We start from the raw sequence: 72,089 nt of genomic DNA on the forward strand, positions 1-72,089 counted from the left end.
AAAAAAATAAAACAGCTCAGTCTTACCAACATGTTGATATCAGCCTTGTGAAATCCTGAGCTAGTAACCCAGCCATATCATGCTGGACTCCAAACAGACACACACTGTCAGCTAATCAATTTGTGTGATTAAGGAGCTTAGTTTGTGGCCATGTGTTCCAAAGTACCAATAAAACTAATGTCACTATATACATTTCAAATATACAGGTAGTTTTCTTCTAGTTGAAAAAATAGTTTTCAGTAATAATTTCTGACATCATTCAATATTAATATTTAATAAATAAAATTATTATTATTTTCTAAGTTAAAATGTTCATTTTCTAGCAAACTAGGAAACTCTCCTGAGTTCCCTGTTTGCCATACCAAACACAAAAACATACTTATTTTACATTTTTGAGGAAGAAAATATTTCCTCAGCTACAAAATAGCATGGAATTTATACACAGTATAATAAACAATGTAAATAGATACAAACTAAGAGGTAATTTCTAAGGAAAAGGGAATAAATAGGCCAAGAAAATTTTCTTGTTAGAGTTGAGAAGAGAATCACCAAGGTGATCTCTAAGTTCTAACATTTATCTTTCTTCAAAGGAATAGAAACACAAAAAATCACCATAGTCTTGCTGAATGATGAAGACAACTCACTGTAGATTTGAATAATGATATTATCATAAATTGATTAGAAGTTAAAAGAGAGAAGAAATTCTATAACATATTTCAGGTGTCTGTACAATAAAAGCTATCCATTAGGAGAGTTTTTACACCCATGAAACAATTTTCCATGACAAAGCTGTGAGAAAGATGTTTCAAAGAGGGAGAAAGTAGTCTGAACAACTGTTATCCAACATGTTAAACAAATTCTCATTATCCTTGTTTTTAAAAACTTACACTGTCTTTACAACTACAGGAAGAATAATACTCTGTATGGAAAGTGAAACAGTCATCAAATTTAGAGTATATTAGAGTAAAAATAGTACAAATGTATCTGAATATAAAAATTCAATAACATGCACATAAAACTTTTAAATTGAGGTTCTAGGGTAAACATTAAGTAGGAAACAGATGTTTTATACTTAATATCATGAAGCAAACTTTATGATGTGAATTTCCAATATTAAAACTCAAAAATGATTAAACTCTGATCTCTGCATAACCTATGTATTTTAACAGAATAATTCTTCAAATAAGATTCAAGCTTATAAAAGAGAGAGATAATATACTCATATACAAAACATATTGACACATATAGATTAAACCTGTAGCTATTTTTTACTAGAAAATTTGTAATCTATAAAATACTATTAGGTTAAATGCAAATGTTAGTAGGTAAACTCTGAGAGATGGTGTGCTGAGATGGGAGAGAGAGGCCAGGTGTGCTGCAGTCCATGGATCACAAAGAGTCAGACATGTCTAGGTGACTAAACAACAACAACAATAGGTAAATAGCTTTCCATAGTACATAATTCACATGTATTTTAAGTTAAAAATTTTAGATAGCACTAAAATTGCAGTACTTTTTGTTTATTTTTTTGCAGTACTTTTTAGACGTACAGTTATTTATGCATAATAACTCAGAACTGTAATTTTCAGAAAATTAACATTCATTAACTCAGGAACAGATTTGTAGTAGATATTTTCTAGATTATTTAAGGCAATCATATAAGTTATTTAGCCTGGGTATTTGACCTATATGTATCATAACATTTAACAACTTACTTGAGAACAATGAAAAAGGAAAAGAAAAAAGTAAACCTCTGTGGATGTGTGTGCATGCACATTTGTGATTACTGCTGTAACATCTTAACATGCCATTGGTAGTTGTTCCTTATTATTGCCCATGTAGTCAGTTCACTTCAGTCACTCAGTCATGTCCAGCTCTTTGCGACCCCATGGACTGCAGCGTGCCTGGCTTGCTGCAACTCCCAGAGCTTGTTCAAACTCATGTCCATATAGTCAGTGATGCCATCCAACCATCTCATCCTCTGTCATCCCCTTCTCCTCCTGCCTTCCATCTTCCCCAGCAAAGGGTCTTTTCCAAAGAGTTGGCTCTTTGAATCAGGTGACCAAAGTATTGGAGTTTCAGCATCAGACCTTCCAATGAATTTTCAGGACTAATTTTCATTACCATTATAGTACCTTCTGCTGATTATCATTATCACTGTGTTATAAGACTCTTCCATGAATCTCCCTCACTTCTTCATATCTTAAGAACAGAGTCATTAATTGTCCTTTCATTTTAAACTTTATTTTCAAGGATATGTGTATAGCAAAAAGCCTTGGAAGATGGACATAACCTCTTCTGCTGCTGCCAAGGGCTGGTTTGTTTACTGTCCAGTATAATAATGATCATTTATCTTTATGGGGAAAGCTTGGACATGTTTTCCTGTGGCCCAGTATCAACGATTCAGGATTCTTAAGTTCAGGATTTCTTTTTTGGTTAACAAAAGCCAATGTAGGTGAAAGCACCTACTAGCCCTTGTGGCATTGTCCTGTGGGAACTGGGTTTGGAAAAGTGGCACAAGAATAAAATGATGCCCTGCCTACTGCTGTTGTTGTGAGTAAGAAATCATCATTTGTGTTAAACCCAGGGGCATTGGGTCTTCTGCTAGCATCCATGAAATGGGAGTCTGTTGGTTTCTAAATCCAGTTCTGCTGTATAGGGTGATGGTTCGCTATAACAACAAGCTATTCTCTTCACATCAACTGAATGCCCTACAATTTAACTCAATTCTGAAACTATACACAGTATCAGATCCTACAGTTTAAGGGTTCAGTCCCCTAAGATTGCCCATCACTTCAGATACCAGAGGCAAGTACAGGTTGTTACCTGTGCTCACCAATGGGATACAGAGTAGAAGTTCCAACAATTCTCTCCAACTCAGAAGACCAATCACAAGCCTAGGTTGTTACTTGAACCAGTCAAATTGGCTGTCAATGGTAGGTTACCATGACCTCCTCCTTGTTGTTGTTTAGTCCCTAAGCCATGGACTGTAGCCCTCTAGGCTCCTCTGTCTATGGGATTTTTCAAGCAAGAATATTGGAGAGGGTTGCCATTTCCCTCTTCAAAGGGTCTTCCCAACCCAGGGATCAAATCCGTGTCTCCTGCATTGGCAAGCAGACTCCACTACTAAGCCACGTGGGAAGTCCTGACCTCCTCCTTGGGTTTGACTACATTTGCTAGCCTGGCTCAGAGAACTCCAGAGTAACACTTTATCCACTAGGCTACCAATTTATTATAGAGCAATATTGTGCATATTTATTGTGCATATCATGCTAACCTTGTTTCACTTTTCTAGGTTTATGGGCGGGAGATGGATGGACTGAAGTTACTTCATCTCACATGCTGCTCCTGCGGATAGTTTTATTCCCTCATCCTAGAATATTTGACCTGAGAAAGGTTACAGAAAATTGAACTGCAGTCTCTTCAGTGAAGCTGATCTTGCCGGCTAGACTCTTAAAACAAGTTTTAGCAGTGTACTTTATGCCACAATAAATTTGCCTTCCTCCTCTGGAGAATAACATCAAGAATATAATCTGGGGTGCTCTATTCTAGACTATAGAAAAAATACTATCAAATGGAATTCAAACTGTTTTGTTTTTTAACTTCAAGGTGGTTCAGAATGTCATGTGGTTGCTTGCAGCAAGTGGATTATAGACTTCAATTTTATTTTTTTTATTTGGAGAAGACTCTTTTTTATTATCTTTAACTTATTTTTTAAATATAAAATTATTTATTTTAATTGGAGGTTAATTACTTTACAATACTGTATTGGTTTTGCCATACATCAACATGAATCCACCACAGGTATACACGTGTTCCCCATCCTGGACCCCCCTCCCACCTCCCTCCCCAGACCATCCCTCTGGGTCATCCCAGTGCACCAGCTCCAAGCATCCAGTATCATGCATCGAACCTGGATTGGCGATTCATTTCATATATGATATTATATATGTTTCAATGCCATTCTCCCAAATCATCCCACCCTTTCCCTCCCTCACAGAATCCAAAAGACTTCTATACATCTGTGTCTCTTTTACTGTCTCACATACAGGGTTACTGTTACCATCTTTCTAAATTCCATATATATGCATTAGTATACTGTATTGGTAGACTTTAATTTTAATATTCTAAAGTGAGTAGAAATGTTCTCATACCATGCATACTCCTGGGGCCTAGTGTTTTATTATAATCTTATTTACTTTTTGAAGAGCATTGGAGTTTATTATTCTGGGTGGATGGAGAGTCAAAAAGGATAGTGGAAATGACAACATGGTTCTATCTTTCTTATTTTTCTCTGGTGAGTGACTGCAAAGAATAAAATAAAGTTTCTTGAAGAAATTAAAATGGTCATTTTAATGCTGTGTAAATATGACTTCGGCAAATAGTTTATATAATAATAATAATTATACAATTCAAAGTGATTTGCAAGTTTCACTCTAAATCTATATTTTGCACAAAGGAATTCTATTTTTTTTTATTCTGCTTATTTAGGACTTTTTGACTATATTGATTTCAAACTTTTTTTTCTGGATTCATTAGAAAGAAAAGTGCCGGTGAGGAAGCCTGTATAGAACCTTAAATAGGTCTTTGGTCAATTTTTTAAAATATTTTACAGGACTGGATTATTCATACACTTACAATGAAGTGCATGAAGAAATATGAAGTTGAGTTGGACTTGATATATGTCAGGAAGAAGGTATAATTTACATCAAGTAAGAGGCTGCACTAAATAAGGAGCTTTTCCAATGGGGGTGGGAAATGTATATGTACAAGTATATAGAAAAACCTTGCTACTGCTCCGTAGAGTGTCACTATATTAGTATATATTTTTGCTAAATAAGCAAAACAGAACTGAAATAACACTTAGAAAATATAAACATCTGTAATGTGTGTGTGTGCATGAAATATAATTAAATGTAGAGATCTTTCATAGACATTATAAAATATGAATTTAGCATATTAACAAATAAGTCAAACTTACTACTGACCATTTTGTATTGGACTGATTATTTTATTCTTTTCAAATGTGACTTTTATTTTTATTCCTGAAAATCAGTCTTAAACAGGAAATTTGCAAGAACATTCTATTTAAAGGAACAAAGCTCAAGTAATGGGAAGTTGTGCATCATGAATACTTTAATAATAGTATCAAAGAATTAAAAATAAGCATTTGGTGAGAAATAAAATGCTTTGCCATTTTACACAAAGGTGGTCACCTACTCTAGTAATGCATGTTGTTTCTAACACAGAAGGGATTATGGTTTGGGATACCTTAAAACAAGACGATATAAGGCTAGAAAGTATGTAATTCCATCACACCATCACTCAAACTCAACAGAAAATCAGTTTCCAGCAGGAGCAGGATACAAGTCCATGATGACAAGAAGCCTCACAATGAATGGTGTGTATGGAATCACGGTCAAAAGACATAGCGTTTCCTCTCCATGTAGAAAACAACTTTTGAAAAGATATCCATGATTTATGAAGAGCATATCTTGGAGACAATTAGTGGACATTTTAGTATTAGATTATTTTCTTCTCGATTTATATTTTTAAATAAAAATTAGTCTGCAAATGTGATACAGTAATTTGAGTTTTTCCATGTGTATGCACGCACATGTGATCAGTAGACCCCATGGATTGTAGTTCACCAGGCTCCGCTGTCCATTGGATTTCCCAAGAAAGAATACTGGAGTAGGTTGCCATTTCTTTCTCCACGGGATCTTGTAGATCCAGGGATCAAACCCGTATTGTCTCTTGAGTCTCCTGCATTGACTTGCATGTTCTTCACCAGCTGAGAAACGGGGAAAACTCTTGAGTTCTTCCATAAAATTTCTTTTTGCTTTTTGGCAGCTGATTTTACATATGTGACCGTTAGTTTGCTGCTGCTGCTGCTCGTTTCAGTCGTGTCCGACTGTGCGACCCCACAGACGGCAGCCCACCAGGCTCCCGGGTCCCTGGGATTCTCCAGGCAAGAACACTGGAGTGGGTTGCCATTTCCTTCTCCAATGCATGAAAGTGAAAAGTGAAAGTGAAAGTGAAGTCGTGTCCGACTCTTAACGACCCCATTGACTGCGGCCCACCAGGCTCCTCTGTCCATGGGATTTTCCAGGCAAGAGTGCTGGAGTGGGGTGCCATTGCCTTCTCCAGACTATTAGTTTAGAGATGGCCAAAGTTTTATTATGTATTGGAAATACCTATACTCTTCAGGAATTTAAATAGATGTGTACAGGAAGATAGTTTATCAAAACTATACCTCACACATCTTTTATCTTTTTATGCTTGTATAATAATTTTAAAATTTATTCTGTCTTTTAATTTCTCTAATAACGTTGTGACAGCAAATCATTTAGAATAGCTGTAGGTGTTTTGCTATTACTTCATTAAATTGTAAATCACAGCAGGAGGCTTTTACACAATAAGATAAAGGAGTATTGAATGTAGAAAAGTTTGCCTTTTATGTTTTTTATGTTCTGAAAGTAAAAATGGTAATCAGAAAATTTTAAATAATGAGTATAATCTTTGCAAAGCAAGCAGTCTTCTGTTTCAGTAATTATTTTTCTTCTTTTGCAAAACATATTAAGTATTATAAAAATTAAACAATTGGTAAAATTAGCATATCAAAAAGTGTAGTTAGCTATTAGCAAAATACAATCTAAAGATTATCTGAGAATTTTAAAATATTGAGAGATAACTGTCTTTATATTTGTTTGGTAATTCCAATTACATTGGTTTGAGCCATAGTACAATTACTATTTGTCATTTACTTGTTTTAAAAAAATTATTAAAGAACACAATTTAGGTGATACCCAAACTTTAGATGAAGTGAACAATCTCTCCTTTCAGACAACTGCAAAATAGGGCAGAAGTTTTTACAGGATAAAGAATAAAGAATAAGAGACAAATTGAAAATAAAAGACTGGCTAGGTCTTCCTAATCAAACTTGTTTGGGTTAGAAGCCCACAGTTGACTTACAGTTTGTGGTTTGGCTGACTGAATACACAGTATTTCTGGCCAAGGAGAACATTTACAAGGACACAAAGATTATCTAAGCTCTGGTTTGCTGATGTGGCACCCTGGGCTGTGGGGGTGCCATCTTGAACCTAGAAAGTTATTTCAACACAACACATCTAGAAAACTAAAGCTTCCTTCAAACCTGACATCTAACATTTTTGTATCCTTTGCATATTATGAAACATATGTTTCAGAAAGTCTCCTAAATGTTCCATTTGTAACTGTCGCAATGTCATATTTATATATGAATGTTTTTGGAGAACAGATTGCTTTTTTAATATTTTAATGGATATAAGAAATCAATATTGTATCTAGGTTTTATTGCAAATAACACAAAGTTTGCTTTGAAAAACATGTTTAATAATAATAGTAGTAACAAAATAATGAGAGTATAAATAATATTTACTATTCTCTAGACACTGTCATAATGTACTTCTTAGTTTTTATTTTGTTTTTAGTAAGCAAAAATTGTAGATTTTCTCCACAGATATATTAGAGAAGGTTTAGCCATGGGATTACTACTTTGTAACTGCTGCTTCATTTTTGAGACATTAAGGTTTTTTCAGTAAAGCATCATTACATTCAATGTGTCTCTTCCCAGTTATCATATTTAAGCAGAAAAAGTCAGTACCCTTTACTCTTTTTTTTTTTTTTAAATTTACATCACAAATCTCAGAAGGTCACAGACAACTAGTTATATTGTTTTTTAATGAGCACAGCAATACAATTATTCTTAAATTTTATCTGTGTTCCTCTTCAAGAAACAAAGGAAATTACATATTTTGAGAACTGTGTATTTTAACTTCTTGTGAATTTGCTAGGATTAATGTGGTTACAAAGTGGGTCAAATATTTTGAAGCACATTTAAACTGTTTATAAGTGTTCATTGTCACATCCGTATATCAAGCATTTTAATGAAAAACTGACTACGTTGAGCTGAAAGAGAGAGAAGTAGGAATGTCAACACCCCTGTAGAATCATTGAAAAATTGTATTCTGTATAGAGTTTGTATTGGAGAGATCATATCATTTAGAATAAACACCATGTAAAATAGCTTAGCAAGTGAAGGACAGGGAAGCCTGGCATGCTGCAGTCCATGGGGGTCACAAAGAGTTGGATATGACTTAAGCAACTGAACAACAGCAACAACAAAATAGCTTAAGCCACTTAACACTCCTTGTTTTGTTAAAAGCACAAACAAAAACATAGAAACACAAGTCTGTCTATAATATATGGAAAATAGGTAGACAGAACAAAATGCCCACACCTGCTTATCAATTTTCAGTGAAAGAAGAAAAAGGTGAAAAAAAAAAATGGATAAGTGAATATAAATAAAAATGTTTAAGAAGACCGTTTATACACTTGCCATGTCACAGGCATTTTGTTATTTAAGCAATAAAAAATTTCAGATGAATATCTATTTTACATCTGTTTAAATATAGGCAACTCTAGACTGTCAAGCAAAATTCAAAATGATAGATTTCAAAACTCAGAAAGATAGAACTATGATGGACACCTATATTTATAGCAACAAAAATCCCATTTGAAAGTTATGTGCTATAATAGATAAGATTGAAGACTACATCTAAATGTCTACAAATGTAGCTTTACATGAGCAATGGCTCAAAATAAAATTAGGGGAAAACATGCAAAGCTTCTCTATTGTGGATAAACATAATAAAAATTAGAATACTATTAGTAGGCTAGTTAGAAAACTCATGCTGCTGCATGCTATGTGATGTCGCTTCAGTCATGTCCGACTCTTTGCGACCCCATGGACTATATCCCACCAGGCTCCTCTGCCCATAGGATTCTCCAGGCAAGAATACAGGAGTGGTTTGCCATGCCCTTCTCCAGGGGATATTCCTGATCCAGGGAAGGAACCTATGTTTCTTATGTCTCCTTCATTGACAACTAGGTTCTTTACCACTAGCACCACTAGGAAGCTCTTAATTAACTTTATGTATAATAAAAATGCAAGTTTTAGGCCTTTCCTATTGTAAATTATTGATGCCTTCTTAGAATTTTTAACCTGTAATTCAATTTCAAAAGATTGTAATTTGGATTTGTTTGTTTTGTTTTTAATATAATCTACACAAGAGCAAATATATACAACTGGTTCTACTCGTTTAATTTTATTTTTCCATGTGAAACAGATGATCTTTAACTTAAATGCAATTGAAGAAAAAAAAATGAGGCTATATTTGAAATTGTTATATGAAATATGTATTTTTTTTAGCAAACATTGGTTGTCAATAGTTAAAATAAATAAGCATATTTGTTATAAAAAGGCTTATGCTTTTCTGCCCTGGATGGAGACATTAATTTTCCAAGCATGGTGTCTCTTGATTTATCTTAGCAGAGAAGATGTATTCAGGCCTGCTTTCACTGTAATTTCTAACATTTGGGTGAACTTTTCATAACCGTCAGGTTGGGTAGTTTTTCTTCCCAAGAGAAGCCAAAGGACAATAGCAATTCAATTGACTAAGATGGTCCAAGCTCCTGGGATCTATCTACACCATTTTATCTGTAAAAAGGAGGAACGTGTGTAAACAAATCAAAAGCTGGCAAAATGGTATGAATATTTTTACATATGAATAGATGTGATAACCTGGAGAGGGGCATGGCACTCCACTCCTGTATTCTTGCCTGCAGAATCCCATGAACAGAGGAGCCTGGTGGGCTATGGCCCACAGGGTCACAAAGAGTCAGACACAATTGAAGTGACTTAGCAGGCATGCAAGATGTGATGAAATGATTTCATTTCTTCTTTGCTAAAATAGCTATAATAAATTAAATGCAGATTATTCTTAGAATTGCCCATCAGTTGTCCATTCCAAAAAATAAAAATATAGTGACAAAATATGAAACTGATTTCTGCACATGGAAGGCAGGGAAAGACCAAAGAAAGAGGTAGATACTCCATATTGGTAGGTAGAAGGTTTAATAAGCAAGGGAACTGAGAAGGCTTGTACTGTAAGGGCACAAGATGAGTCAATTTCTGCACTCTTCATCAGAATTTTTAGTTTATGTAGAGTCCTTAACTGGGTTTAGGCATCCAAATAGTCTCAACAACACCTTACTCTCTCAAGGCTGTATACTTGAAATGACTCTAACCACGGGCAAGGTGGGCAAAGCATACATTCCAAGGACACGTGTGTAACTGAGGACCCTCAGATTCCCCAAGTCCAGCCTGAGGGTCAGTCAGTGGCCGCATCCCCTTGAAGACTTCCTCCAAAAGAACTAAATGCAGGCAAGGTGCAGCCAATGAGTCTCTGGTATCGGTATCTAATGTGTCAAACAATATTTGTCTGAACACAGGTGATTGGATCATGGTCGCAGAGATGTAGTAAAACAGCTGATTGACATGAGTAGTAATGCAGCTGATTTATGGGAATGAAATGCAAATAAGGGAATGGTCTCGGGGGTGGTGGTGGGGGTAATACATACATATATATATATATATCTCCAAATCTTACAGCTTGTATGCATTCCAGCACTTTGCTTCTTCTAAATCTCATCTTAGTAAATTTACATAGAGCTTTAAAAGAGATGCAATGTTTCCCAATTCTGGGTTATTACTGACATTACTACATGTGGATTAGAGATTTTACTTATTAGTGGAGGGGTCTGAAATTTAGCATTTCCTTAAAAGTATCATTTAATACAGTTGTTTACTGATAAAGGCAATAAAAATTTTTAGAGTATTACCAGGCTTTCTTCTTGTACATCACTTATGATTGTTTTACAGTGTTATGCCATAAATCATCTTCTAGAGGAATATTAGACTTCCCCAGTGGTCCAGTTAAGACTTGTGGCTTCCAATGCAGGGGAAATGGGTTTGATCCCTTGTTGGTGAAGTAAAATGCTACATGCTGCATGGTGTTGCCAACAAGTAAAAATTTGAGGCTTCCCTGGTGGCTCAGATGGTAAAGAATCCACCTGCAATGCAAGAGGCCTGGGTTAAATCCCTGGGTTGGGAAGATTCCCTGAAGGAAGGCATGGCAATCCACTCCAGTATTCTTGCCTGGAGAATCCTCATGGACAGAGGTGACTGGCAGACCACAGACCATGGGGTTGCAAAGATTTGGATATGACTAGGCAGCTAAGCACAGTGGAATATTAATAAGCATAAATTGAAAAGAAAAATTAGAATGTGTTTATCAACCATGATGAAGCAGGAAAAGAACGTGGCATATTTTGTTGATATAGAGACTACCTGACAATTAAAATGGATAGATCATTGATATGAAATCACAAAGCCCTTAGAATATGTTTTCTGGAGAAATGAGGCATAAGTGAATTCATGATCTAGAAATAAGAACTTGACTTCCCAAATTTTAATACCTCTAGAAAGATTCACAGACAGAAGAGCCTGGCAGGCTACAGTTTATGGAATCACAAAGAGTCAGACACGACTGGGTGACTAACATTTACTTACAGAGAGATGGATGCTTTTGGAGAACAGAGAATTAAACCTTGACTATATCATTAAAACTTTATTTAAAGACAGAGAATAATATTTTCTAGGAGACTAAAACTATTCAATGACACCCGCTTTATACAGAGAAAATTAAAACATAAAATAAACTGTATTCTTTTAACAACCATCATCAAGTGAAAACATTGTTTGCTATTTCAATTATATTCCTCAAGTATATATTGACTGCTACATCATACTATGTATAAAATTTAAAGTAATCTCAAGAATTAAATAATATAGAAAAAGACTGCAGTTATATAAAATTCAGATCAGTTCAGTTCAGTTGCTCAGTTGTGTCTGACTCTTTGAACCCCACGAATTACAGTATGCCAGGCCTCCCTGTCCATCACCAACTCCCGGAGTTCACTCAAATTCATGTCCATCAAGTCGGGGATGCCATTCAGCCATCGCATCGTCTGTCATCCCCTTCTCCTCCTGCCCTCAATCCCTCCCAGCATCAGAGTCTTTTCTAATGAGTCAACTCTTCGCATCAGGTGGCCAAAGTACTGGAGTTTCAGCTTTAGCATCAGTCCTTCCAAAGAACACCCTGGGCTGATCTCCTTCAGAATGGACTGGTTGGATCTCCTTGCAGTCCAAGGGAATCTCAAGAGTCTTCCCCAACACCACAGTTCAAAAGCATCAATTCTTCGAAGCTCAGCTTTCTTCACAGTCCAACTCTCACATCCATACAAGGCTACTGGAAAAACCATAGCCTTGACTAGATGGACCTTTGTTGGCAAAGTAATGTCTCTGCTTTTGAATATGCTATCTAGGTTGGTCATAACTTTCCTTCGAAGGAGTAAGCCTCTTTGAATTTCATGGCTGTAATCACCATCTTCAGTGATTTTGGAGCCCAGAAAATTGAAGTCTGACACTGTTTCCACTGTTTCCCATGTATTTCCCATGAAGTGATGGGATCAGATGCCATGATCTTCATTTTCTGAATGTTGAGCTTTAAGCCAACTTTTTCACTCTCCTCTTTCACTTTCATCAAGAGGCTCTTTAGTTCCTCTTCACTTTCTACCATAAGGGTGGTGTCATCTGCATATCTGAGGCTATTGATATTTCTCCCAGCAATCTTGATTCCAGTGTGTGCTTCTTCTAGCCCAGCATTTCTCATGATGAACTCTGCATATAAGTTAAATAAGCAAGGCGACAATATACAGCCCTGACATACTCCTTTTCCTATTTGGAACCAGTCTCTTGTTCCATGTCCAGTTCTAACTGTTGCTTCCTGACCTGAATTAGCAAGTTTTAAAATATTAGCAGAAAGGTAGCAAGGTAAAGACATCAATTCTAGTTCTTCCTTCTATTGTGATTTATACACTCCTCTTGATTAAAAAGATAAAAGTTAACTGTGTGAATGCCACGTGTGTGTGTGTGTGTGTGTGTTTGCGTGCATACACGTCATTCACCACATGGGAGAAAACAATAAGGCAACTAGTTTAAATGAGAAGTAATCAAATAGTGAAAGTGAAAGTGAAGTTGCTCAGCCATGTCCAAGTCTTTGCTACCCCATGGATTGTAGCCCACCAGGCTCCTCCATCCACGGGATTTTCCAGGCAAGAACACTGGAGTGGGTTGCCATTTTCTTCTCCAGGAGCTCTTCCTAACCCAGGTATTGAACCCAGGTCTCCTGCATTGTAAGCAGATGCTTTACCATTTGAGCCACCAGGGAAGTCACCAGGGAAATTGAGGATAACCAAATTTAAAAAATAAAGAAGTTGTAAAATTCTGACTGATTATTCTTGGAGAAATCACACGATGCTCAATGCACCAAAGTTTAAAGGATAAAATTTAAATTTAACAACCAAGTTGTTACCTAACCAAAATTGGGTCCACTTTCCAGAGCACAGCATAATCAATCTAATGACACAAAACTGTGGTAAAGAAAAGTACAGAGTTTATGGAAGACACTAAGCAAGGAGAACAGGCAGCTTAGGCTCAAAAGCTCTCCCCCATGGCTTTTAGGGAAGGATTTGGTTTCTGTAAAGCAACTTAAATATGTGTGTCATATTGTCATCTACATTCCTTGAGGAAGAACCAGGGTCCAGTGACTGCTCAACTAGTGTTCAGTGTTTTCCTGCTGAACTACTGCTTAAGCTATCATTACTTTTTCTTGGCTGCTTTTCCTTGCTTCCATATTCCCTCACTTCTCAACTTAGTAACTGCCTGAGTCTGTTCTTTGGAACTTGGGGAAGGTCTAGGAGGCTAAAACCTGTATATATATATATATATATATATATATATATATATATATATATATATATAAACAAGAAATAGGATAAACAGGTGTCTGCCAGCAGGAAGGGTCCCACAGTGTCCTCACCAGTTTCAAGCCTTCAAATATTTCCAATAAGTATCCAAAACCTAAATTACAAAACATATCTCCCCTTTCTTCCCCAGATTATTTTTCCTGAAAGAAAAATATATATCATCTTTTCATTTTCTCTCCTTTATCAAATTTGACTTCTTATATCAGTGTTCTTTCTCCTTGAATCTCTATTCCCCGCCAAGGTGTTTTCCAATCCTTTCAGCCCATCTTCCTGCCCTATTCTTATTACTTCTAAATCATTTTTTTTTTCTCTCCCAGTATCACACATCTTGGCATTATTATTTGATTTTTATGAATACACTATTTCTCTTTGGGTAAGATCCTAGTGTGGTCTCCCAGCTTGTTTAGGGGTAAAGAATCTGCCTGCAGTGTAGGGGATGGAAGAGGCATCTGTTCAATCCCCAAGTCATGAAGATTCCATGGAGAAGAAAACAGCAGCCTACTCCAGTATTCTTGCCTGGGAAATCCCATGGACAGAAGAATCTGGTGGGCTACAGTCCATGGTGTTGCAGAGAAATGGACGTGACTGAGCATGCACACATGCTAAGATCCTAGGGACCTAATTAAAATGTATTATAATCGTGACAGGATGATATCCTATTAAGATGTGTAAAAGAATTTGCTTATCATAGACACCCCAAAAGAGTTGTTGTCTAAAGGAAGAAATTATTTCAGCCTTGGGCCAATTAATTCCACTTCTTTGTTTAATGCAGGGATAATACCAGATGCTTCTCTGCAAGTAATCTCTAGTTTAAGATTTGACAGGCTGAAAGAGATTTATTCCATTGTGCTATTTGGCCAGCCAAAAGCTACTCACCTTATTGTGTATGTCTTTACCTAAAATTTAATGTCCATTTGAGTTGAACATTTGTGTAGAAAATATATTTTCTAAATCACTTCCAGGCATACAGGATTCTTGAATGCATTACCTAGATGCATTAAACAATCAAGAAAGGCAGTCATTATTTCACATCTTTATAAATTAGAAAGTTGAATCTCAGGCATATGAATGGTGGAATCAGGTTTTAAACTCAGATTATAAATACATGCTATCTTTATAAAAACGTGCTGACTCTTTTGGACATTGGCCCTTGGCTTCTCTCTAAAGTTTCAACCATAAATTTGAACTGTTTACATGTTTTTCGCAGACCCTAAATCTCAATATAATGAATTAGGAATTCATAGTAATTAACATCCCACTAAGATATTTCAACAGACAGCAATGCAATAAATTCAAATCTTAAATCTGTTATTTACTTTTTATGCAATTTTGTTCAATGTAAAGTTGTCAATCTCAGTTTTCTTATTCTTAAAACAAGTGAAATAACAGTATATAATCCACTGATTTATTGTGAGGAATGGCCACCTCGTGGACTGCAGTATGCCAGGCCTCCCTGTCCATCACCAACTCCCAGAGTTTACTCAAACTCATGCCCACTGAGTCGGTGATGCTGTCCAACCATATCATCCTCTGTCATCCCCTTCTCCTCCCAATCTCCTCCCTTCCCCTCCTCCTCTTTGTTCAATCATTCCCAGCATCAGGGTCTTTTCAAATGAGTCAGTTGTTCACATCAGGGGTCCAAAGTATTGGAGTTTCAGCTTCAGGTCCATATCAGTCATTCCAATGAATAGTCAGGACTGATTTCCTTTAGGTTGGAGTGGATGAATCTCCTTGCTGTTCAAGGGACTCTCAAGAGTCTTCTCCAACACCACAATTCAAAAGCATCGATTCTTTGGCACTTAGCTTTCTTTATAGTCCAACTCTCACATCCATACATGACTACTGGAAAAACTAAAGCTTTGACTAGACGGACCTTTGTTGGCAAAGTAATGTCTCTGCTTTTGAATATACTGTCTAGGTTGATCATAACTTTCCTTCCAAGGAGCAAGTGTCTTTTAATTTCATGGCTGCAGTCAAAATCTGCAGTGATTTTGGAGCCCCAAAAAATAGTCTCTCCCTGCTTCCATGTTTTCCCATCTATTTGCCATGAAGTGATGGGACTGGATGCCATGATCTTAGTTTTCTGAATGTTGAGTTTTAACCCAACTTTTACAACCTCCTGTTTCAGTTTCATCAAGAGGCTCTTTAGTTCTTCACTTTCTACTATAAGGGTGGTGTCATCTGCATATCTGAGATGATTGATATTTCTCCCAGCAATCTTGATTCAAGCCTGTGCTTCATCCAGTCCAGCATTCCTCATGATGTACTGTGCAAATAAGTTAAATCAGCAGGATGACAATGTACAACCTGACACACTCCTTTCCCTATTTGGAACCAGTCTGTTGTTCCATGTCCAGTTCTAAGTGTTGCTTCTTGACCTGCATACAGATTTCCCAGGAGGCAGATCAGGGTGTCTGGTATTCCCATCTCATGAAGAATTTTCCACAATTTTTTCTGTGATTCACACAGTCAAAGGCCTTGGCATAGTCAATAAAGCATAAGTAGATGTTTTCCTGGAACTGTCTTGGTTTTTTGATGATCCAACAGATGTTCGCAATTTGATTTCTGGTTCCTCTGCCTTTTCTAAGTCCAGCTTGAACATCTGGAAGTTCACAGTTCACATACTGTTGTAGCCTGTCTTGGAGAATTTTGAGTATTACTTTACTAGCATGTAAGATGAGTGCAATTGTGTGGTAGTTTGAGCATTCTTGTTGATGATCTATTAAATTGATTTAGAATCTTTATGTACTTCTTTGTATATGATGTTTGGTCTCTTAATATGAGTAAATACAGCTTTTAGGATTATGATATCATTCAAGGCTATTAATTGATTGTTTTTGCTAACAGAATGCTTATACTGATTTGAGAGTTTTGCAAAACAAAAGATTAAGCTTAAAATATTTGAAAAGTAATCCAGGTGTGAAATGTTTCAGTTTTTATTTTAATACTAACTATGTAAAAATTGGAAACCCTCTCTAATTCATAGAGTGATAAAGCCCTTGAATAATAATTTAGGCAATAGTGACTTAAGTATGTATTATTTTCATGATGAAAATATCACAATTACATCTTTAGAGATGAAAACTTTTATATGTGTTGTAGGTGGAAAAGGATAAAATATTATATGTAGCCAATAGAAGGTGGACTTCCTGATTTCTTTTCTTTATACACCTGCTTTATCAAAGTCAGTATATTATCTAATAAATTTATTGACTAGTCATGATTTATCTTGGTTGGGGTGATAAAAACAGAGGTTGGTATTTTGGGCTCCAAAATCACTGCAGATGGTGATTGCAGCTACGAAATTAAAAGACATTTGCTCCTTGGAAGGAAAGTTAAGACCAACCTAGATAGAATATTCAAAAGCAGAGATGTTACTTTGCCAACCAAGGTCCGTCTAGTCTGGGCTATGGTTTTTCCAGTGGTCATGTATGCATGTGAGAGTTGGACTGTGAAGAAAGCTGAGCACCGAATAATTGATGCTTTTGAGCTGTGGTTTTGGAGAAGACTCTTGAGAGTCCCTTGGACTGCAAGGAGATCCAAATAGTCCATTCTAGGGGAGACCGGTCCTGGGTGTTCATTGGAAGGACTGATGTTGAAGCTGAAACTTCAATACTTTGGCCACCTGATGCAGAGTTGACTCATTGGTAAAGACTCTGATGCTGGGAGGGATTGGGGGCAGGAGGAGAAGGGAACGACAGAGGATGAGATGGCTGGATGGCATCACCAACTCAATGGACATGAGTTTGAGTGAACTCTGGGAGTTGGTGATGGACAGGGAGGCCTGGCATGCTGCGGTTCATGGGGTCACAAAAAGTCAGACACGACTGAGTGACTGCACTGAAGTGAAGAGGGTGCAAACTTTCAGTTATACAATGAATAAGAAATTTATAACATGGTGAATCTAATGTATAGTATGGTGACTATAGTTAATGACAGTCTACTATATACTTGATATTTTCCAATACAGTGAGTGTGCGCCCAGTCAGTCATGTCCAATTCTTTGTGAATCCTGGACTGTAGCTTGCCTGGCCCCTCTGCCTATTGGATTTTCCAGGCAAGGTTACTGGAGTGAGTTTCATTTCCTTCTCCAGCTGATCTTCCATACTCAGGATATAAATCCGAGTCTCTTGCATCTCTTGCATTGCAGGCAGGTTCTTTACCACTGTGCCACCCTGGAAGCTAAGATATTATTCATTCTGCAAAAGGTATGAAAAGTTTTAAATTAAGAAGTTATTTGTTAAACTCTCTTTAGGGTCACAGTGTTTCCTGTGTCCATTATTTTATTTCTTGAGAGGTACTTAACAATTTGAGGGCTAATTGCATCTATCTAAACGTTCAAAATTCTGCCTGCCAATGGAAGAGATGCAAGAGGCATGGCTTTGATCACTGGGTCAGTAAAATCCCCTGGAGGAGGAAATAGCAACCCACCCCAGTTTTCTTGCCTGTGAAATCCCATGGACAGAGGAGGCTGGTGGGCTATAGCCAGTGGAATGGCAAAGAGTCCGACAGGACTGAGAGACTGAACACACAGACACACACACACACACACACACACAGACACACGCACAGTGTTACTTCTCTTATGTGTTCTTGCAAATTTCATACAGAAGGCTCTTGACTCTGGATCTCTTTAACATTACTTTGCATATGTAGTTCACTAACTTACAATTACTTCCATTTTTCCCCTATGCATTTATATTCTTATTCTGTGTAGTCTAAAACCAAATTACAACCCAGACAGATTCCTTAGTTTTTCAGTTAGGTCCATTTAAAATAATCCAGAGGTCCTTTTATGATTCTCCAACTAAGGCAAGATATTTAAGATGTAATTGCTGGTCCTAAAAAATACAATAAATGGTAGATATATATCCCAATTAAGCTGATGACTTCAAAATAATGTGTTGTAGTAATAAAATTGAGATACTGCTCTAAAAACAAGGTGAAGTTTTCTTACTGCTTATTTATTTAGAAGGTAGAGAAGAGACAACTGTTGTTTAAAGGATTTTTACCCTGTACTGGGAGATATTTAATCCTCCATTATCTGACTCACATTTTGCCTACTTCCCATCATAAGATTCTTGTGTTTGATTATATCTATTCAAATAATAAGAACAGCAATATTCTGGAACTTGAAATAAATGCACAAAAGTAATCTTATTTCTAATTGTGTCTGAAGGAAGGATAAAAATATTCACCCATATGTAACATAAACCAGTGAACTTTGGGAGTAGAAGAACTATGGATGTCTTGGTCACTTCTTCCCGGCAAGTAGTCAGACATGAAATAGACTCAATAAATAATTTTTGGTTGAATAAATGAACTTTGTTCATAGTCATTATTTTGATTGCCGAAAATGATTTTTATTATTTCTGGGTTTCAAATTGAATTTCAAATTATTGAAAAGATGCAAATACTTATAGTGAAATCAAAGCTTGGTAATTTTGATCAGCTACAATCTGTCAAGGCCTGGCCAGCTTTTGACATGGATTTCCTAAATTAGCATAAAATACTCTTTTACAATACAGGCTATTTAGATTTAAACCTAAGAAAACAAGACTGTGTTTTTCTTATTTTAAATGATATATTAAATAATTCATAATAATATCTTTTCCTAGTACCTCAGGTCTCATTACTGTGGGCACATGGTCCAATCTTGCCCAGAATTAGTACAATTTAATGAATGAATTCACTGCATTCATAACATGGTTTCCCAACTCTTCCTTCATATTATTCTTTCTGTTTTAAATTTGCATGTGCAAGATTAATGTCACTGACAGAAAATTTATTTAAAACATCTTTTTTGCAAATACCAGATCCTCAAAAGATAGAAATCTGCATCATCTCTGCTGTGATGATTTTAATTTTCAAAAGAAGTTGTTTAATTTATATACTTTAATTCTCATATTAATGCTGATATTTTCCCTTGAATATTTTGCATGGGAAATATGGCTGCATAGTTCTGGCCAAGCTCAGAAATATTGAAGCTGTGGGAGGAAACAAAAATTAATAGTAGAGCAGAAGTTCCATGGCAACTATGTGGCTTCATTACCAAAATCATACACAAGGTTCTGCCTTCATAGTTTCTTATATGTTAAGTAGCATAAAGACACTGCATGGTTCATTTAGTCCCTAATTTTTCACTTGGGTAAATTACCTAGATGTTCTGATTCACACAGAATTCATCCTGTGGAGAAACAGCACAGTTATTTCAGGAAAAAGGGCTCCCTTTCAGATCTTGTATTAAACTGATTTATTATTCCCCGGTACTTCAACATTTTCCAATTATCAACAGAATTGAAAGCCAAACCAGAGGCAAATTCATCATTCTAAAAAGAAAAGAAACACCAATAGACCAAATCTGGGGGATGCCACACCAATTTTTAAATTAACCATAACCCCCCATCCCCAGATTTCTGCCCATTTTTCCCCCTTGCCCTCCAGTCCACAAATTACCCTTTCCCTCATCCTGTTAAGGCACAACAGGCACACATAATATAACTTATGAACACAATATTTTTATAAGATTTAGTTAAAATTACCTATTTTTACTTTCTCAGCAACATTAACTTTCATTTTTCTGTCATGTGCTCTTTGAGGCTACTAGAATATTTTGTAAATCAGTTCAGTTCAGTTTATTTGCTCAGTCATGTCCGACTCTTTGTGTCCCATGAATTGCAGCACACAAGGCCTCCCTGTCCATCACCATCTCCCAGAGTTCACTCAGACTCACGTCCATCGAGTCCGTGATGCCATCCAGCCATCTCATCCTAGGTGGTCCCCTTCTCCTCCTGCCCTCAATCCCTCCCAGCATCAGAATCTTTTCCAATGAGTCAACTCTTCACATTAGGTGGCCAAAGTACTGGAGTTTCAGCTTTAACATCATTCCTTCCAAAGAAATCCCAGGGTTGATCTCCTTCAGAATGGACTGGTTGGATCTTTTTTGCAGTCCAAGGGACTCTCAAGAGTCTTCTCCAACACCACAGCTCAAAAGCTTCAATTCTTCGGTGCTCAGCTTTCTTCACAGTCCATCTCTCACATCCACACATGACCACAGGAAAAACCATAGCCTTGACTAGACGGACCTTAGTCGTCAATGTCTCTGCTTTTGAATATGCTATCTAGGTTGGTCATAACTTTCCTTTCAAGGAGTAAGCATCTTTGAATTTCATGGCTATAATCACCATCTGCAGTGATTTTGGAGCCCAAAAAAATAAAGTCTGACACTGTTTCCACTGTTTCCCCATCTATTTCCCATGAAGTGATGGGACCAGATGCCATGATCTTCATTTTCTGAATGTTGCGCTTTAAGCCAACTTTTTCACTCTCCTCTTTCATCAAGTATTTTGTAGATACCGCTGATAAAAAAAAAAATGTGGCTAAAATTATTATTGTATATATTTTATATATGAAAGTAAAGAAATATACTTTATATATGCTGTCAGATATATTAGCTAAATAGTCTGGAAATGTATGTAAATATTAGAATATTTTGGAGGAAATTTGTTAAGCAAATATACTCAATAAGTCAAATAAGGAAGCTTAGACACAGACTATTGCAGCAAAATGTAACATTTTGTTATCTAGATATGCGTAAATATACCTTGACATTATACAATTTGTGTATACAATTTGACATCATTAGATGTTAGTATAGATTTATTAGGTGGTAAAAAGAACCTGCAATATAAACCTCTCCCTAGAATGGTGTAGATATTAATACATATGTGTATATATAATTTTATGTTTTTCAAAAACACATTGTGTAGGGTGCAAGATAGTGGGTTATTTCACACTGAGTTTTCTCTAATCTGATGTGCATCTCTGAGCCATCTGCTTCTCCAGAGCATAGACCACATAGAGGCAGCACAAAACCTCTTCTAGGGCTTTCTCAACCCTGAGTCACGTTTCCCTATGTGAAAAGTCTGGGACAAAATTACTCAGTGGAGATGTCTATAATGTTTGGCTTCCTAAGTACTGCTAGTGGTAAAGAGCCCACCTGCCAGTGCAGGAGATGCCTGAGATAAGGGTTCAACCCCTAGGTTAAGAAGATCCCCTGGAGGAGATCATGAGAAGCCACTCCAGTATTCTTGCCTGGAGAATCCCATGGACAGAGGAGCCTGCCAGGCTACAGCCCATAGGGTCACAAAGAGTCTGACATGACTGAAACAACTTAGCACGTAGCATGCACAGACAGGTTAAATACATCAGGCTGTGAGGCCGCAGGAGACTGGAGAGAAGAAACTGAACAGAAGTTGTTCCTGGTGTCTAGACTTGATGATCTGCCTATTTATAAATTAACTATGCAGAGAAAGAGAGATCCTTGCACCATCCCTATGCCTTAAGATACTTGAGCCTTAAGGTAACCTTGTCTTGCTTCCCTGGTGGCTTAGATGGTAAAGCATCTGCCTACAATGCAGAAGACCTGGGTTTGATCCCTGGGTCAGGAAGATCCCCTGGAGAAGGAAATGGCAACCCACTCCAGTATTCTTGCCTGGAAAATCCCATGGATGGAGCCTGGTAGGCTACAGTCCATGGGGTTGCAAACAGTCAGACACGACTGAGCGACTTCACTTCAAGGTAACCTCAGAGGAGCATCAGCAGCTCACAAAGATAACTCATCATACATCATGGTAGAGCAGACAGCAGAGAAAGAAAGGTACAAACAAGAGAATTAAAAGAGAAAAAAAAAAGAAGCCCCGATCATTAAATATATGCTGAAAGTGATGAAAATATTCTGCTACACACGCCTCATCTGAGAAAAATACTCAGGAAAAAACAGAAAACAAATTAAATTATCAGTTTGATAGTAATATTACACCCTAATGGCAGAAGGCAAAAAGAAACTTAAAAGTCTTTTGATGAAGTTGAAAGAGAAGAGTGTTAAAGCTGACTTAAAACTCAACACTCAAAAAACAAAGATGGTGGCATCCAGCCCCATCACTTCATGGCAAATGGATGGAAAAAAAGTGGAAGTAGTGACAGATTTTATTTGCCTGGGCTCAAAAATCACTGCAGATGGTGATTGTGGCCATGAAATTAGAAGACTCGTGCTCCTTGGAAAAAAAGCTTTGACAAACTTAGACAGCATATTAAAAAGTAGAGACATCACTTTGCCAACCAAGGTCCATATAGTTAGAGCTATGGTTTTTCCAGTGGTCATTTATGGATGTGAGAGATGGGCTATAAAGAAAGCTGAGCACTGAAGAATTGATGCTTTTGAACTTTGATGCTGGAGAAAACTCTTGAGTGTCCCTTGGACTGCAAGGAGATCAAACCAGTCGATCCTAAGGGAAACGACACTGAATATTCATTGGAAGGATTGATGCTGAAGCTGAAACTCCAATATTTTGGCCACCTGATGGGAGGAACCAACTCACTGGAGAAATTCCTGATGCTGGGAAAGATTGAAGGCAGGAGGAGAAAAGGGGAGAGCAGAAGATGAGATGGTTGGATGGCATCACCAACTCAATGGACATGAGTCTGAGCAAACTCTGGGAGAATGTAAAGGGCAAGGAAGCCTGACATGCTTCAATCCATGGGGTCAAAAAGAGTCAGACATGACTTAGCAACTCAACAACAATAAATAAAATAGATAATCAACAAGGGCCTACTGTATAGCACTGGGAACTCTACTCAGTACACCATGATAACTTATATGGGGAAGGAATCTGAAAATAGATGTGTGTATTAATATATGAAGAGCTGAATCACTCTGCTATGCACTTGAAACTAACACAGCATTGTAAATTAACTCTGTGTGTGTGTATGTGTGTGCTTAGTGCTGTTTGACGCTTTGCAATCCCACTTTGCAAAGCTGCAGCATACCAGGCTCCTCTATCTTCCACTATTTCCCAGAATTTACTCAAATTCATGTCCATTGAGTCAGTGATGCTATCTAACCACATCATCCTCTGCTTCCTCTTTCTCCTTTTGCCTGCAATTTTTCCCAACATCAGGGTCTTTTCCAATGAGTAGGTTTTTCGCATCAGGTGGCCAAAGAATCTGAGCTTCAGTTTCAGCATCTGTCCTTCCAATGAATATTCAGGATTGCTTTCCTTTAGGATTAACTGGTTAGATCTCCCTTCACTTCAAGAAAGGCTCAAGAGTCTTCTCCAGAATCACAATTCAAAAAGAATCATTTCTTTGGTGCTCAGACTTCTTTATGAATCTGAATATAGAAATGAGAGCAAATTATAAAATTGTCATTTTTATTTGTGATTGAAAATCAACATATTTAACTAGCTATCTGATAGAGACATTAACCGAATAGAATGAATAACTACCCATTAGATTGATGATGCCTATGATGTTTATGTTAACGTGTACACACACGCCATATCCTTCAGTCATGTTCGATGCTTTGTGACTCTATGTACTGTAGCCCACCAGGCTCCTCTGTCCATGGGATTCTCCAGGCAAGAATACTGGAGTGGGTTGCCCTGCCCTCCTCAAGGGATATTCCTGACCAAGGGATCCAACCAGAGTTTTTTATGTTTCCTGCATTGGCAGGTGGGTTCTTACCAATAGGACCACTTAAGAAACCCAATAAGAAAGCATTGATCTCTAATTACATAATATTTGCACTACTACTAGTAATTGTAGTAGGAATAAAGTAGTAATCATAGAATTTCAATGCTTTCCATTTTTTTCAAGTCCTTAAAAAGTTAATCAAATTATTTAAAGTATGTTCAGGAGGAAAGAAGATTCACTTTTGACTCTACAGGGAGCAGGATGCATATCAAAGACATATTAAGTATGCATAGAAATTAAAACAATCCCATCATTGCTCTGTTGCAATACACAGATAACCCAATCAGGTTAAACTGAAGCAGAATTAAACAAAAAAAAGCGAAAATGTGACAAGTTCATAGGGTTTAATTGGGGTAAAAATATTCCAGATTTCTAATTCAACTTTCAAAAATTTAATAATAGTCACTCCAATATGACTAAGAAACATTACTATGATAAATATGATATTACAAGCTCATTTTGCAAATTTCTGTATGGAAGGGATAGCACTTATTATTCTGCTTTTGCAAAGCTCCAGCCAAACATAGATGTTCTATAAAGGGAAGATCCACAGGCCAGGAGCTTGAAGAAAAATGGCTTAGGAACCCCAGTCCTTGGGCAGAGTCTTCCAGACACACTGAAATCAGCATAGGGAGTTCTTCACTGCTTTGTGCACATATTACAGTGGAGGCTGGGTCACAAAGAATCATTCTCACATTCAAATGAATAATTTACTCTAACTCCACTTTACTTTGCAGTGAAAACATTTTATTGTCTTAATCCTTGTAAACAGATCTTTTTATTGATGTCTTCCAAGGAATATTTGACTTGCCTACACTACTTTTCAGAGAAGGCAACGGCAACCCACTCCAGTACTCTTGCCTGGAAAATCCCATGGACAGAGGAGCCTGGTAGACTGCAGTCCATCCGGTCGCGAAGTCGGACACGACTGAGCGACTTAACTTTCACTTTTCACTTTCATGCATTGGAGAAGGAAATGGCAACCCACTCCAGTGTTCTTGCCTGGAGAATCCCAGGGACGACAGAGCCTGGTGGGCTGCCGTCTATGGGGTTGCACAGAGTCGGACACGACTGAAGCGACTTAGCAGCAGCAGCAGCAGCATACTACTTTTAGGAAATTCTTTCTTTTAAAAAGCCTGTAATTTATTCTTTTTCATAAAGTAGCTTTTATTCTCTATGGAGTTAAAGGAAATTCTGTTTGCTACATACTGGATAGGGAAATCCTGATGAGCTCACTATGTTATTAGAAAAGATCACTATCTTGGGACATGTGGGTGGTCCAGTGGTTAAGACCTTGCCTTCCAAGGCAGACAGTGATGGTTCAATCCTTGGTCTGGGAGTTAACATCCCACATGTCTTGTGGCTAAAGAAAAACAAAACATAGAACAAAGGCAATATTTCAACAAAGACAAATAAATATTATTGTAACAAAGCAAGCAAACTTTAATGAATAATAAAGACTTTTTAAAAAATCACTATCTCTTGGTACTAATGATTCCAAATCTGCCTGAGAGATCAGAAAATCAAAAATGTATTCTGTGCATAAACAAATTCAGTGTTTTCTCAACTCATACATGTCCTCATACATCAAAATCTTTAAAAAATATTTCATAGCATCAATGGGTACAGTTTAAACCCATACAGTTTGCTTAGTTTAACTTTTATATATTTCATGCATTTTAAAACATAAAAAAGAACACAAGTATTTTAAGTAAAAATATAATATTTCTAATTTTATACATAATGAAGACCTGTTCTCTTTACATTAAAAAATTCTCTTTTATGTGGCTTTCCAGAGGCAAAAATGTTTTTATGTTTTCAAAATATCTTGGCCATACTTTGGCATTTTTTACTATTCAGTCTGTTTTTCATTTTTTTTCAGTTTCTTACATGTTTAACAATAATTATAGCAAAATGTTGCCCTTGGGGTTTAATATCTATATTATAAAATATTATTTAATAACATATAATATAAAACCACTACTTACTTCTGCCATTTTAGGAAAAAAAAAGTATAGATGTTATGTAGATGATGTGTAAACATGGTTAGGCTTCCCAGGTGTCACAGTGGTAAGGAATCCACACGTCAATGCTGAAGACACAGGATTGATTTCTGGGTTGGGAAGATCACCTGCAGAAGGAAACAGTAACCCATGCCAGTATTTTTGCCTGGGAAATCCCATGGACAGGGGAGCATGGTGGGCTGTTACAGTCCATGGGGTTGAAAAGGGTCAGACACAACTGAGTGACTATGCATGCACACACAACAGCATGATTACAGCTATGTCCAAATAAAATTGTATTTTTAAGGAAGAGTGGCTGGCTATATTTGGCCCAGAAACTGTATTTTGTCTACAAGGATTTAGAATGAATCTCAAACTGAAACAATTTCTAATGATTCTAATTTGACCATGTTTCTGAATGAATCCCAAAGAAAGACAATGCCAAAGAATGTTGAAACTACAGAACAATTGCACTCATTTCACATGCTAGCAAGGGAATACTTAAAATCCTTCAAGCTATGTTTCAACAGTATGTGAACTGAAAACTTCCAGATGTACAAGCTTGATTTAGAAAAAACAAAGGAACCAGAGATTAAATTGCCAATATCCACTGGATCATAGAAAAAGCAAGAGAGGTCCAGAAAAACATATATTTCTGCTTTATTGACTGTGGCAAAGCCTTTGTGTGGATCACAACAAACTGTGGGAACAAAAGAGATGGAAATACCAGATCACCTACCTTGCCTCCTGAGAAATCTGTATGCAGGTCAAGAAGCAATGGTCAGAACCAGACATGGAACAATGGACTGGTTCAAAATTGGGAAAGGAGTATGTCAAAGCCATATATTGTCACCTTGAATATTTAACTTACATGCAGAGTATATCATGTGAAATGCCAAGCTGGATGAAGCTCAAGCTGGAATCAAAATTGCTGGGAGCAATATCAACAGCCTCATATATGCAGATGATACCACTCTAATAGCAGAAAGCAAATAGAAACTAAAGAGTCTATTGATGAAGGTGAAAGAGGAGAATGAAAAAGCTGGCTTAAAACTCAACATTCAAAAAACAAAGATCATGGTATCTGGTCCCATGACTCCATGACAAAGAGATTGGGAAAAAGTGGAAACTGGCAGATTTTATTTTCTTGAGCTCCAAAATCACTGTGGACTGTGACTGCAGCCATGAAAATGAAAAACTCTTGCTCCTTGGGAGAAAATCTATGACAAACCTAGACAGTGCATTTAAAAGCAGAAACATCACTTTGGTGAAAAATGTCTGTAATAGTCAAAGCTATGGTTTTTCCAGTAGTTATGTATGGATGTGAGAATTCAACCATAAACAAGGCTGATCACTGAAGAACTGATATTTTAAAACTGTGGTGCTGGAGAAGACTCTTGAGAGTCCCTTGGACAGCAAGTAGTTCAAACCAGTTAATCTTAAAGAAAATCAATGCTGAATACTCATTGGAAGGACTGATGCTAAAGCTGAAGCTCCAATACTTTGGCCACCTGATGGAAAGAGCTGACTCATTAGAAAAGACTGTGATGCTGGGGAAGATTGAGGGCAGGAGCAGATGGGAGCAACAAAAGATGAGATGGTTAAATAGCATCACTGAATCAATGGACATGAGTTTGAACAGAGTCCTGGAGATACTGAAGGACAGGGAAGCCTGGCATGCTGCAGTCCATGAGGTCGCAAAGAATCAGACATGCCTTAGAAACTGAATAACAACAACCACAAGGAATGAGTGACGGCGAAAATATTGCAAAAATGTAAACTTGTAAATAGATTTTATCTTTTTATTTCACTGAAATTTTACTTGTGACTTGTTGAAATTCAGCATTTCATTATCAGAAATGTTGGACTAATCTACTTGGGGGTTCAGTTCACATACAAAGATGTAGTGGTTATTCAGCCACAGAAACTAAATGGAGATTCTTTTTTATTGGTGATGTGATTTTAATATACACAAGTATTATTTGCAAATTACCTTGATACATGATTGTATTTTATTTAGTTTTGCAGTGTTGTATTTTGTTCAGGTTGTGACATATTTCCTTCAAAATAACTTGTCATAATTAAATTTTATTCCACCATTTCTGTTTCCTCCTGTTATTTTATCCGTTCAAATGAAAGCACTTAATTTTTTTCTGAGTATACTAGGTCAATTATACTCATTATCACATCATATGACTCATAAATCACTTTGTGTCTCTAAATGATAAGGATTTAAAATAGTAATATTATCACATTAAAAAAATAAACAGTTGCTGAAAAAAAACACAATATTGTCTAAAATTCTACATATTTTAATTTGTTCTGATTTTCTCAAAAATATATTTTTTACCTTTGGTTTCTTCAATTCAGCATGCAAGCAAGAGCCACACATTGTGTACTATATAATTTTGAGCAGATTTGACTTGGCTTCTAAGATTTCTAACACTGTCCCATTGGGGCTCAGCTTTACTAAATATCTTCTTAAATGAGAGGATGAGTCAAGATGCTTGGCCTAAGCCTTCAGGGGCTATCACTCAATCACAAACAAAAGGATAAGAGCACAATGCCGTTTGTCACAGAGCAGAACAGGAACTGTGGATGCTAGAAAATGATGGTGATCAGAAAAAATGTCTCCATTTCTGGTTTGTTGAAACAAATCCCATCTTATTTATCTGATAAGCTTTTTGTTTGTTTTTGTTTTTGGACTATCATTGCTCTACAATATTGTGTTAATTTCTGCTGTACAACAACAAGGTGAAACAGCTATAAGTATACATATATCCCCTCCTTCTTCAGCCTCCTTCCCACTTCCTCTTCCCACCTCTCTAAGATACCACAGAGCACTGAGCTGAGCTCCCTATGTTATAACACAGCTTTCTGATTAAATAGCTGTATATTTTACACATGGTAGTGTATATATGTCAATGCTATTCTCTCAGTTATCTGATAAGATTTATTATAAAAACATGAAATGCAAAATTTTTACATGTAGAGAAACACTGAAGCAACTATTAAGACAATCTTTCAGCACCTTTTGTAATACATGAGACATAGAAGCAAGGGAAATTTTCAGGAAATGACATGAGTCTTTAGAATTTGAACAAGGTATACTTCAGGGGGTTGTGATAGTCTAGGTGGCTAAATTGGAATTTCTTTGGTAAATATTTATGTCATGAGCCAATACCAGAAACAGATGAACAACCATGCTGGGAAAAAGAGTTTAAAAATCTGTGACACTGCATTTGCTTCTGGGGAAGATGGAGCAACAAAAACCAGATTTACTCGCCTGTCAAAAACAAGAAGAAGACAAAATATACCAAACCATGATTCTGAGATATCAAAGGGTAGGAAATGCTGTTATGTGATCTCAGAGAGATGGAAAATGCATGAAATGAGCCCTTACTTTGCACCGACTCTGCTTTGAGAGAAGCTCCAGGACTCCCAGTTTTGGGAGAAGAGATCCAAGAGACTCTCTGAGTTGAGGAGATTAAGCTGAGAAGCCAAGGATTTCAGAACCTGCAAGACAGAATACTGAGGAGAGAGTTGCATGGAGACAGGGCTCCAGGGATCAGTGGAGGGTCCCTCTCAGGTACACAGTTGAGTGATGATCATTGTGTATTATAAAGCTTGGCACAGTTGTTTTTTTTTTTTTTTTTTTTGCCATCTGAGTGAGGATAAGAATTACTAATAATGCACTATTCTTTCATTTGTTTTGGTTTCCCCTGGATTTTAAGATGATTAAAGAGTTTTTATCTATGCTTATTAGCAATGTACACATATTTTTTTCTTAGTTGAATGAGATATATATATGCACACGTACAGCCACTTATATATGTTACACTTTTCCACAGCGGCTTTCTTGTTTACCTAGTTTTCAGTATATTTGGATAAGCAGGTGTTATGAACTCCATGTATTCAATCAACTTTTAAATAAATAACTCATATCCTATACTTCTAAACAATTAAATCATGGAATAATTCTCAGTACTTTCTTCAGGAAACTTTATCTCAATTTAAATCTACAGTTTATACGAAGTTTACTTTTGCATATGGTGTGAGGTCTGGCTGAGTGTTAATTTTCCCTCAAACATATCCAAATGACACACTTATTAAAAAGTCATTATTTTTTTCCTTTCTTCAGTGACACTTTTATCATAAGTCTAGTGCTCAAACTAGGTAGAGGGCTGTTTCTGGAATTTATAGTGCTGTTGCCCAGTTTCATGAATTATTTGATTCCAAGTTGAGCCTTAATTCTTTCTAGGGAAAGAATTAAATATGTGCACTTACATATCCATTTAGAGTGTACATTTGTGTGTACATTTGTGTGTGTGTGTGTGTATGTGTGACTCTCTTCAGATCTTCAGACTCTCAAACATAATTGAGCATAGTTCACAAGACTTTCATATTGAAAGATGAATTATTACTGTGTGGAAATTATCATGTACTATTTTTATATACAGAACATTCCAAACATCTAAAGGTGTCATCACCCCACTAGTATCACATTCAACCCTAAACTTCTTGGTAAACTATTTTTACTGATGACATTTTGGGGAAGAGTGTCATACATATTTGCCTTTGATCAAAAATGAATAAATGAGAATGGGGTTGAGGCAGTGAAAAATATACACTCAGTTGAGAGTAAATGAAAGATTAACTAAAACTCTTACTGAGACATCTAATCATGTGACAAAACCTGATCAATGCATAGTTCTTACAAATTCAAAACAGAATTCACACACAGATAAAAAGTAATATTTCTAGCAACAAATGGAAGTCATCTTCCTAATGACCTTAATGCATTCCCAAATAAACCTGACTTTCAGTTCAGAGAAGACAAGCTGTGAATGCTGAAAGCTTCATTAACGTTTTGTCAATTTCTTATGCTTCAAGCAGTTTTACTTATTTGTTATGAGTCTTAAAAGCAGAGGGCACTGATTTTATACTAAGTTAAAATTTCGGGTTATATTTCAAAACCCCCTCTTATTTCTACATATGTGATTGATGTAAGGTTTTAGATACTGAAAATGATATTTAATCTAATTTCTTGAGTTTCTAAAAAACTATCATTAAAAAAATATACCTTTGAGAATGATGTTACTTACAAAGTTAGATAAATTTGACTTTGGTTTAGAGTAACTGATTACTCATATTCTTTTATCATTAAATGATATTTTCCTAAAATATTTGTCCACATAAAAATATAATATTTAATGTCAATATATGAAATCAGTAGGAAAATTACTGCTTTGATTTATATTATCAAAGTAAAACCTTTAACCCAATGGAACACCTGAGTGCCTATTATATGCAAGGTTCTATGTAAATACCAGGGATGAAATATGTTTATTGATTACTTATGATGATAACCCTTAGAATACCCATTAGAATACCAAGTTCATGCTTTGAACTTTAACTTTCAGTTGTGTTCTTCTTTTACCGGGTGACTAAGGCTTCATATTCAGTTATATAACTTCTCAGATAAGGTTGCTGTGTAGATCAATGAAACAGAACCCCCGCCTATACAGGATCATCACAAGAACAACAAATCAATTGTTTAGGATCAAAAGTGTCAATGGACGTTGGACATATATTGACCTAAGTTATATAGCAACAAATCATTTGACTAAATTCTTACTGCATTTCTTGTGTTATACATGGCTTTAAAGGAAAAGGTTAGATATTAATAATAGGAATGCTGCTGCTAAGTCAATTCAGTCGTGTTCGACTCTGTGCGACCCCATAGATGGCAGCCTATCAGGCTCCCCCATCCCTGGGATTCTCCAGGCAAGAACACTGGAGTGGGTTGACATTTCCTTCTCCAATAATAATAGGACTAGGACTTCAGTTTAGCTCAGTCGCTCCATCATGTCCGACTCTTTGTGACCCCATGAACTACAGCACTCCAGGCTTCCCTGTCCATCTCCAACTCCTGGAGCTTGCTCAAATTCACGTCCATCAAGTTGGTGATGCCATCCAACCATCTCATCCTCTGTCATCCTCTTCTCTTCCTGCCTTCAATCTTTCCCAGCATCAGGGTCTTTTCCAATGAGTCAGTTCTTTGCATCAGGTGGCCAAAGTATTGGAGTTTCAGCTTAAGCATCAGTCCTTCCAACGAATATTCAGGACTGATTTCCTTTAGGATGGGCTGGTTGGATCTCCTTGCAGTCGAAGGGACTCCCAAGCATCTTCTTCAACACCACAGTTGGAAAGTATCAATTCTTTGGTGCTCAGCTTTCTTTATAGTCCAACTCTCACATCCATACATGACTACTAGAAAAACCACAACTTTGACTAGATGGATCTTTGTTGGTAAAGTAATGTCTCTGCTCTTTAATATGCTGTCTAGGTTGACCGTAGCTTTTCTTCCAAGGAGGAAGTGCCTTTTAATATCATGACTACAGTCATCATCTGCAGTGATTTTGGAGCCCAAGAAAATAAAGTTTGTCACTGTTTCCATTGTTTCTCCATCTATGCCATGGAGTGATGGGACTGGATGCCATGATCTTCATTTTCTGAATGTTGAGTTTTAAGCCAGTTTTTTCACTCTCCTCTTTCACTTTCATCAAAAGATTCCTTAGTTCTTCTTTGCTTTCTGCCATAAGTGTGATGTCAACTGTGTATCTGAGATTGTTGATACTTCTCCCGGCAATCTTGATTCTAGCCTGAGTTTCATCCAGTCTGATATTTCGCATGATCTACTCTGCATGTAATTTAAATAAGCAGGGTGACAATACACAGCCTTGACGTACTCCTTTCCAAATTTTGAACCACTCTCTTGTTCCATGTCAAATTCTAACTGTTGCTTCTTGACCTGTATATAGACTTTTCAGGAGGCAGGTAAGGTGGCCTGGTATTCCCATCTCTTTAAGAATTTTCCACAGTTTTTTGTGATCGACACAGTCAAAGACTTTGGCATAATCAATAAAATAGGACTAATAGTAATACATTTAATAGTAGCTTGGGAAGAAATAAAGAGTCCAAAAAATTGGAATGTTGAAGAAAACTAACTATGACAGTTTTATGTATAATTGAAAAAGCTATAACCAATAGAATCCCAATTAAATGTAACTTACTGCTTATATTGTATTTGTTTTTATTTAATAACCAAGTTGTATTTGACTCTTTTGCAACCCAATGGTCTGTAGGCTGTCAGGCCCCTCTGTCCACAGGATTTCCCAGGCAAGAATATTGAAGTGGTTTGCCATTTCCTTCTCCAGGGGATCTTCCTCACTCAGGGATCAAACCTGTATATCCTGTTTTGGGAGCTGGATTCTTTGCCACTGAGCCACCAGGGAAATCCTTATATTATATAATTTCAAAACAAGTTTGGCATTAAGTATATTGTTTCATTTGAACAAAATTAGTCTGATCAAAGCTCAGTTGAGTGGTGTGTAAGCACAAAGTGAAAGATAATAGAGTGATAAAGCAAATAATTATAGCTGATATGCAGTATTTCATTCAGTAAACTATGAGGCTGATTACTGGAATATGGAACAGATTACAAGCCAATAGAATAGAAGCAGACTACTACAGTATCAAGTGTGCTATTCTAATAAAAAATTTAAAACAAAACCAAAAAACCTTGTGGACAAAATGCTCTGTGATTAACCCTTATTAACATAACACAAACTCTTGACAGGCTAAAATTAAAGAGATTGGCATCACTAATGTTGGTGAGGAAGTGATGCCACTCTAAATCTCATATAGAGTTGCTTGGGATGTAAATTGGTACAACTACTTTGAAAAAATTACAATTTGCTTACTGTATAAGAAAATCAAACAAAAATAAAATGGAAAAAACTACCAATATTATGATGAGAAATTGTACTCCTAGATACATTTATTCAAGGTGGATGACAACATTTATTCACAGAAAGACTTGAATAAGAATAAATATAGTGGTTAATTCATTATCATCAAAAAAATGGAAAAATGGAAATTGGGCAGAAGCCCATTAATACAACAATGGAAAACCAAATTACACCTATTTAAATAATAGAATATTGCTCAGAAATAAAAGGAAACATACTCTTGATGCATGCAGTAACTTCAAAGAAACTCAAAGGTATTATGCTGAGTTTATAAAGTTATAGAAAAAGAGTGTTAGATGATTACCTTTATGAAAAAATTCAGGAATACATACATTTTGGGTATGGTGAGTGTGGGGCAGGGATTGATTAGAGAAAAAAAAAGAAAATCTTCTGGAATGATAGTTATATTCAATAACTTGATAGGACTTTGAGTTATAGGGATAAAGCATTGATCAAAACTCAGCAAATGAGCAATAAACATAAAATGTATGTTCAAATATGAATAATTTTTTACCTCAAGTTAATGATGTCCATGCTAATGTATTTAGGTGAAATACGTTGGTACTCTTAATTTACTTTCATATGAATTAAGTCTGATTCAGTCAGTTCAGTTCAGTTCAGTCACTCAGTCGTGTCCGACTCTTTGCAACTCCATGAACCGCAGCACCCCAGGCCTCACTGTGTATCACCAACTCCCGGAGTTCACCCAAATACATGTCCATTGAGTTGGTGATACCATCCAACCATCTCATCCTCTGTTGTCCCCTTCTCCTCCTGCCCTCAATCTTTCCCAGGGTCAGGGTCTTTTTCCAATGAGTAAGCACTTCACATCAGGTGGCCAAAGTATTGGAGTTTCAGCTTCAACATCAGTCCTTGCAATGAACACCCAGGACTGATCTCCCTTAGGATGGACTGGTTGGATCTCCTTGCAGTCCAAGGGACTCTCAAGAGTCTTCTCCAACACCACAGTTCAAAAGCAGCAATTCTTCTGCACTCAGCTTTCTTTATAGTCCAACTCTCACATCCATGCATGACCACTGGAAAAACCATAGCCTTGACTAGACGTACCTTTGTTGGCAAAGTAATGTCTCTGCTTTTGAATATGTTATCTAGGTTGGTCATAAGTTTCCTTCCAAGGAGTAAGCGTCTTTTAATTTCATGGCTGTAATCACCATCCACAGTGATTTTGCAGCCCCCCAAAATAAAGTCTGACACTGTTTCCACTACTTCCCCATCTATTTCCCATGAAGTGATGGGACCAGATGCCATGATCTTCATTTTCTGAATGTTGAGCTTTAAGCCAACTTTTTCACTCTCCACTTTCACTTTCATCTAGAGGCTCTTTAGTTCTTCTTCCCTTTCTGCCATAAGGGTGGTGTCATCTTCATTTCTGAGGTTATTGATATTTCTCCCAGCTCTCTTGATTCCAACTTGTGCTTCCTCCAGCCCAGCGTTTCTCCTGATGTACTCTGCATATAAGTTAAATAAGCAGGGTGACAATATACAGCCTTGACTTACTCCTATTCCTATTTGGAATCAGTTTATTGTTCCATGTCCAGTTCGAACTGTTGCTTCCTGACCTGTATACAGGTTTCTCAAGAGACAGGTCAGGTGGTCTGGTATTCCCATCTCTTTCAGAATTTTCCACAGTTTATTGTGATCCACAGTTAAAGGCTTTGGCATTGTCAATAAAGCAGAAATAGATGGTTTTCTGGAACTCTCTTGCTTTTTCAATGATCCTGCAGATGTTGACAATTTGATTTCTGGTTCCTCTGCCTTTTCTAAAACCAGCTTGAACATCTGGAAGTTCACAGTTCACATATTGCTGAAGTCTGGCTTGGAGAATTTTGAGCATTACTTTACTAGCATGTGAGATGCTGCAATTGTGCAGTAGTTTGAACATTCTTTGGCATTACCTTTCTTTGGGATTGTAATGAAAACTGCCCTTTTCCAGTCCTGTGGCCACTGCTGAGTTTTCCAAATTTGCTGACATATTGAGTGCAGCACTTTCACAGCATCATCTTTTAGCATTTGAAATAGCTCAACCGGAATTCCATCATCTCCTCTAGCTTTGTTCATAGTGATGCTTCCTAAGGCCCACTTGACTTCACATTCCAGGATGTCTGGCTCTAGGTGAGTGTGAGTGATCACACCTTCACGATTATCTGTGTCATGAAATCTTTTTCCAAGCATGCACAAGCTCACAGCACATGAGCCTAATGGCTGCGATGGTGCATGAGTGCAGCCTAGAGGAGCTACCCTCCATCCAAGGTCAGGGACAGCAGTTGGGAGGATTTACTCCACGTCCAATGTAAGGAGCAGTGGCTGAGCTTTGCTGGAGCAGCTGTGAAGATGATATACGCCATGTGCAAGGTAAGAGAAACCCAAGTAAGATGGTAGGCGCTGAGAGAGGGCATCAGAGGGCAGACAGACTAAAACCACAATCTCAGACAACTAGGCAGTCTGATCACATGGACTACAGACTTGTCTAACTCAATGAAACTAAGCCATAAATCTGATTAGTTAATGGATATAGGATGGAAGGTAGATAGTTACTAGGTATATGATAGAACATGTATAATGAAATGTTAGTATTGGAACCTAGATAGTGGACATGCAGAAATTTACCAGGAAATTATCTCAAATCTGCAACTTTGAATATTCTTTGGAAGGACTGATGCTAAAGCTGAAGCTCCAATACTTTGGCCACCTGATGTGAAGAACCTATTCACTGGAAAAGACCTTGATGCTGGGAAAGACAGAAGGCAGGAGGAGAAGGAGATGACAGAGGATGAGATGTTTGGATGGCATCACTGACTTGATGGACATGAGTTTGAGCAAACTCTGGGAGATAGTGAAGGACAGGGAAGCCTGGTGTGCTCTAGTCCATGGGGTGCAAAGATTCAGACAGGATTTAGTGACTGAACAACAACAAAGACTTTTTTCTTAATAAAATGTTTAAAAATACCTTCTTTGAGCTCCCACACTTCTGTGAGTAAGTTGAACAGTGATGAGAAATCCACATAGCCTCTAAAGAAAGGTCAAATTTTTTCACAATACTTTTTCAAGATGTATTAGAAGAAAACACTTCACAGACAATGGAGGATCTGGTCGAGGAGAAAAATAATTAGAACTACTTCCCCCACAATCTTAGAACTTGAATCTTACTCCCCACTTCTAGGGGCTGTACACTCACATAGTAATTTCCTCTCGAGATTGCAGATGTCCTTAAGGCCTGTGACTTCAGGTTATCCTTTATTTCTTCATACTTTAAATAAGGCTATTTATTGCAGTTTGTTTTTTCCTAATTCCATCTTTTCATACTGACTATTAAGTTAATGGATCTCTGGATCAAGAGAAGCCACATACAAATATAATGTAAAGACCGATGTTTATCACATAGACATCATAGATTTTGAGTTTAATACCAAGAATGTATTCTAATTTTGTATTAAATTCTATAGGGAGAGTCAAATATGTTCTGGGTGGAAAGAAGAGTGCAACAAATGTGAGCATGCTCAGTAGCTCAATCGTGTCCGACTCTTCAAGAACCTGCGGACTCCTCTGTCCATGGAATTTTCCAGGCAAAAAATACTAGAGTGTGTTGCCATTTTCTAATCCAGGGGATCTTCCTGACCCAGGGATCAAACCTGTGTCTCTTTTGGCAGGTAGATTCTTTATCATGTAAGCTACCTGAGAAACCCCCAATATGATGTGTATTTATATGTAATTTATTGCTAAACTATGCTGGTTAAGTAAAGGAGTTCATTTTTCTTTAAAAACATTGTGTGTAATTATATGAATATGTATATGTACAATAACATCTACACATATGTGCCAGCGAAGTTCCAGATGCTGAGTCACCAGCACAAATGTTGAAGGGGATCAGGGTGGGGCAAAAGCAAAAGGAGGATTGGAAGGTCTCAACAAAATAGTTGCAAAATGAGATCTCCCTGTCTCTTATCCCACTAAGGTGAAGCTTGAAGTTCACATCCAGCTGAAGTTAATTGGGGGCTTTCATAACTAAAGAGCAAAAATCAAAGCAAAGCAGATGCTGTTTATATAATGACACTGAGTGTACTGCCTTGCTAGAAAAAGTAATGCTAGCTTAGTTACATGTACTCCAGAAAAGGCTTCCCTTTTTTTAGAATTAGATTTCTCTAACCTAAAGGCAATGCCCTTACCTTCTTATGCTAATTGGAAGCCACATTTGACAAAATCTGACTTTGTACATCAGAGCTGTCAGCAATCTCCAGATTTAAGAGAGAGGAAAAAGTGGAAAACAGTTCAACATATTCAGCAGTAGAGGATAACCATATTAAGTAAATCATCCTACATGTAGGCAAAGTATGAAAACTTGTAAGATGAAGAATATGAACATGGTCCATATTTTAACCAGTGGCAAATATATATCAAAAGACGTTTATAATGCCTCAATGAACACATGTAACAATATCTTAATTAAAGGGTTTCTTTATGTAAACAGCCAAATATTTATCAAGAGATGGTTGGTTAACTGTGGTGTGTTCTATTGGTAAAATATTTTGCCATTGCTAAAATAGTAAGAATTATGATTATGAAATATGAATATAGATATGAATGTGAACTATAAGTGAAAAGTTGTAATAATTTCATTACAACAAATGTCAAACTATGGAGAAATCTAAGTCAGTTTATTGAGATATCAGCTGGGAAAACATTTTACCCTTAAAAGCTATAAGAAACTATTCATAATGTAAATAAACACTAATTTACAAAAATACTAATTTTGTTTCTGTGTTTATTTGGAACATACTATATTTAACTTTATTTTTTCATTTCAAAATAACATTTAGCAATACAGTTTATCATAAAATTAATTCATATCATAAAATTTACCTAAATATACAAATCAATAATTTTTAGTAATTTCACCAATTTGTACAATCATCCCCATAACATAGCTTTAGAGAATTTCATCATACATAATCCTTCTCTCCATCTTCTGTTAATTTCCATCTCCACCCCTACCCTCAGACATGGGCCAATCTGCTTTATGACTCCAAAAATCAGCCACTTTTGGACATTACATGTAAGTGGAACCATATGATCTGTCTTTAATATTTGGTCTTTGAAATGATACCTTGCTTTAAACACACACATTTAAATTTCTTAAATTATTTCACTTAAATCTCAAAAACTTCTATGTATTCATAGAAGCATAAAATCATGTTGAGTCATAGTGAATGTTCATGTAAGACTGTGAAGCTAAATTTCATATTTTTGATATTTCAATTTAAATGTGCAATACTGCTATTTTTTTAAACAAAACAGAGACAGTTTTATTCTTGATGATTTGCCATTCTTCGTGTGTGCATGGCTGTATGAATGGTGTGAGTATGTGTGCTATGGTCATGAATTTAATCATATATTCTTCAGCTCTCCTGAAAATTTAATTTATAGGTAAAAACCAAAGCCCAAATTTAAATAGCTCATTTTAATACTATGGTTATATAAAGTATTGTCACATCCAATATAGTGTATAGTATGATATAGTATGGAATAGTATAGGGTGATGTGGTATAATATAGTATAGCATTTATAATATAGTATAATACAATATTATATTACTATAGTATACTATAGTAATAAAATATAATATTAAAACATTACTTTGCTAACAAAGGTCCGTCTAGTCAAGGCTATGGTTTCTCCATTAGTCATGTATGGATATGAGAGTTGGACTGTGAAGAATGCTGAGCACTGAAGAATTGTTGCTTTTGAACTGTGAAGTTGGAGAAGATTCTTAAGAGTCCCTTGGACTGCAAGGAGATCCAACCAGTCCATTCTGAAGGAGATCAGCCCTGGGTTTTCATTGGAAGGAATGATGCTAAAGCTGAAACTCCAGTACTTTGGCCATCTCATGCAAAGAGTTGACTCATTGGAAAAGACTCTGATGCTGTGAGGGATTGGGGGCAGGAGGAGAAGGGGACGACAGAGGATGAGATGGCTGGATCGCATCACTGACTTGATAGACATGAGTCTGAGTGAACTCCAGGAGTTGGTAATGGACAGGGAGGCCTGGCGTGCTGCAATTCATGGGGTCACAAAGAGTCGGACACGACTGGGTGACTGAAATGAACTGAACTGAACTGAACTGAACTGAAAACAGCATGCTCAGTTGCTCAGTTCTGTCTGACTCTTTGTGACCCCATGGATTCTAGCCTGCCAGGCTCCTCTGTCCATGGAATTTTCCAGGCAGGAATACTGGAGTGAATTGCCAAGGATCAAGCCTGCATCTCCTGCATTGGCAGTTGGATGCTTTACCACTGTGCCACCTGAGAAGCCCAATAGTATAGCATAGGTGTCTCCTATAGCCAAAGCAATATGCTACATCAAGTAGTCTTTCCTGTGGAGTTTTCAACTATAATCTAGGATAGCATTCAGTATTTATTTAGAACATACAGCAGGGTCAATGCAAAACCTTGCCACAATCCAGCCTACTTCAGTCAAGTGATAGACAAAATTCAGTCACAGAACTTGGAATTCTGAAGGGTTTCTCCCTGGAAAAGCTAATACTACATATTTAGATACACTTGACTCACAACAGAGGGAGCCAAATACAGATGTACCACAGACATGCTCAACTGCAATGCTATTTTTTGATAATATTCTGCATCTTGTTATATAGCTTCAAAATTAATATCTTCAATTATTTAAAAATCCAATACTCAAGAAAAAGTTGTGTAATTCATTCTTAGTCTATAGTCAATAGATCAGTGAGTCCTTAGCATGATTTCTACCATTTGTGCCATGGTCAAAAAAACAACTCTTTATTTGAGATGATGTGTATTTATCATTCAAGTCTCAGGTCAAATGCAAGTCAACTGATATCTACCCTGCATCTCCTGGGCAGATTAAATTGCTAATCTCTAATCAAGGATTATCTTTTATTTTAAATATGTTAGTCAACTTCACTAATAACTGTCAATATCCTCAGAAAGAGGGCATTGTTTCCTCATCTTTATAGTTCAATGTGCCTAACACAAAGTAGTTGGTAGGTACTGAAAAACAAACAACTGATGCATAGGTGATAATCTGTCTCAGAAAGCAGCAAAAGCATACACTTTTCTGAAAAAAAAGCAGCATTTCAGTGAGAACAATGATTATATAATCCCTCAAAGAGAGGGTGATTTCAATAGGATTTATTGTGGACATACTCATAATAACTATAAGAAATCTTTCCCAAAGCTTCTAGCCACAGAGGCATTTGTTTCTTACATCAGACATGTTCTTCTTTTGAAATTAATATATCATTTGTTCCAGCTGAAGATACTACACTCTTGTTTCTACACACCCACTTTCTGCTTTTAACAAAGACTGAACAGAATGTATTTTCCCAAAGGACCAACTGCTGTTTGAAGTGTTGTCTTACACGGATGCACTTATACTTACTTAGAGATTATTTCTAAACTTTTTTGTGTGCCTTTTTCTCAGTATCTTTCTTTACAATTTATTCAGAGTTCTTTTATATCATTCTATTTGATCCAAATACTATAATATTTTGTATATCAAAGGAATTCATTATATTTTATTTCTAACTTCTAACTGGTTCAAGTGAGACGATATTTTATTGTATCATACTTATGATTCACCTGAATATACCTTCAGTGTAATAATGTGTCTCTTTACACAATATAGTATAACAATTTTGTATATTACACAGTTGTACTACGCATAATGCTTCCTATTAACTTTCTTCCTATTTAATTCTGTTTGAGTTTGCCACCGCCTTTCACTATCATATAGTTTGATTTTTGCACTCTCATTTTCTCTTCATTTCTGAGATGTCAATTAGGGTCTTTTCTACCAAAGAAACTCTCTTGTTTTGCCAGGTTTGTTACTTAAATATTTTTGCTCCCTTGTGTGTCTGTTAGTCGCTTAGTTGTGTCCAGCTCTTTGTGACCCCATGGACTGTAGCCTGGCTGTCCATGGAATTCTCCAGGGAAGAATACTGGAGTGGGTTGCCATTTCCTTCTCCAGGGGATTGTCCCAACCCAGGAATTAAACCCGGGTCTCCCACACCACAGGCATATTCTTTACCATCTGAGCCACCTTGGTCTCCTTTGAATTGTTCTCCTCCCTCTCTGATCTCATTTCCTCCTGCCACTGATGGTTATCTAACTAATCTCCTTTCTTCTACTCATTCATCCAAAGTTAATCTCATAACATCCTTCAACGAACATAACAATTTGAAAAAAAAAAAAATCTATCAGAATCAGCATTTCTATCAGAAATCTGATATATTCTTTTCACTGTATTTCCGTATAGACCTTGCAGTTTTTCCTTATACAGTTTCCTTATATCGTATTCAGTGGTGGTGGTGGTTTAGTCACTAAGTCGTGTCTGACTCTTGTTACCTCGTGAACTGTAGCCTTCCAGGCTCCTCTGTCCATGGGTTTCACCAGGCAAGAATACTGGAGTGGGTTGCCATTTCCTTCTCCAGGGTTATATCATTTTGAGTAATATATCAAAGAAATATTTTCTTGTACACCATGAAATATGTTTACTATAACATGTTCTTAAGCAAAGAATAATATTTAATATTTGGATTTATGTAGAAGAAAACAGAGGAGCTACAGGATCTTATGTGGACAAGGATGGAATTGACAAGTAGCAATACAATAGGAAATCTATCAAGGACTGTAAAATGAAATTTATTTTATAAGTGATAGTCATTTCCATGATATCATTGTTGCAACAGATATGGGAATGATTTTGTGCACATTATTGAATGCTTTTGATTGCTCTTGTTTGAGAAAAGAAAAGGGAAAAAATTTCCTTAGAAATCTTTGCAGCAAAATTATAATAGGAATTATTTTGACCCTGGAAGAAATCTTAGAGAGCATCAAGCTCTAGTTATTTAAAGTTAACTCACACACCAATATAGTGACATTATCTTTGTCAACTTTAATATAAAGGTATAAGAACTATTAAACTCATCAGATACCCAATATCTGTTTTGAAAAATAATTTCAAGAGAAAGTTTATGGAAATTTTGTCATTTTTATATCAGTGCCAAAATACATATATTCAGAATTTCTCTCAAATTAATGTAATGATGTCTTCAAATGTTTTATGTTACTAAGCTTGTACTTTTAACTTTTGATGCAAGATACTAGACTCCTTCATAATGAATATTGAATATTTATTAACTTTCTACTGCTGGCCAATAATTGGAAAACATAGTGTTGCAATATATATCTGTAAATAAAAAGCTTAAAACAAAGGGTTGTTTGTTATGAAATAAAATAGATGTATTCTCGTTTTTTTTTTTGTTCAAATCTGTCTTGGGTCTATGTTATTGAGATGAAATAAAGTTACATAGTATTGTGATATGTTAAATAATGGGATAGGTGTTTTCATATTACTTCTTACTTAATCTTCCTAATAATTTTATGAATCAATATCATCTCAACCATGTATTATGAAAACAGAAGTTCTTAAGAGTTAAATTATCCATATATGGTTAGTTATAGTAAGAAGGGGATAACCAGAGTCAATGTCAATAGTCATACTCTAAAGCCACATTCTTTTCTTACTCCATTGTCATTAATTTTTCTATATCCTTATATAGATATTATGATGTTTTAAAAATATTTCCAGTTATCTTTCTGTGTAAATAAGCAACTAATCAAAAGTGAAAATGAAGTCGCTCAGTCATGTCTGACTCTTTTCGACCCTATGGACTATAGCCAACCATGCTCTTCCATCCATGGGATTTTCCAGGCAAGAGTACTGGAGTGGGTTGCCATTTCCTTCTCCAGAGGATCTTCCTGACCCAGGAATCAAACTGGGATCTCCTGCATAGTAAGCAGAAGCTTTACCATCTGAGCCACCAGGGAAACAAAGCTGTAGTTAAATTTCCCAGAGAGTGTACCTTTTGATTTTCTGTAAGTTCTGAAGTATTCTCTCCTTAAAGTGAACTCTCTTGATAGTTCCCCCCCCCCCACATTTATATAGAAAAGCAATACTGCCTCACTTAATTTACTATGTTTTTCTCAGGATCAAAGAAATTAATAAATGTTGGAGTATCATTCAAACAGTCCTTTTCTTCCCTAGCTGCTTTGGATAAATTCATAAAATAGACAAAAAATTGAGCACTAAAACATAGATATCTTTTTTTATAACTGGATTGAAGATCAAAGCTTGGACTTGAAATCAACAAATGTACCCACTCCCAAATTTGATGTTAATTCCAACTAATGAATTGATTAAAGCTGGTAATGGAATAAAATGTGTGCACATAGAGCACTGCAGTCTGCCACACAGACAAAAAAGCAAGAGTGGGATGAGAAGAGATGTATTCTTTGGTCAGTAACGAGAAAATGAGGCCTGAGGTCCTACGCAGTCTCCCAATCATTTACAGAACAGAAAAGAAAACACACTGACCCTTTTGGAACCAAATCAGATGTAACCAGACATCCAAGCCAGGCGTTATGGTAGAGATTGCTAATTCTCAGTATCATCCCCCTCTTATACAATAATACATACATATATACATATGGCTGAGAAAATGACTAGCTCGCGTCTTTTAATTTCTGGCTACAGTCACCATCTGCAGTGATTTTGGGGCCCCACAAAATAAAGTCTGTCACTGGTTCCATTCTTTCCCCATCTATTTGCCATGGGAAGTCCTCTGATCTCCAAGAAGTTCATGTAGAGTACCTCTGTCTGTATTCAGAGTTCGAGGTCAGATATTAACCAGTGATGGACGTGAGTTTGAGTGAACTCTGGGAGTTGGTAATGGACAGGGAGGCTTGGGGTGCTGCAGTTTATGGGGTCACAAAGAGTTGGACATGACTGAGTGACTGAACTGAACTGAACTGAACTGAATATGTTAGTAGGCAACATGAGTTATTCCCTCAGTGTCCCAAAAAGTACATGCTGAGTGATATTACTTTAGGCATGTCTGACTGTGCAACCCTATGGAATGTAGCCTGCCAGGTTCCTCTGTCCATGGGATTCTCCAGGCTAACACCCCAAAAAAGATGTCTTTTTCATTATAGGGAATGGAATGTAAAAGTAGGAAGTCAAAAAACACCTGGAGTAACAGGCAAATTTGGCCTTGGAATGTGGAATGAAGCAGGGCAAAGGCTAACAGAGTTTTGCCAAGAAAATGCACTGGTCATAGCAAACACCCTCTTCCAAAAACACAAGAGAAGACTCTACACATGGACATCACCAGATGGTCAACACCAAAATCAAATCGATGATATTCTTTGCAGCCAAAGATGGAGACGCTCTATGCAGTCAGCAAAAACAAGACCAGGAGCTGACTGTGGCTCAGACATGAACTCCTTATTGCCAAATTCAAACTTAAGTTGAAGAAAGTAGGGAAAACCACTAGATCATTCAGGTATGACCTAAATCAAATCCCTTATGATTATACAGTGGAAGTGAGAAATAGATTTAAGGGACTAGATCTGATAGACACAGTGCCTGATGAACTATGGACTGAGGTTCATGGCATTGTACAGGAGACAGGGATCAAGACCATTCCCATGGAAAAGAAATGCAAAAAAGCAAAATGGCTGTCTGGGGAGGCCTTACAAATGGCTGTGAAAAGAAAAGAAGTGAAAGGCAAAGGAGAAAAGGAAAGATATAAGCATCTGAATGCAGAGTTCCAAAGAATAGCAAGGGGAAATAAGAAAGCTTTCCTCAGTGATCAATGCAAAGAAATAGAGGAAAACAACAGAATGGGAAAGACTAGAATTCTCTTTAAGAAAATTAGAGATACCAAGGGAATATTTCATGCAAAGATGGGCTCGATGTATGACAGAAATGGTATGGACCTAACAGAAGGAGAAGACATTAAGAAGAGATGGCAAGAATACACAGGAGAAATGTACAAAAAAGATCTTCACGAAGAAGATAATTACAATGGTGTGATCACTAATCTAGAGCCAGACATCCTGAAATGTGAAATCAAGTTGGCCTCACAATGCCAAAGAGTGCTCAAACTACCACACAATTGAACTCATCTCACACGCTAGTAAAGAAATGCTCAAAATTCTCCAAGCCTGGCTTCAGCAATACGTGAACCATGAACTTCCAGATGTTCAAGCTGGTTTTAGAAAAGGCAGAGGAACCAGAGATCAAATTGCCAACATCCGCTGGATCATCAAAAAAGCAACAGAGTTCCAGAAAAACGTCTATTTCTGCTTTATTGACTATGCCAAAGCCTTTGACTGTGTGAATCACAAAACTGTGGGAAACTTTGAAAGCGATGGGAATATCAGACCACCTGACCTGCCTCTTGAGAAACCTATATGCAGGTCAGGAAACTACAGTTAGAACTGGACATGGAACAACAGACTGGTTCCAAATAGGAAAAAGAGTACGTCAAGGCTGTATATTGTCACCCTGGTTATTTAACTTATATGCAGTGTACATCATGAGAAACACTGGGCTGGAAGGAGCACAAGCTTGAATCAAGATTGCTGGGAGAAATATCAATAACCTCAGATATGCAGAAGACATCACCCTTATGGCAGAAAGTGAAGAGGAACTAAAAAGACTCTTGATGAAAGTGTAAGAGGAGAGTGAAAAAGTTGGCCTGAAGTTCAACATAGCCTAAGATCATGGCATCTGGTCCCATCACTTCATGGCAAATAGATGGGGAAACAGTGGAAACAGTGTCAAGACTTTATTTTTCTGGGCTCCAAAATCACTGCAGATGTTGATTGCAGCCAAGAAATTAAAAGAGACTTACTCCTTGGAAGGAAAGTTATGACCAACCTAGATAGCATATTCAAAAGCAGAGACATTAGTTTGCCAACAAGGTCCATCTAGTCAAGACTATGGTTTTTCCAGTAGTCATATAGGGATGTGAGAGTTGGACTGCGAAGAAAGCTGAGCACCGAAGAATTGATGCTTTTGAACTGTGTGTTGGACAAGACTCTTGAGAGTCCCTTGGACTACAAGAAGATCCAGCCAGTCAATTCTGAAGATCAGTCCTTGGTGTTCGTTGGAAGGAATGATGCTAAAGCTGAAACTCCAGTACTTTGGCCACTTCATGCAAAGTGTTGACTCATTGGAAAAGACTCTGATGCAGAGAGGGATTGGGGGCAGGAGGAGAAGGGAACGACAGAGGATGAGATGGCTGGATGGCATCACTGACTCAATGGACATGAATTTGTGTGAACTCCGGGAGTTGATGACCAGGTAGGCCTGGCATGCTACAATTCATGGGGTTGCATATAGTCAGACACGACTGAGCAACTGAACTGAAATGAACTCAAGGGACCAGATGACATGATCATAGTTTTCTGAATGTTGAGATTTAAGCAATTTTTTCACTCTCTTCTTTCACTTTCATCAAGAGACTCTTTAGTTCTTCTTTGCTTTCCACCATAAAAATTGTGTCATCTGCATATCTGAGGTTATTGATATTTCTCTTGGCAATATTGATTCCAGCTGTGCTTCATCCAGCCCAGCATTTCTAATGATGTGTTCTTCATATAAGTTAAATAAGCAGGGTGACAATATACAGCCTTGACGTACCTCTTTCCCAATTTGGAATCAGTCTGTTCCACTTCTGGTTCTAACTGTTGCTGCTTGACCTGCATACAGATTTCTCAGGAAGAAGGTAAGATGGTCTGGTATTCCCATCTCTTTAAAAATTTTCCACAGTTTGTTGTGATACACACAAAAGCTTTGGCGTTGTTAATAAAGCAGAGGTAGATGTTTTTCTGGAACTCTTGCTTTTTCAGTGATCCAGCAGATGTTGGCAATTTGATCTCTGGAAAAGCAGCCTTATTTACTAATATATATGTATATATAAGGACAATGAATACTGCTCCAACATTTCAGTTAAGTCACCTGTTCTTCTATGAGTAAGAGCCTTCTCCAAAGGAAAAATGCTGTACTATTTAGCTTGAATTTTATTTTTCAGTTCAGTTCAGTTCAGTCGCTCAGTTGTGTCCAATGCTTTGTGACCCCATGAATCGCAGCACTCCAGGCCTCCCTGTCCATGACCATCTCCCGCAGTTCACTCAGACTCACATCCATCGAGTCAGTGATGCCATCCAGCCATCTCATCCTCGGTCGTCCCCTTCTCCTCCTACCCCCAATCCCTCCCAGCATCAGAGTCTTTTCCAATGAGTCAACTCTTCACGTGAGGTGGCCAAAGTACTGGAGTTTCAGCTTTAGCATCATTCTTTCCAAAGAAATCTCAGGGCTGATCTCCTCCAGAATGGACTGGTTGGATCTCCTTGCAGTCCAAGGGACTCCCAAGAGTCTTCTCCAACACCACAGTTCAAAAGCATCAATTCTTCGGTGCTCAGCCTTCTTCACAGTCCAACTCTCACATCCATACATGACCACAGGAAAAACCATAGCCTTGACTAGATGGACCTTAGTTGGCAAAGTAATGTCTCTGCTTTTGAATATGCTGTCTAGATTGGTCATAACTTTTCTTCCAAGGAGTATGCGTCTTTTAATTTCATGGCTGCAGTCACCATCTGCAGTGAATTTGGAGCCCCAAAAAATAAAGTCAGACACTGTTTCCTGTTTCCCCATCTATCTCCCATGAAGTGATGGGACCAGATGCCATGATCTTTTTTTTCTGAATGATGAGCTTTAAGCCAACTTTTTCACTCTCCTCTTTCACTTTCATCAAGAGGCTTTTGAGTTCTCTTCACTTTCTGCTATAAGGGTGGTATCATCTGCATGTTTGAGGTTATTAATATTTCTCCTGGTAATCTTGATTCCAGCTTGTGTTTCTTCCAGTCCAGCGTTTCTCATGATGTACTTTAAGCAACAAATTTAAGTAAAGATGTTACCTTTAAGTAACAGAAATTTTAACAAGTTGATAGCGATTAAGAAGGCTAAGAAGTCTTATCAATGTTTCTCACCCAAGTTCTGAAGCAATAGGTAGAAATAAGGTCTCAGGCAAAAAGTTAAAAAAAATATATAGCAAGTTTTTATTTTTTATTTTTCCTATTCCTGAACATTTGACTTAGATTGGTGCAGGGACAAGTGGCCTGTAAAACCACAGATATCCTCAGAGTAAAATCATGTTTCCTCTGGGCAAATGTTTCCAATAGAAAACTATGATGGTGTGGTTGGACACATGTCCAAATCTTTATACAAATACATCAAACATGAATTACTCTTTCTCTAGAAACCAAAATGCTAAGAAATTGGAGGAGGCCAGAAGCATCATACTCACAGATACCTCTACATTGATCTGGAAACATTGAGTATCAAGAATAATCAGCTTCTCTCCCTGTATTCCAAAACTCTTTCTCTATTAATCGATCTGCCTAAAACATGAAGCCTATAATCAAATAGAAATATCTTTGTTGTATACTTGATGAGTATGGGTAGTTGATGAGTCTTCTTCAGACTTTTGGGAGGCCTTTCCATGCATGCAAACTACTGCTACATAATACATTCCTCAAAGAGTACTGATGGACAAGATGGATTGTATCTCTACAAGGCAGAAAAATGTATCAAAACAGTGTTTATTAAATCAGTTCTATAAACTTTTTATTCAAGTCTGAAAATGTTATGTCCAATTTTATTTATTCTTTCAATTTATGTGTGTGTGTGCTCAGTCACGTTTAACTCTTTGTGACACCATATACTGAGGCCACCAAACTCCACTGTCCATTGGATTTTACCACAAGAATACTGGAGCAGGTTGCCATTTCCTCCTGTAAGGGATCTTTCCAACCCAGGAATCGAACCCTCGTCTCTGGTGTCTCCTACATTAGCAGGTAGGTTCTTCACCTCTGAGTCACCTGGAAAGCTGTCTCTCAGATTATATCCACCTTTTTCTTTTTTCAAACATATTGCATCAGTGGATCAGCAAAGTCAGCAAGAAAACAATCTTATTTTAAACAGTAACTGGTGGTTTCAGACAGAGTCGATTTAGCTAAAGTCGAATTAAGTTTCCCAGAATTCCTTCTCCACTATGATTCCAAATCAGAACTGTCCAAAAGAGACACATTTTGGAGAACAGAAGTAAAGCATCACTCATTTTCTCTTGAGGTCCTAGGGATTGGAAGCAAAGAGACAGAGGCAGATGTAGCCAGAGGGTTGATGCCTGCCCTTAATCTAAAGCAAGCTCAGAGGAATATGCTGCAGTGCTGTTAGGCTGATGCCACTCTCCATTCTGCTGCCTTATCCCTAACCCTTCTTCCTGGTGACCAATTACCGCAGGCGCACCAGCAGACACAGACAGCAGTCTTCATAGACCCAATCACCTATTTCCCTTGGTGATTCTGCTCTAGCAAGTGACTATGCCTAGCTTCCCAGATTTCTATGGAAGCTCCTAGTTTTCCACATGTTTTAGGGTTTCATAAGAGGTGGTTGGTGACTTTTCTCTTATAATGTCACTCTCCATTTTTAACCACACTTCCACTCTTCCTCTCTGAGTTATATAATTCTAATTACTATAATAAATCAATGATTCCTTAGTTCTAATGTTTCTGCTTCTCTGATCAAATGCTTCATGATCCAGCAACTGTCGACAAGTCCCAAATTGAATATGAATTCCCTACCATTATTGAATTCTGAGGCAGAAATTCAGTTGAGACTAAATTTCCTTGGAGTTCAATGTCAAAGGCATAAACACCTAAGGAGTTAATGTCCTAAATCAAATTATATTACCTTTGTAAGTGAAGGTCAAGGAAATTAAAGGGCAGTATTCAAACTCTCCAATTACTTGTTCTTATTCTCAACCATGAATTTCTTGAATGACTAGAGAGAATCAAGCTTCTTTGAGCAAACACAAGCTTGGACTCTCTTCTTGGAGTAGCTGGGGGTATATCTGGGTTCCCAGATATTCTATAGTTAATGCCAACCTTCTCTTAAGTCTTGCTAAAAAGGACAAATGAGAACACAGATCCAAGTTCAAGTGAATGTGTATAATTTTCAATTAGTGACGACATAAGCAGCTCTTAAAAAAAACCTTTGCATTTTGAAAAAATTAAATATTCATGGAAAATCATAAAATTAGCACAGAAGTGTCTCATGTGAATTTCACCTGATTTCTCCCAGTGTCTAAATCTTATATAATATAATAAGCTATCACAAATGGGAATTTGACAATGTTATTTAGTGCATATTTATATATGCTGTGCTGTGTAATCACCACCACAATCAAGATACACAATATTTCATCACTGTAAAGACCCCTCCTAATGTTAACCCTTTATAGTCACATCCCCTCACATCCCTTACCACGTTTAGTGAAGTGAAAGTGAAGTTGCTCAGTCATGTCTGACTCTTTGCAACCCATGGACTGTAGCCCACCAAGCTCCTCCATCCATGGGATTTTCCAGGCAAGAATACTGAAGTGGGTTACCATGTTTATATACTGGCAAAAACTAATCATTTTCTCTATATATAATTTTAAGGCTGTTATATCCATTGAATCATATGATATGTGGAATTTTGAATTTTTTTCAATCTGCATGATATTCTGAAATCTACCTAAGATTTTCTGCATAGCAATAATCTGTTCCTTTTTTATTACTGAGTACTATGCCATAGGCATATATCCCTTTTAAAATTGGCAGTAAATGTAATTATTAAATGTTTAAACTTATTTCTGATGCTTTCTTTTTTCTTTTCTGTTTGTTCTAATTTTTATTTTTTTTCCATTTTCCTTTATAGCCTTCATATGAATTATTTAAACTTTTAAAAACTTCAATTTGATTTATCTATACTGTTTATGAATATATTTTTGTAATGCCTTTTTTTTTTTTTTTTTTTACTGTTTGCTTTAGGTTTTGCATTGTAAATACATAACTTAGCAAGGTCTGCTGATGTTGATATTTTACCACTTTAAGTGTAAAAATCTTACCTGTTTATGTCCCCTGACCTTTCTCTAGTTTATAACACAATTGTCATAAATATTTCTTCTACACATACTAAAGCCACATCACATACTGTGACAAAAAACTTCTACCATGTACAATTTGCTGTAAGTACTTGGAAAATACATGACATATAGAATGCATTTCAGACCACCTTGTTTTAAGTTCAAGTGCTACATTCAGGTTTTTTTTTTTTTTTTGCTGAATGTAGAATTACTACCTGCTGGCCTATGCCTTTAAAATGTTACATATTTACTGAATGTTTTGGGAATTTTTCCATCCTAGAAATGAAACACTATCCCTTGGAAGTTCTGTAGATAATTAACAATGTGTTTACAGTAAGAATCTAAAAATTTAAGATCATGGACATGATGAGTTAAATTCTTTTTATATTGTTCCTTTCCATGTTGGTAATCTGTAGAAGTAAAAACTTAAGTCCATAGGACTATTGAAAAAGAATTCACATTTACTGCAACAATTTAAAAGAATTTAAAAAATTTAAAAGAATTTAAACAATGTAAAAGAATTTAAAAAGAATTCATGGAATTCACATTTACTGCAACAATTTAAAAGGCCTTCAATGGAGCATTTTAGTGGTATTTAAACGGATACTAATGGCACCCCGCTCCAGTACTCTTGCCTGGAAAATTCCAAGGATGCAGGTACAGTCCATGGGGTCGGTCGCTGAGGGTCGGACATGACTGAGCGACTTCACTTTCACTTTTCACTTTCATGCATAGGAGAAGGAAATGGCAATCCACTCCAGTGTTCTTGCCTGGAGAATCCCAGGGATGGGAGAGCCTGGTGGGCTGCTGTCTATGGGGTCGCACAGAGTTGGACACGACTGAAGTGACTTAGCAGCAGCAGTAGCAGAAATGAGTAGGGCTTCCTTGACTTGCTTGGTGGCTCAGCTGGTAAAGAATTCTCCTGCAGTGCAGAAGACCTGGCTTTGATCCCTGGGTTAGGAAGATCCTTTGGAGAAGAGCATGGCAACCCACTCCAGTATTCTTGCCTGGAGAATCCCATGGACAGAGGAGCCTGGCAGGCTATAGTCCATGGGGTCGCAAAATGTCAGACACTACTGAATGACTAAGCACAGCACAGCACTAGAAATGAAACATATCAATAATCTACAAATATTTAAATGCTCTCTTGAGAAACAATACAGTTGTCAAATTATCTCCTGTCTTGGTTTAACTAAGGCACAATATGTATAAATGTGTAAAGTCTATGTGACATCAAATTTACACAAATCAAAGTGGAATTTTTCATTATTATATCTTCCTTCTTGATACAGAAGAGATCTGAATATTGAAAAATATGATGTAAATGTTTCAATCATGTTAAAAGACTTTTTATATGAAAGCCTTAATAAAGTCATGGTAAATCAAATATTGTCTCCTACAGCATGATTGCTCCATAATAAAAGTTGGTAAGTTTTAAAAAATATTTTTTAAAGGAACAATAATGTAGGCAAAGAAAGTTTTTAGCTCTGACATATATAAAGTGCTTGAAAGTTATCAACTCCCATCTTCACAAGAAAACTTTTGAGCAAATTGAAAATCAATGGCTTTTTTTAGATTCATCAGAGAGTTGAGGTCACAGGGTAAACTGTTGAAAGTCAAAGACAGAAAGAAAATCTAAAAAAAAGTTGGAAAAAAACCTTTCCTAAAGAGAAGCAAGGAAAATAATTACACTGAACTCCAGAAAAAACATCCAAACAGGAATACATTAGAATGAGATTGTTGACGGGCTGAAAGAAAAATATCAGCAATGTAGAATTCTACACTAAGCAAAATTAGCCTTCAAAAGTCAAGAAGAAATGAAACTTTTTCAGAAACTAAGTAAACAAAATAGTTTTTCTTATTCTTAATAATAAGAATAGTCCCTCAGTCATATCCTCTGTCCAGTCTCCTCTGTCCATGGAATTCTCCAGAAAGAATACTGGAGTGGGTTGCCATTCCCTTCTCCAGGTAATCTTCCTGGTCCAGGCATTGAACATGGATCTCCTGTACTGCAGGCAGATTCTTTCCTGTCTGAGCCACCAGGGAAGTCCATTCTTAATAATAATGATATAATTGATAACTGCTGAAAACAATAATAAGAAACAATAGATTATAGTGTATGGATAAATGATATTAATGATGATTCTATCACAGAGTTTGGAGGGAGAAATTGGGAATACTCAACAGTAAGGTGCCTTCAGTACCTTGAAAATAACACAGCCGCTATGAAAAAAATAAAGATGGCAAATATGCTAAGAAAGTGGAAGAATGGAATAATCAAATGTTCAACTAAAACCAGAGATGACAGAGTAAGAAAAGAAGATAATATATTAGAATGTCTTTGTGGGATTAAAAACAAAGAGGAGACATAAACTCACTCTTAAAAAAATTGTCTTTCTTGGGATTTCAGTTGAACAAATGATGATTTTAATTAAGTCAATAATTGCATTATCATGTGAGGCAAAAATATATTAAACTTCAGGAAACAGAAAACACTGGCTGCTAAATAATTGTCATAAATAATTAGTGATGTGTTTCTCAATTTATACTGCTCTGGAAAGCTTTAAAAGTCACAATTTTTAGATGCAGGTATACAAATGAACTTCAAAAGTTTCTTTTTTTTTTTTTTTAAGAAAAGAATGCTTTGCAAAAGTGCAAAATTAAAAAAGAAGCAGTAGAAATTTAAGGAGATATTCATTACAAAGTGAGTGAGAAACCATTTTGCTAAGGTTACATGAAATTGTTATGGGTCTTTTAAGCTCTACTTAGCTATGCTAAGGGATTTCAGCTTCTTTGGGTAGTAAATTGTGAAATATTGATTTTGCAGGAGGGAACGTGTTAACAGCACTTTAGAGTACATGTAAAAATCAATATTTTACAATAATGACAGTAATGTTCACATATACTGGAAATTGAAAAAAAAATATAGGCTGTGGGAAATTTTCAGTTTGAAGTCCCGGAGATAATAAGTGAAAAGCTTTCTAGAGGAGATGGAGGTGAAAACAGTTCACACAGAGATGAATCTGAGAGAGTAGAGAAAGAAGCAGTCTTTTTCTTTCTAAAACTATGAATTGGGGCTTAAATGTTTGAAGATATGTATTGAGTGTCAGTTTTGCAGGGGCATAGGCAGGAACAATAAGAGATAAGAAACTAATCTGAAGAATGGATTGAAGGTGTAATGACAACAAATTGGCAATGGTTTCTAGTAGACTAAAGAAACATGGGGGCATTTCCAGAAGTAAACCATAACATTAGAAGAGGTAGTAAGGATTTTGCTTCTAGCTTTAGAAGGATTTCCTACCATGAGTAAAAGGGAGATGCTGCTACAAGGCTTTGCTGCTGCCCACAGTTCAATGATCATAATTACTCACAAAATGATAAGGTACCATCTAAGTAGCATTCAAATTAGTATGTCTGAATGTTCATAGAAAACATTATACTGTTTTGCTTGCTGCTATGTTTTGGAACTTTGCTGTGATCAATCTTCTTTATTTGGGTATGGAGTATATGTGCCTGTTGAGAAAAAGTAAATTACACAAGAATTAAGATAGTGTAAGGGTGTCATTTAGAGTTGTCAAGCCAACATGAATAATGAATACAAATATTTACTAAGAAATTACTATTATAAGGTTCATTTTCACAGTAATATAAAGTCAGCAAGAGAGAAATGTGCATGCTGGATACTCAATTTTATAATTTTCAAATAAGTATGTGCTGAATATATTTGTAGCATACAAAAATGATTCTATAGAATAACACAGTGTTAAAGGTTCTTTGGAAGGAAGGATGCTAAAGCTGAAACTCCAGTACTTTGGCCACCTCATGTGAAGAGTTGACTCATTGGATTCTGATGCTGGGAGGGATTGGGGGCAGGAGGAGAAGGGGACGACAGAGGATGAAATGGCTGGATGGCATCACTGACTCGATGGACGTGAGTCTGAGTGACCTCCGGGAGTTGGTGATGGACAGGGAAGCCTGGCATGTGGCAATTCATGGGGTCGCAAAGAGTCGGACACAACTGAGTGACTGAACTGAACTGAAAGGTTTATCAACATTGGGGGCTATGCATTGTTCAATTAACGTATATTGCAAAAGTTTTACAATTTAATATTTTGCTGTGTAAAAGATTGGCTTAAATGGGAATGTTTACTATATAGAAATGAGCCAGATAATTTAATGCTATTTTTATAGGCCTCAAAGTCAATGAGATTCTTAAGACATAATAAAGATAAATGCAATTAAACAAAAATACTTTAAGGCTGCTATTGTTAAATTTGTTACTTTCATAGCCATAAAAAGATCTGCATTTAAAATGCTTTCAAATAAAAGTTATTTAGAGCATGATACATTTTTTTCTAAATTCTATACCAAGCAATAAAGTAAAAGTATTAAGCATGAGAGTCACATGTGTCTAATGATACTTATTAAATTAAATATATAATGTCCCAGAAAGTAATATGACTTGTTCAAAATAATAAAAAACAGGATTCCTGATTTTAGCTATATTATTCTTTTCACTATGACATTCCATCATGATAATTAGCTTTGGAAAGAGGGAAATATATTTTTTTCTTGAGATGAAAAATAGCAGATTATGGGTAAATATAGCAAGAAATGCTGACATTGGGAATAAGCAATTTTAGTTAACTTAGTTTTGTAGTCCTAAACTGTTCAGTAAAATACAAGCTAAGATCACCTGAAAATAGGTGAAAGTGAAATGTGAATTGTTCCATAACAACCACTATAATTTTAATAGAGATAGAGTTGGAGGTGAAGGATATGTCGGAACTGAGTCCTTTGTAACTAACCTAGAATCAGATAGAAAATAAAGGACAATTCTCAATTCTTATCTTTGTGTACAGATTTGATTCTACTTGAACCAAAGTGGTTCTGAGGTTACAATGCATGTTCAACTGGAACTACAAAGAAGCCAGTGGACTAAATGCAGGTTGACGTTATGTGACTAGATCTGTTAAAGTATAATTGAGTTGTTAGAAAAAACAAATGAGGATATGGGAAAACATAGGCTTGGATAGCCAGAATTAAAAATTAGATCTATGATGTGGAGATATATATGTATATAAAGCTGAGTACCAAAGAATTGATGCTTTTGGACTGTGGTGTTGGAGAAGACTCTTCAGAGCCCCTTGGACTGCAAGTAGCTCCATCCAGTTCATCCTAAAGGAAATCAGTACTGGGTTTTCATTGGAAGAACTGATGTTGAAGCTGAACCTCCAATATTTTGGCCACCTGATGCAAAGAGCTGACTCAGTGGAAAAGACCCTGATGCTGGGAAAGATTGAAGGTAGGAGGAGAAGCGGATGACAGAAGGCATCACCAACTCAGTGGACATGAGTTTGGGTAAACTTCGGGAGTTGGTGATGGACAGGGAGACCTGGCGTGCTGTGGTTCATGGAGTCACAAAGAGTTGGACATGACTGAGAGACTGGTCTGAGCTGTGTGTGGTTGTGTGTGTGGTTATGTGTGTGGTTGTGTATTTCAGTTATGAGGAAGAAGACATCTTACTATTTGCAACAACATGGATGGACCTTAAAAATATTTTGCTAAGTGAGATAAATTGGACAAAGACCAGTCCTACATAATATCACCATATGAGAAACTAAAAAAGCAAACTCATAAAAACAGAGAGTAAAACAGTCGTGAGGGTGTGATTGGAGGGGTAAGACAGATGGCTTCTAAGGGTACAAATTTTCAATAAGTAGTAAACAAGCCCAGCAGAGCTAATGTGCATTCTAGTGAATTTGGAAAACAAGGCTGTATTGCAATAATCTTACTTGTTGTGAGTTGTTAAGACACTCAATGATGTCTAGCTATTTGCAACCCTGTGGTCTGCAGCACACCAAGATTCCCTGTCCTTTACCATCTCCCAGAGCCTATTTAAACTCATGTCCAATGAATCAGAGATACCATCTAAACATCTTGTCCTCTCCTCTTCCTGCCTTCAGTCTTTCCCAGCATCAGGGTCTTTTTATTGAGTCAGCTCTTCACATAGGTGGCCAAAGGATTCCAGTTTCAGATCTAGCATCAATCCTTCCAATGAATATTCAGGATTGGATTCCTTTAGAATTGACTAGTTAGATCTCCTTGCAGTCCAAGGGACTCTCAAGAATCTTCTCAAACACCACAATATGAAAGGATTAATTCTTTAGCACTCATCCTTTTTTATGGTCCAACTCTCACATCCATACATGACTACTGGAAAAACCATAGCTTTGACTAGGCAGACCTTTGTCGCCAAAGTAATGTCTCTGCTTTTTAATATGCTGTTTAGTTTGGTCATAGCTTTTCTTCCAAGGAGCATCTTTTAATTCCATGGGTGCAGTCACCATCTGCAGTGATTTTGGAGCCCAAGAAAATAAAGTCTCTCACAGTTTCCATTGTTTCCCATCTATGCCATGAAGTGCAATGGGACTAGAAGCCATGATTTTAACTTTTTGAATGTTGAATTTTAAGCCAGATCTTTTACTTTCCTTTTCCACCTTCAAGAGTTTCCTTAGTTTCTCTTCATTTTTTGCCATTAGGATGGTGCCATCTGCATAGCTGAGGTTATTGATATTTCTTCCAACAATCTTGACTTCAGTTTGTGTTTCACCCAGCCCAGCATTTCTCATGATGTACTCTGTATATAAGATAAATATGCAGAGTGACAATATACACCCTTGAAGTACTCCTTTCCCACTTTCAAACCAGTCCCTTATTCCATGTCTGGTTCTAACTTCTGCTTCTGGTTCAGGTTTCTCAGGAGGCATGTAAGATGGTCTGGTATTTTCATCTCTTTAAGAATTTTCCACAGTTTGTTATGATCCACAGAGTCAAAGGCATAGTCAATGAAGCGGACAGATGTGTTTATGGAACTCTCTCTTTTTTTTGATGATCCAATGGATGTTGGCAACTTAATCTCTGGTTCCTTTGCCTTTTCTAAATCCAGCTTGAACATCTGGAAGTTCACAGTTCACATACTGTTGAAGCCTGGCTTAGAGAATTTTGAACAGTACGTTTGCTAGCATGTGAAATGAGTGCAACTGTGTTGTATTTTGAACATTCTCATACATTGCCTTTCTTTGGGACTGGAATGAAAACTAACATTTTCCAGTCCTATGACCACTGCTGAGTTTTCCAGATATGCTGCCATATTGAGTGCAGCACTTTGACAGCATTATCTTTTAGGATTTGAAATAACTTAGCTGGAATTCCATCACCTCCACTAGCTTTCTTCATAATGATGCTTTCTAAGATGCACTTGACTTCACACACTAAGACGTTGGTCTCTAGGTGAGTGATCACACCATCATGGTTATCTGGGCCATTAAGGTTTTTTGTGTGTGTGTGTGGTTTTTTTTTTTTTTTTTTTTTTTTTGTCTAATTCTTCTGTGTATTCTTGCCATCTTTTCTGCTTTTGTTAGGTCCATACCAATTCTGTCTTGTATTGTGTCCATCTTTGCATGAAATTTTCCCTTGGTATTTTTAATTTTCTTGAAGAAATCTCTAGTCTTTCCCATTCATTGTTGTCCTCTATTTCTTTTCATTGTTCACCTAGGAAAGCTTTCTTATCTCTCCTTGCTATTCTTTGGAACTCTGCCTTCAGGTGGGTATATTTTTCCTTTTCTCCTTTGCCTTTAGCTTCTCTTCTTTTTTTTTTTATAAAGTTTTATTTTTACTTTATTTTGCTTTACAATACTGTATTGGTTTTGCCATACATTGACATGAATCCACCATGAGTGTACATGCGTTCCCAAACATGAATTCCCCTCCCACCTCCCTCCCTATAACATCTCTCTGGATCATCCCCATGCACCAGCCCCAAGCATCCTGTATCCTGCATCAGACATAGACTGGCGATTCGTTTCTTCTTTTCTCAGCTATTTGTAAAGCCTCCTCAAACAACCATGTTTCCTTTTGCATTCTTTTTATTTTGGATGGTTTTGATCACTGTCTCCTGTACAATGTTATGAACCTCTATCCATTACAGACTAGAACCTAATTATTTCAACCATGGCAAAAAAAAAAAAAAAAAAAAATGATAATGATGTAAGGCATCTAATAGAAATCTAATTATTGCTATAAAGCAATCACATTATAATGTACATCAAGTTAACATGTTGAATACATTTATACAATGCTATGTGTTAAATATATTTCAATAAAAAAGAAAGTTATGTCCAATGTATAATGCACATATGTGGAAAATATTTAAGAACACTTGTAATAAAGATATATTCTAAGAATGCTGGAAAAAATTAAAGAAAGGAAATTAGAAACCTAAATTTATAATTTAGTTTTAAAGTGTTGAAAATAAAAAAAATCACTAGTAGATAGCAATATATGATAGATTCACCCAAAAGGATGGCAAACCCAAAATGTAGAATAAGATATTGGTGTTGATAAGCCAAGAAACTGTGAGAAGAAAGAGTGAACATATTTTGAATGTTTACATTGAAATCATCAGTATTAATAACAGATACTTTACAAGGATGTGAGAATTGAAGCATAAAGAACACTAGTGCTCAAGAATTGATGCTTTTGAATTGTGGTACTGGAGAAGACTCTTGAGAGTCCTTTAAATTGCAAACCAATCCAAGAAGATCAATCAGTCAATCCTAACAGAAATCAACCCTGAATAGTCAATGGGGCGCTGATGCTGAAGCTGTAACTCCATTACTTTGGCCACCTGATGAGAAAATCTTACTCATTTGAAAAGACCCAGACGCTGGGAAAGGTCAAAGACAAAAAGAAAAAGGAGTTGCAGAGGATGAGATGGTTAGATGGCATCATTGACTCAAAGGACATGAACTTGAGCAAACTCAGGAGATAAGTGAAGGATAGAGGAGCCAGACATGCTGCAGTCCAGGAGGACTCAATGCATCAGACTTCTCTTAGCTACTGACCAACAGCAGTTTATAAGGAAGAGTGAATTAGATACTAGGGTCCCCTAAAAGTTAGAAATCCAACGTATTTGCTTTATGCTTGGGAGAGGCGACCCGCCATGTATTCAGTCAGTTCAGTCGCTGAGTCGTGTCTGACTCTGCGACCCCATGAATTGCAGCATGCCAGGCCTCCCTCTCCATCACCAACTCCCAGAGTTCACTCAGACTCACGTCCATCGAGTCTGTGATGCTATCCAGCCATCTCATCCTCTGTCGTCCCCTTCTCCTCCTGCCCCCAATCCCTCCCAGCATCAGAGTCTTTTCCAATGAGTCAACTCTTCGCATGAGGTGGCCAAAGTACTGGAGTTTCAGCTTCAGCATCATTCCTTCCAAAGAAATCCCAGGATCTAATCTCCTTCAGAATGGACTGGTTGGACCTCCTTGAAGTCCAAGGGACTCTCAAGAGTCTTCACCAACAGCACAGTTCAAAAGCATCAATTCTTTGGCGCTCAGCTTTCTTCACAGTCTAACTCTCATATCCATACTTGACCACTGGAAAAACCATAGCCTTGACTAGACAGACCTTTGTTGGCAAAGCAATGTCTCTGCTTTTGAATATGCTATCTAGGTTGATCATAACTTTTATTTCAAGGAGTAAGCGTCTTTTAATTTCATGGCTGCAGTCACCATCTGCAGTGATTTTGGAGCCCCCAAAAATAAAATCTGACACTGTTTCCACTGTTCCTCATCTATTTCTCATGAAGTGATGGGACCAGATGCCATGATCTTCATTTTCTGAATGTTGAGCTTTTAGCCAACTTTTTCACTCTCCTCTTTCACTTTCAACAAGAGGCTCTTTAGTTCCTCTTCACTTTCTGCCATAAGGGTGGTGTCATCTGTATATCTGAGGTTATTGATATTTCTCCCGGCAATCTTGATTCCAGCTTGTGCTTCTTTCAGCCCAGCAGTTCTCATGATGTACTCTGCATATAAGTTAAATAAGCAGGGTGACAATATACAGCCTTGACATACTCCTTTTCCTATTTGGAACCAGTCTGTTCTTCCATGTCCAGTTCTAACTGTTGATTCCTGACCTGCATACAAGTTTCTCAAGAGGCAAGTGAGGTGGTCTGGTATTCCCATCTCTTTCAGAATTTTTCAAAGTTTATTGTGATCCACAAAGGCTTTGTCATAGTCAGTAAAACAGAAGTAGATGTTTTCCTGGAACTCTCTTGCTTTTTCGATGATCCAGCAGATGTTGGCAATTTGATGTCTGGTTCCTCTGCCTTTTCTAAAACCAGCTTGAACATCTGGAAGTTCATGGTTCATGTATTGCTGAAGCCTGGCTTGGAGAATTTTGAGCATTATTTACTAGCATGTGAGATGAGTGCAATTGTGCGGTAGTTTGAGCATTCTTTGGCATTGCCTTTCTTTGGGACTGGAATGAAAACTGACATTTTGCAGTCCTGTGGCCACTGCTGAGTTTTCCAAATTTGCTGGCATATTGTGTGCAGCACTTTCACAGCATCTTCTTTCAGGATTTGAAACAGGTCAACTCGAATTCCATCACCTCCACTAGCTTTGGTCGTAGTGATGCTTTCTAAGGCCCACTTGACTTCACATTCAAGAATGTCTGTCTCTAGGTGAGTGATTACACCATCGTGATTATCTGGGTCATGAAGATCTTTTTTTGTAGAATTCTGTGTATTCTTGCCACCTCTTCTTAATATCTTCTGCTTCTGTGAGGTCCATGCCATTTCTGTCGTATATCAAGCCCATCTTTGCATGAAATGTTCCCTTGGTATCTCTAATTTTCATGAAACGATCTCTAGTCTGTCTCATTCTGTTGTTTTCCTCTATTTCTTTGCATTGATCACTGAGGAAGGCTTTCTTATTTCCCCTTGCTATTCTTTGGAACTCTGCATTCAAATGCTTATATCTTTCTTTTTCTCTTTCGCTTTTTGCTTCTTTTCTTTTCATAGATAAATGTAAGCCCTCCCCAGACAGCCATTTTGCTTTTTTGCATTTCTTTTCCATGGGAATGGTCTTGATCCCTGCCTCCTGTACAATATCATGAACCTCAGTCCATAGTTCATCAAGCACTCTATCTATCAGATCTTGTCCCTTAAATCTATTTCTCACTTCCACCATATAATCATAAGGAATTTGATTTAGGTCATACCTGAATGGTCTAGTTTTTCTCTACTTTCTTCAATTTAAGTCTGAATTTGGCAATAAGAAGTTCATGATCTGAGCCACAGTCAGCTTCTGGTCTTGCTTTTGTCGACTGTATAGAGCTTCTCCATCTTTGCCTGCAAAGAATATAATCAGTCTGATATCAGTGTTGACCATCTGGTGATGCCCATGTGTAGAGTCTTCTCTTGTGTTTTTGGAAGAGGGTGTTTGCTATGACCAGTGCATTTTCTTGGCAAAACTCTATTAGCCTTTGCCCTGCTTCATTCCATATACCACGGCCAAATTTGTGTGTTACTACAGGTTTTTCTTGACTACCTACTTTTCCATTCCAGCCCCCTATAATGAAAAGGACATCTTTTTTGGGTATTAGTTCTAAAAGGTCTTGTAGGTCTTCATAGAACCGTTTAACTTCAGCTTCTACAGCAGTGCTCGTTGGTGCATAGACTTGGATTATTGTGATATTGAATGGTTTGCCTTGGAAACGAACAGAGATCATTCTGTTGTTTCTGAGATTGCATCCAAGTACTGCATTTCAGACTCTTTTGTTGACATGATGGCTACTCCATTCCTTCTGAGGGATTTCTGCCCACAGTAGTAGATATAATGGTCATCTGAGTTAAATTCACCCATTCCAGTCCATTTTAGTTCACTGATTCCTAGAATGTCGACGTTCACCCTTGCCATCTCTTGTTTGACCACTTCCAATTTGCCTTGATTCATGGACCTGACATTCCAGGTTCCTATGCAACATCGTTCTTTACACCATCGGACCTTGCTTCTATCACCAATCACATCCACAACTGAGTGTTGTTTTTGCTTTGGCTCCATGCCATGTATTAGATCTTTATTTCTCTTCCTCCAGGTCTCATTCTAATTGAGTGCCACCTTCCCCCATGTTTCCCAGCCCAGCAGAATGCAAAATGCCTCCCATGTAAATAGTGCTTCACCAAATCTAAGGTCAAGTTGCTTTCTGTTGACATATCATATTACATTGCAAGCCATACAATGAGAAAAATAAAGGAAAACACGGTAAGAAAATTGTATTCCCTTTTTCCTACATTGTAGAGTAATGTTTCTCTCTCTTTGAAAGTTGCTCAGTCCTGTCCAACTCTTTGCGACCCCATGGAATATTGCAGCCCAGAATACTGAGGTAGGTAGCCTTTCCCTTCTCCAGGGGATCTTCCCAACCCAGGGATCAAATCCAGGTCTCCCGCATTGTGGGCAGATTCTTTATCAGCTGAGCCACAAATATACTGAGCCCAAAAATACTGAAGTGGGTAGCCTATCCCTTCTCCTGCGGATTTTCCCCACCCAGGAATTGATCTGGGTCTCCTGGATTGCAGGCGGATTCTTTACTGACTGAGCTATGAGGGAAGACTAATATTTACATTTTACACCAATGATGTTGATTATAAAACTATATTTAAAACTCCCACTATCTTTGCTTAATTTTGTATGTCTTCAGAAGATTTTTCTTCCCTGTATTACATTTTTATGTGGTTTTAATACTCTCAGAAAACCTCCCTGCTAAATCCAAGTTAGGATATGGGTACAGAATGTGGACAAATATTATACTCAGAGAACCTGACAATTCAAGTTTGTGAGTTATTTTGTTTTGCCATACACTTCCAACCAAGTGAACTGATTATTTCACAAAGGGATCATCAAAATCTCACCAATATTTGCATTTCAAACACATGCACTTGTTTTTGCAGCTTTGGGCTGGGTTTTATGATTTGTGTCACCCTCCTTTATCAGCTTAACTGCTCCCAGTGACTGGCGGTATCTGCTTCACAACTGTGAGGAGTGAAAAGGCAACATGAGAAAAAAGAACCAGCAACTCAAACCTACCCCAGCCAGCATTAAAGTACTTCCCTTCCCCCTGACTCATAAAGAAGCAGCTAATAGTATGTCACACAGAGGTCACAGCATTCAGTGGAGACAAAATGTTCCTTCAAAATGAACTAGTTTCATGATGACAGGAACAGCTCATCTGATTTTGCCTACTTTGTACATTTTGGGCTGCTTTAGTACATAGATAAATAAGCAAGTTATAGTAGCAGTATGGGTTCATAGTTGAATTGCTCATTCTCATAATGGGTAATATATCTCTCTTGCTTCCATAATGTCTCTTTCTAGGTTATTATGTTTAGTAACTGATATCAATCTATTTCATGTTGAGAGGAACATATGTATCTGAAGACAAAAGAGGATGATAATGCTTTGCATAGAAAAGACAGGCATTCTTTATTATTTTTATCATGGCAAATTATTATTTTTCATAAACAAGCATCTTCTGTCTCCTTTTTCCCCACCTACATTGGATGTGATTATCATTACTGAGTACATGATGACATAGTTAAAATACTTTCTTATAATTGCCAATTCATAAAATATAGAATGCTCATTTGAATAATTTCCACCTATGAAAATTTCATTAATTACCCTAAATTCAGCTCAAAAAACATCTTCTGGGAAGTATTATTTTCTTCACATAGTTAATTTTTTATTCTATTTGGCTTCTGTAATCAATCATTAATTTAAATCTTGTGATACTAATCATATATTTTGTATATATTTAATCTTATGCTAAATTATAATCTCCTTGAAGGAAGAGATTCCTGTGTACTCTTGTTTATGTTTGTTTTCACCTTAAGTGTTAAACTTGGGCCTGGGAAGAAGAAAGCATTAATTAAATATTTGTAGCAAGTGCTGAGACATATTTTCTTTTTGGAACATCTGAAGATTTTGGATGAGCTGGCACTTATTTATAAAACAATTTTATAATTCCAAATTAGGGAATTATTTTCCATATATGCAGGAAGATTTATTTATTTAGATTATGCTGCAAAGCTTGTGGGATTTTAATTTCCCAACCAGAGATTGAACCTGGCCCCAGCAGTGGAATGAGGAGTTCTAACCATGGGCCACCAGGGAACCTGGAAGAATGATTGAGATAGACACAGGTACATGAATGTGAAGGCAAAGTCACAGGCTGCCATATTCACCAATACACACAAAGTGAGGTTTGCAGTTGTTTTTAAATCTACCTCCATTTACTGAACAGTTTTAAAGATAAGGAAAAGAAAATTGTAATTACAAGAGAGCTAGAGAAATTAAATACATAGAATTGACACATACATGTGGAATCTTAAAAAAAAAAAAAGCAACTGATATAGATGATCCTATTTACAAAGCAGAAATAGAGGCACAGAGGTAGAGAACTAACATGTGGATACCAAGGGGGAACTAATCAAACTAATCACATGAATCACAGCCTTATCTAACACAATGCCATGCCAAATAGGGCCACCAAAGACAGACAGGTCATGGTGGAGAGTTCTGACAAAATGTAGTCCCTGGAGAAGGAAATGGCAAGCCACTTTAACATTCTTGCCTTGAGAACCCCATGAACATTAGGAAAAGACATAAAATTGCAAGATAAATTTCCCAGGTCAGGCCCAATATGCTACTGGAAAAGAACTGAGAAATAGCTCTAAAAAGAATAAAGAGGTTGATCCAAAGCAGAAACGACGCCTAGTTGTGCATGTGTCTGGCAGTGAAACTGAAGTCCGATGCTGTAAAAAACAAGATTGCATAAGAACCTGGAATGTTAGATCCATGAATCAAGGTAAACTGGAAGTGGTCAAACAGGAGATGGCAAGAGTGAATATTGATATTTTAAGAATCAGCAAACTAAAATAGACTGGAATGGGCAAATTTAATTCAGATGACCATTATATCTGTTACTGTGGGCAAGAATCCCTTGGAAGAAATGGAGTGGCTCTCATAGTCAACAAATGAGTCTGAGATGCAGTAACTGGGTGTAATCTCAAAACACAGAAAGATGTCTGTTTGTTTCCAAGACAAACCATTCAATATCACAGTAATCCAAGTCTATGCCCCAACCACTAATGCTGAAGAAGCTGAAGTTGAAGAGTTCTGTGACGATCTACGTGACTTTCTAGACCAAACACCCAAAAATGTTGTCCTTTTAACTGTAGGGGACTGGAATGCAAAAGTAGGAAGCAAAGAGATACCTGGAGTAACAGGCAAGTTTAACCTTGGATTACAAAATGAAGCTGGTCAAAGGTTAAGAGAGTTTTGTTAAGAGAACACACTGGTCATGGCAAATACACTCTTTCAACAACAAAAGAGATAACTCTACATATGGATGTCACCAGATGGGCAATACCAAAATCAGATTGATTATGTTCTTTGAAGCTGAAGATGGAGTAGCTCTATACAGTCACCAAAAACATGATGGGGAGTTGATTGTAGCTCAGATCATGAACTCTTTATTGCAAAATTCAGACTTAAATAGAGAAAACTAGGGAAATACCACTAAGCCATTCAGGTATGACCTAAATCAAATCCCTTATGATTATACAGTAGAAGAAACAAATAGATTCAAAGGATTAGATGTGAAAGAGTGCCTGAAGAACTATGGACAGAGGTTCATAAACAGGGGACAAAACCATCCAAAAACACAAAATGGCAAAATGGTTATCTGAGGAAGCCTTACAAAGAGCTGAGAAAAGAAAAAAAAAAAAAAAAAAGAGAGAGAGAGAGAGAGAGAAGCTAAAGGCAGAGGAAAAAAAGAAAGAAAGAAAAGGAAAGATATACCCTTCTGAATGTAGAATTCCAAAGAATAGCACTGAGAGATACGAAAGCTTTCCTAAGTGAACAATGAAAAGAAATAGAGGACAACGATAGAATGGGGAAGATTACATATCTCTTCAAGAAAATTACAGAAACCAGGGGAACATTTAATGCAAAGATTGACACAATAAAGAACAGATATGGTATGGACCTTCCAGAAGCAGAAGATATTAAGAAGAAATGGCAAGAATACACAGAATTGTACCAAAAAAGGTCTTAATGACCCAGATAACCATGATGGTATGATCACTCCCCTAGAGCCAGACATCTTAGAGTGTGAAGTCAAATGGGCCTTAGGAAGCATCATTACCAACAAAGCTGGTAGAGGTGATGGAATTACAGCTGAGCTATTTAAATCCTAAAAGAAGATGCTGTGCAAGTGCTGCACCAAATATGTTAGCAAATTTGGAAAACTCAGCAGTGGTTATAGGACAGGAAAAGGTCAGTTTTCATTCTGATCTCAAAGAAAGGCAGTGTTAAAGAATGTTTAACCTACCACAAAATTGCACTCATCTCACATGCTAGCAAAGTAGTGCTCAAAATTCTCCAAGCCAGGCTGCAGCGGTACATGAACCAAGAACTTCTAGATGTTCAAGCTGGATTTAGAAAATGCAGAGGGACCAGAGATCAAATTGCCAACATCAACTGGATCATCAAAAAAGCAAGAGAGTTCCAGGAAAACATCTATTTCTGCTTCATTGACTATGCTAATGCCTTTGACTCTGTGGATCATAGCAAACTGGGGAAAATTTTTAAGAAATGGGAATACAAGACCATTTTACCTCCTTCCTGAGAAACCTGTATGTCGGTCAAGAAGCAACTAAAGTTAGAACCAAACATGAAACAATGGACTGGTTGGAAATTGGGAAGGGAAGGTCAAGGTTGTATATTGTCACCCTGCTTATTTAAATTATGTACAGAGCACATCATGTGAAATGCCTGGATGGATGAAGCATAAGCTGGAATAAAGATTGCTGGGAGTAGTATCAATAACCTCAAACATGCAGATGACACTACCCTAATGGCAGAAAGAAAAGAGGAAGTAAAGAGCCTCTTGTTGGAGATGAAAGTGAGAGTGAAGAAGCTGACTTAAAACTCAGAATTCAAAAAAAGAAGATCATGGCATCTGGTCCCAACCGTCGATGGCAAGTAGATGGGAAACAATGAAAACAGTGATAGATTTTATTTTGTTGGGCTCCAATATCACTGCAGATTGTGACTGCAGCCATGAAATTTAAAAACTTGCTTTTTGGAAGAAAAGCTATGACCAGCATAAACAGCGTTTTAAAAAGCAGTGACATTACTTTGCTGACAAGATCCATAGAGCTAAATTTATGGTTTTTCCAGTAGTCAGGTATGGATGTGAGAGTTGGACCATAAAGAAGGCTGAACAACTAAGAATTGATGGTTTAGAACTGCGGTGTTGGAGAAGATGCTTGAGAGTCCCTTGGACTGTACAGAGATAAAACCAGTCAATCCTAAAGGATTCTGAATATTCATTGAAAGGACTGATGCTGAAACTGAAGCTCCAGTACTTTAGCTACCTGATACAAACAGCCAACTCACTAGAAAAGTCCCTGATGCTAGAAAGATTGAAGGCATGAAGAGAGGGGGTCAACAGACAATGAAATGTTTGGATTGCATCACTAACTCAATGGACTTGGGTTTGAGCAAGCTCCATGTGATGGTGAAGGACAGGCAAGCCTGGCATGCAGCAGTCCATAGGTTGGCAAAGAGTTGGGCATGACCGAGTGACTGAATAACAGCACCAATCAAGGGGAAAAGGGTTAGGTCGGGATGAACTGGTGATTGGGGTTAATGTAGACACACTACCATGTATGAAACAGATAACCAATGAGTACCTACTGTACAGCATAAGGAACTCTGTCTGTGGTGACCTAAATGGGAAGGAAATCCAAAAAGAGGGTGTATATGTATATATGTAGCTGATTCACTTTTGTTACAGTAGAAACTAACAGAGCATTTTAAAGTAACTCTACTCCAATAATATTTTTTTAAAATAAGGAAGTACCAGGAAACTAGAATTTGTCTGTATGTGTGTGTGTGTGTGTGTGTGTGTGTGTGTGTGGCTGAGCTTTTATGAGATAGATGATAGCAACAAATGAGATTAAAGTATACCAGTAAAATCAAATTTTCCTGATATCTTTTGCTATTTATTTCTTCATGTAACATATAGCAATAAGATATATGCTATACACATATAATAAGGATAATATAATAGTGATAATAACAACAAGCTCTTAGAATTACCTTGGGATGTATACATTTGTCCACACACACATATTTGTTCATATATAGTGTTACATAGTCATAGAAGTTATCAAGCAATGATAACCCACAAAAAGACTTAACAAAGACTAATAAAAAGACTAATGAATTAACAAGCAGTCCTGTTTGGGAGTGAAATCTATGCTCCTTTGATCATCTTATCTTTCCTAGTTTTACTTTCCTCCTGCAGTGACAGACACTGAATTTAAAGAATACTGTAAAATATCAGCAGGGCTCTTGAAACATTCTTTGAACACATTCATTGTGAAACAAAACATTCCAACATCAACAAAGTTGCTAGAATTCCCTGAGGCATTCTGTCCTTTGTCCTCCAACTGACCTTGGTTATCTAGGGGACACCTGGGGAACAGAATATGCTTCTGAACTAGAGTATAACTGTATTCAAGTATTGTAATATTGTAATTCTGTGTGCTTTCTAAAGGGTTTTTTTTTTCTTTTACTATTGCCCATAGTTTTAAAAATCACAGTAATTATTCCCTTGCTGTTTGTAATGATGTCAAACCATATAGCTATGACTCATAATGATTAGTGTTTAATGTATATCCTGGGACACTTGAAATAAATATTCTCCTTTTTATAAAAATCAGTTTTAATTCATAGTAGTTATGGATGCTGCTTAGGAATGTAATATACATATATTATTCCCTGAGACTTACGTGGCCATGCATTCAACAAGGCATTACATAAAATTTGATTTACATAGATACTTAAATTGATTTCCTAAACTTAATTAAGAATGATTTTTATGATGATCTTTTGAGAGGTCACTGCATTTAAAAAATATTCCTTAGGGTATTACCAAACAGCTATTTAATGTTCAAGTACTCGGAAAAAATGTCATCAACAGCTTCAAGACATTAAGCTAGCCTATTTACTTTACAATAATAGCAGTGGGAAGAAAATCCAGTTGTCAACTGTTCTACTCTTCAAGTCCTGCATTTTCTTTTTAGCTCAGCATGCCAAAATCATACTCCTATTATTATGAAAGATTACAACATGGTACTTCAAAAATTAATTTTTAACAGTTACATAACCCAAGTTGCATTGATGCAAAAAATTTTATTATGATTGAAGCAGACTATTTTCACTTTCCATATGTCCATTTATTCAATTGCTCGCAAGATTATTATTGTGAGGCTTAATTACTTGTGTACAGTGAAACACCAGCAAAATACCTACATGTTCTTATATGAAGCAAGTTACTTAAAATTCTATTTTATTATAATTTATCATTTTCCTTTTCTTTTTAATATTGTATATGTTGGTACATTCAGAAGAAGTACTTACAGAAGTAAGGAATAAGAAAGTAAGTCAGAAAGAGAAAGACAAATGTTGTGTATTAATGTACACATATGAAATCTAGAAAGATGGTACAGATGAACCTGTTTGCAGAGCAGGAATAAAGATGCAAACCTAGAGAACAGATGTGTTAACATGGGGATGGGGGGAGGGTAAGATGAAATGGGAGAATAGCATTGGCATATATACACTACCATGTATAAAATAGCCAGTGGCAAGCTGCTATGTAACAAAGGGAGCTCAACTTGGTGCTCTGTGATGCCCTAGGGGGTAGAATGGAGTGTTGGATGGAATCTCAAGAGGGAGGGTATGTGTGTGTGTGTGTGTGTGTGTGTGTGTGTGTGTGTATACCCCTCTTGAGATATATACATATATATGTATATATATACATATAGTTGATCCACACTGTTCTACAGCAGAAACTAACACAATATTGTAAAAAAAAAAACCTGCAGTTTTAAAAAGAAAAATAAATAAATATATGGCTAACTGAGGCATCCCATGTGTCACAGTAGGTTAAGAATCTGCCTACCAATATAGGAGAACACAAGAGACTCCATTTAGATCTCTGGAGGAAGATTTCCAGGTTAGGAAGACCTCCTGGAGAAGGAAATGGCAAATCATTCCAGTATTCTTGCCTGGAAAATCCAACAGACAGAGGAGTGTGGCAGGCTATAGTCCATGGGGTTGCAAAGACTCTGTCAGGACTGAGCTATTGAGCACAAACTCACAAATGGCT

The sequence above is a fragment of the Budorcas taxicolor genome, chromosome 16, assembly GCF_023091745.1.
Source record: "Budorcas taxicolor isolate Tak-1 chromosome 16, Takin1.1, whole genome shotgun sequence".
In the NCBI taxonomy this organism is placed as follows: Eukaryota; Metazoa; Chordata; class Mammalia; order Artiodactyla; family Bovidae; genus Budorcas; species Budorcas taxicolor.